The sequence below is a fragment of the Camellia sinensis genome, chromosome 6 (assembly GCF_055761805.1).
Source record: "Camellia sinensis isolate YWXY chromosome 6, ASM5576180v1, whole genome shotgun sequence".
Taxonomy (NCBI): Eukaryota; Viridiplantae; Streptophyta; class Magnoliopsida; order Ericales; family Theaceae; genus Camellia; species Camellia sinensis.
The window spans coordinates 204062734-204134822 of NC_138966.1; the positions used below are offsets into that span (position 1 = coordinate 204062734).

Consider the following 72089-nt stretch of genomic DNA (forward strand, 5'->3'; position numbering starts at 1 on the left):
TTGGCTCAAGCTTGGGAATTTGAAGATTAAGCTCAAGATTTGGCTAGAACTTGAGTGTTTAAGGCTCCTAGGTGAGTAATTAACCCTTGAATCATGGGTTTTTGTTTGCTATTTGTAAATTCAGAGCTAAATAAGAATAAAGAACATGAATTTAATTGAGTATGATGAAATTGAATTGGTTTTGTTGAATTGAAGGCTAAATTGTGCATGCATGTAAGAAATTGTCTTAAATTTGCATGTTTGAGCTTGAAATACATGATTCATGTAGAGTTTTGGTTAAAGCTCATGATGTAATCACCAATTGTATTATCTAAGTTGAGAATCATCACATGCATGTACAAATTATAAGGTTGAATGCATGACATTGTTATGTTGGTATTGAGTCTGGTGGAAAATGAGCCACGCATGTGTTTGATTCATGAGATTAAGCTCCATGTTGACGTATTCTAGTGTTAGTACAAATATATGTGAGAATGGAGCCATTGTATGCAAGAAAAATTGGTTGAAAGTCGATTTGGAGCTCAAGAACTCATTCTGGAAAACCCAGAATTTTGGTGTCCGCTCGAGCGGGGGGGGAGGGAACTACCGCTCGAGTGGGAAATACATGCTCCTAGCACTTTTTGCAGACATGGTGTCCGCTCGAGTGGGGAAGTTTGCACTCGAGCGGGGAGCTATGTAGATGGGCCTTCCGCTCGAGCGGCTGAGTTCATGCTCGAGCGGGGATTTGATGTAACTAGTACTTTTGCAGGCCCTAAGGGTCCGCTCGAGCGGGGAAGTCCACGCTCGAGTGGGGACCCTGTTTTATGAAATTCTAAAAATGCATTCTGTGTTCTGGTTTCCGTTCCCTTTCACTTCTAAGCACTCTTAGGCATACTTTAAGCATTGTAATTGAATTAAAGAGATAAGAATGAAGCCTAAAAAGGAATGTGTAAATTAAAAAACGGATTGAGTTATTTGTGACCCATATATGTTATGTGATGTGTAAGGTCAAGCTCCAGGGCAAATCCACAAGCCGATCACTGTGAGTAATATCTTAATGAAAGATGTTTGAATATGTTGTTGTCCTATTGCTTACCTCTATGTAAGTCCGTAAGTTCATTAATTTGAATGGTGGACAATGTTTGATATGAAAGTTTGCAATGGGCCAGAGGTCGTTTTGACAAGCATGAATGAATGGGCCAGAGGCCGTTTTGACAAGCATGAATGAATGGGCCAAAGGCCGTTTCGATATGAATGATTGGGCCAAAGGCCAGTTTGACACGAAAGTGTGAATGGGCCAAAGGTCGTTTTGACATATACGAATGGATCGAAGGTCGTTTTGACACGAACGAACGGACCGAAGGTCGTTTTGAGATAAATGAATGGACCGAAGGTCGTTTTGAGATAAACGAATGGACCGAAGGTCGTTTTGACATGAATGAATTGACCGAAGGTCGTTTTGGCACGAACGAACGGACCGAAGGTCGTTTTCAGATAAATGAAAGGACCGAAGGTCGTTTTGAGATAAATGAATGGACCGAAGATCGTTTTGACATGAACGAATGGACCGAAGGTCGTTTTGAGATAAATGAATGGACCGAAGGTCGTTTTGACATGAACGAATGGACCGAAGGTCGTTTTGAGATAAATAAATGGACCGAAGGTCGCTTTGAGATAAATGAATGGACCGAAGGTCGTTTTGACATAAACGAAAGGATCGAAGGTCGTTTTGACATGAATGAATGGGCCAGAAACCGTTTTGACACGAATGGATGGGCCAGAGGCCGTTCTGATATAAATGAAAGTATAAATGGGCCGAAGGCCAGCCTGATATGAACCACGGTCACTTGACTTAAATTGTGTATATATATATGTTAAATAGAAGTATGAAATGGGCCCAAGGCCGTTTGGAGTATGTTATTCTACATATCGTTTGTATGACTTCTTTGTTTGATATTATTCACTGGGCTATCGCTCACGCTCATTCATGTGTTTGTAGGTGAGCCAAGAGAGGTCCAAACCTAGCCTCAGTGAAGTTTATATGGAACAACCAAGGTTTTGAAGAGTCAGCCCTCGCGTCTCACGAACGAGACACGTTTTCGCCCTTTTGCTATCTTGTGTCATTTTGTCATGTTGGCGAGGACTTTGGTTTACGTCTGTATATAGTTTTGCTTGGCTTACTTAGATTCGAATGATCCTGTATGTACAGTGGTTGTGTTAGTACATATTTTGATGTGAGTTATTAATATGTATCTGTATGATTGTTACGATGTGCCATGTAAGCACGGCTCTATGGACAAAGTTTTAAATTGCTTCCGTTTGGCCCCCATTAACTCTGTTAAAATACGTTTGGTTTGGTTTGAGACCGTAGATAATCTCATGATTACTGGCCGGTTACGTCCTTAATCCATGGAGGCGGGTTCGGATCGTGACAGGCCCCATGTACAACTCAGTCTGGCTGGGTTCTTCACGCTCAGTCTAGTTGAGACTTGTTAAGCTCAGTCCGGCTGAGCTCTTCGTGCTCAGTCTAGTAGAGGCTTTGGAGGGCTCGGTGTGGCTGAGACTATTTGTAACTCAGTCTGGCTGAGTTCTACACGCTCAGTCTGGCTGAAACTTGTTAAGCTTAGTCTTTGCGTGCTCGGTCTGGCTGAGACTTGTTAAGCTCAGTCTGGCAGAGCTCTTCGTGCTTAGTCTGGCTGAAGCTTCAGAGGGCTCGGTCTGGCTGAGACCTTGTGTAACTCAGTCTGGCTGAGTGCTTCACGCTCAATCTGGCTGACACTTATTAACCTCAATTCGGCTGAGCTCTACGTGCTCGGTCTAGCTGAGGCTTGTTAAGTTCAGTCTGGCGGAGCTCTTCGTGCCCCGTCTGACTGAGGCTTCGAATGGCTCGGTCTAGCTGAGACCATGTGTAACTTAGTGAATATTGTTTAATTTTGGAGTCAAGGCATAACACAAATAATTAGAGTCTTGAATTGTTGTCATAATCCCGCAATCATAAGTACATGCATAGTATGGTATGAGCCAAAATGGACAAGTGTCTCAATCGCTAAAATGAAATATACAACAATGTGGAGCTAACAAAAAACCGGGACAATCGTTTTACTGAAAGTAACGTCTTAAGTATTCGGCATTCCATGGATAGGAGAGGTCTCTGCTTTCCATGTCTTGGAGACGGTATGCGTCAAGGCAGGATTGTGATTTGACGACGTAAGGACCTTCCCACTTGGCTGCTAGCTTGCCCTTAGTTGGATTTTTGGTGGCGAGAGTGGCTTCTCATAAGACGAGGTCTCCCACTGTGAACGCCCTTGGTCGGACTTTGCGATTGTAGTGTTTCCTTACTGTCTGCTGATATGAGGCTAGTCGGACGGTGGCTGTGTCTCGCAATTCTTCGATGAGGTCTAGGTGGGTTCTGCGAAGGTCGTTGTTGAGGTTTGGATTGGAGTGGGAGACTCTAGGTTTGAGTAAGCCAATTTCCACAGGGATGACCGCTTTGGGGGCCGTATGTGAGGCGAAATGGGATCTCCCCAGTTGGAGTCCTTGTGGTTATTCGATAGGCCCAAAGAAAGTTGGGTAGCTCATTCGCCCAGAGGCCCTTGGCGGCTACCAACTTGGTGTTGATGATGTGCAGGAGGGATCGGTTAGTAACCTCCACCTGTCCGTTGGCTTGAGGATGGCTGTAGACACCCCATTTTTGACCGTCCTCAAGACTTGGATGTCATCGTTTGAACACTCGATGATCATCCATGTTCATTCATTTTGAGTTCCCGGAGGCCTCGGTCGAGCGCCCTGCCTCAAGATCTCTTAACTTGTTTGTTTTGTGCTTGGTTGGACCAAACACTTGTTGGTTTTTTCCTTGGAGGGTAGAAAATGGCTTGTCTGCCATTCCCTAAACCCACCGGCCATAGCTTAAGGCCACCGGTCCTGGTATCTTGCCACCGGCCATTGATGGACAGTCGGTCGGCACCATTGATGGACGATCGGTCGGCACCATTGATGGACGGTCGATCGGCACCATTGACGGTCGGTCGGTCGGCACCATTGATGGACAGTCGGTCGGCACCATTGACGGATGATCGGTCGGCACCATTGATGGACGGTCGGTCGGCACCTTTGATGGACGATCAGTCGGCACCTTTGATGGACGGTCGGTCTGCACCATTGACGGACGGTCGGTCGGCACCATTGACGGACGGTCGGTCGGCACCATTGACGGACGGTCGGTCGGCACCATTGATGGTCGGTCGGTCGGCACCATTGACGGACGGTCGGTCGGCACCTTTGACGGACGGTCGGTCGGCACCATTGACGGTCAGTCGGTCGGCACCATTGATTGATGGATGGTCAGTCGGCACCATTGATGGACAGTCAGTCGGCACCATTGACGGTCGGTCGATCGGCACCATTGAGGGACGGTCGGTCGGCACCTTTGATGGACGGTCGGTCGGCACCCTTGATGGACGGTCGGTCGCAACGTTGACGGTCGGTCAGCACCTTTGATGGACGGTCGGTCGGCACCATTGATGGACGATCGGTTGCACCGTTGACGATCGGTCGCACCGTTTGATGGTCGTTCGGTTGCGGTCGGTCGGTCGGTCGGTCATCTTTGTTGGCCGATTTTTTTTTTTTTTGGCTGAACTCTCGGTTTTAGCTTCTTGAGGAAGCTTGAGCCTTTTGAACCTTTGTTTTAGCTTCTTAAGGAAGCTTGAACCTTTTTTTTTAGCTTCTTGAGGAAGCTTGAACCTTTTGCTCTAGCTTCTCCAAGAAGCTTGAACCTTTTGCTCTAGCTTCTCCAAGAAGCTTTGACCCTTTTGCTTAAGCTTCTTTGGGAAGCTTTGACACTTTCTTGAGGCTTCTCCAAGAAGCCTTGGCTCTCTTCCTCTATAAAAACGAACCCTCCTCTCAATTTGCAAGGGTTAGAAAAGATTTGGCTGGAGCATTGCATACTCTCCTCCATAACTCTCCATTCCAAGCTCAAAACACCATTTTTCTTGGCCATTTACACTACACCTCTAAGCCTAACACCTCCACCATCCATTCTAGCACCTTGGAACTCATTTTCAGAGGTTAAAGGCTCACTTTCTTGGTCCAGAAGTTGCTGCATTGCTGTGCTACGAGGGTAAGTCTCCATTTCTCCCATTTTGACATTGTTTTGCTCCATAGTTTAGTCCTATTTGTGAGCATTTTTGGACTTCGACATAAACTGAAGAAAGTCTTGTTTTGACCTTCTCTTTAAGTTTCATTGAGGTCACTTTTCTATTTGGAGTCATCTTCTTCCTTGCATGCTTTATTTCCTCATGTTTTGAGCCATGCATTTAGGCATTTGCATTGGCCTTGTTTTGGCATCTTAGCCACTGAAATCCAATGGATTTTCAATGGCTTTGATGTGTCTTCGAGCTCCAAAATCATAGAGGGGTGACCCTCTCACCCCTCATTCTCTTTACTAGCTTTGTTGGCCTTCCAAAGGAGCTCCATTTTGCATGTTGTGAAGTCACATTCCAGGACTTATTTTGTGAGTTTTATGGTCTGCATTAGCTCTTTTCAGAGCCTATTTTGCCATATTTTATGTCTTTGATGCATGTGTAGAGCAATCCTATTCAAGGCCTTTCAAAGGGACCTTACATTGCATGCTTCCTAGACCAATTTCAGGGCCTATTTGGTGAGTTTTAAGGTTGTCATAACTCATTTCCAGAGGTGGTTTTGACCTTTTATGTGTCCATCATACAGGTGTAGAGTAACCCCTTGCATGGCCTTCCAAAGGAGCTCATCATTTTTGCATGCATTGACTGAGTTTCAGTGTTTATTTGGGCATATTTCGGCATGGCATACATCTGTTTTTGGCTGGTTTAATGAGCTTTCATATGCTTCATATAGTTGTAGAACAACTCATGGTTCACTAGCTTTCTTTGCATGCTTTGTGGGCCTTTGATTTTAGCACTTTTTGGCCATGTCATAAACTAATATTGTGCTTATTTTGGACTTCCCTAACTCTGTTTTTTAGTCTCATGATTGAATGATGTTTGTTTTGCATGCTTGTAGTTCAATACCCATGCTTAACTTTGAGATTTGAGGTCCATTGCATGCATGTGCTGAGGTGCGTTCATGTTTTAGGCTCATTATACATCATATTTCAAAGCTTGTATCAGTACCATATTGCCATGTTTTGTACTCCTTAAGTGTGCTTGAGAGTTGTGCATGAATGCCTTGTTTTTGGACCATTGAATGAGCTCCATTTTCTTGCATGTTGAGCCACCATTTTAGGCCATTTCCCCACTGTTTCAGACTTGCCTAGGGTTTGTTTGGGGTTGGTTTTGCCTTTGGTGCATTGCTTTGGGTACCTCTAGTGTAACGCACTTCGCTAGTTTCGGTACCCGGGCCCCCTAGCTTGCATTGTGTGACATAGTTGCATGTTTCGGAACCATATTGCATGCTGTTTCAGAGCTGTAATTTATGCTATTCTATGCCATATTGCATCCCTTGCCATGCTTTGGTAGAGTGGTATGTTATGCCTTAGGGTCGGTCCTTTGTATCCGTGCAAGTTTGCATGTGTTTCGGTTGCCTCATTTCCATCCTAATGGCCACTGATGTGAGCGTGGCTGAGGTCCACTCATGTTGGTGTAAGTCCATCGTGCATTATGTATGCCATTTCATAGCATTGCGTATGCTAGGTTGCATGTTAGAGCATTGTGTATGCCATGTTACGTCGAGCATTGTGTATGCAATTTCATAGCATTGCGTATGCTAGGTTGTATGTTAGTTGCATTGTGTATGCCATCTCATTTGCATTGTGTTTGGGATAGGAGTTAGCCCAAGCGCGAGAAACGAGGGACGTTTCGTACTCCGAGTGATGGAACGTGTCTCAATTCCCGATCGCCGACACTCTGGATTACCCATGATGGAGTTTAGGTCTTGTTGTGTTTCCATATGCATTCATTTTACATTGAGTCGTGCAATTCGACTCCTCGGCCATCATGCATCGAGATGCGTGATTGGTGGCACGAGGATCGAGGTGTGCATACATATGTGAAAATACTTTGCCATGCCTCTTTCTTGCTCTCTGTTGCAGCAAATCAGAAATCAGCAACCTTCTAGAGCTTCACACAGCATTCCAGGATTAATTGCAAACAGAGGCGAATCGGGGCATCGTAATGGATTTCCAAGCAAGGCAACTCGAGCATGCATCTTTCATCATCCGGAACAGAGCTGAGGCGGTCCATGAATTTGCATACTAGTTTATTTGTTTTCCTAGTTAATTTGTTAATTAATTAGGGTTTTGTAACATTTAATTATTCATTCGGACTGTAATTATTTATTCGGACTGTATTATTTATTCGGACCCTCCGAACGAGGGCACAATTGTAATAAGTGTGCGTGCGTGTGATGTATGTCTCCCAACCCCACGTCTTTCTCCCTTTTATTTACCAGCTTATGATGGTTAGATTATGGCATGTTTCAATTAGCATACAGTATGATAGCATGTTTGCATTCATTCATCTGTCTTGCATGCACCGGGTTCGGCGCATTATACTAACTGCATTTGTATTTTAATTCCAAGTTGAATATATGTTAGCTGTAGCATCATCATATGCCATCTTAGAATAGCCGAGCCTATTGTAGTTGCATTTTCGCATGTGTTGCATTAGGCATTTCTGTATAGTTAGGATCATGCATGGATTTCTAACATAGCTTCTGTTTTGGCTTGGAGTACTCGGTAAGTTTTATGTTTTAGCATCCTTGCATGTGTGTGAGTGACTGCCATGATAGCATGCTTACCATGAGGCTAACTGCTTATGTGATATAACTGTCTGAATGCCTGTAGGTGAAGGTTGGGTTATTTGAATTGGAACAATTCATTAATTATGAGTTTTAAGCCCACTAGATAGTGGCAAAATCATGTTTTCTAAGCTCACCCGAGAGTGGCAAATCCACGTCTTAGCCTACTTGTGGGTAGCACCATCAAACCATTTTCAAAATAAACAAACATGAAATGTTTTGTTCCAATTCAGGCGATCCAGTTTATACTTGTATGCTGTGCGCATCACATAGTAAATCTAGGCTAATAACCGGATTAAGAACGCATAATGTTTTCAAAACTAGATATCATGGTTAGTAGAGGCCGATCTTTAATCGGGCGAGCGGGAGTGCTCACGAAGTGACCTTCCCAAGCGTACCCAAGTTCCTGAGCCGAAGCAGCTTTGGTGATGACAGACACGTGGCCTTAGGCAACGAGTCAGGGTTTCCTAAATTTCTCAAATAAAATATTTAGGTGGCGACTCTGTATCTGGCAAAGTAGTCCATGTTTGGCACTTCTTTCAAAAAAATCTGTTTTCAAAAACGATTTGCCGGATTTTGGACTTTTTGATGATTTCATCGGTCTTGCATTGCACTCTGCGAGATTAGATACAGGACCGTGACATTGAGTCCTGAACTGTAGTGAGCCCAATGAACAAAACGGGGGGGATTCCCTCTTGGGGCGTTCGGGGACGTCTACAATGGCCTGGGGAGGAAAAATAGGGCTTGATGTTGGGTTCCACACAGAATTCCTTGAACTTGGCGTTGTCGAACTGTTTGTCATTGTCGGAGACTATGGCTTGGGGAATTCCAAAACGACACACAATGGATTGCCAGATGAACCGAGTGGTATTCCGCTCAGTAATTTTGGCGAGAGGTTCTGCTTCGACCCATTTGGTGAAGTATTTGATGGCCACTATGGCGAATTTTACTTGACCCCTGCCAATCGGCAAGGGACCTATAAGATTAATTTCCCATTTGTCGAAGGGACAAGGGCTGCTGAGCATGATTAACTCGGTGAGAGGAGCATGAGGGATGCTAGCGAAGCGCTGGCATTACATTTATCATAAAATCAGCATCGTCCTGACTGAGTGTGGGCCAAAAGTAGCCCGTTTAGAGAATTTTATGGGCCAGAGATCGTCCCCTAGAGTGGTTCCCACAAACGCCTTCATGTATTTCTCTCATTACATAAATTGCTTGGTTGTTATTGAGGCATCTGAGATATGGTCGTGAGAATCCTCTCTTGTATAAGGTGCCACCAATAATGACGTAATTCGACGACCAAGTTCTGACTTTGGTAGCTTTGAGTTTGTCCGCTGGAAGTGTGCCCTGTTCGAGGAATGCGGTGATGTCCTGGGCCCATGAGATGGGATTGTCCTTGAACAGGTACATTGCTCGTTAATTTGGTGAGATTGCTGGATGGCTCAAGTACTCGACCCGAATGTCATGGCAAAGGTTCGACTGATCGGCTAAGGCTAACTGTGTCATTTCGTCGGCTTAGGCATTTTCTGAGCAAGGGACATGTTGAATGCAAAACTATTAAAGAAGCGGGTCAGGGGAAGAGCAAGGTTCCTGTATGATTGCATGACTTCTTCTTTCGCATCAAATTCGCCCGTTATCTGGCCGACGACCAACCAAGAGTCACTAAAGATTTGGAGATGGTCGACTTCGATATCTCTAGCCAATCGGAGACCCGCTATAAGAGTTTCATATTCGGCTTGGTTGTTGCTTGCTTCAAATAGGAACCAGAGGGCACATTTGAAAGACTCACCTTCTGGGGTTGTGAGGATTAAACTGACTCCGCTGCTCTCTCTGGGGGATGAACCATCGACGCAGAAAGTCTAAGAATGAGGGTCTTCCTCCTCAATGGGGGCATGTGTTGGAGTAGGCGGCGTGGAAGGGGTAATATTGGTGAATTCCAAGATGAAATCAGCGATAGCCTGGCATTTGATGGTTGTTCATGGTCAGTAAGAAATGTCATACTGACTTAATTCAACGAACCACTGCATGAGCCTGCCTGAAGATTCTGGTTGTTGCATGATCTTTTTCAAAGGCTGTTCAGTAAGAATCACTATGGAATGAGTTTGGAAATAGGATCGAAGTCGTCTGAAGGCATTGACTAGGGCAATAGCCATTTTCCCCCAAAGAGGGTAGTTCTGTTCAGCCCCCCTGAGTGCACGGCTAATGTAATAAACAGGGCGTTGCACTGATCCGTCCTCTTTAATGAGGGCAGCACTAATGGCGGTGTGGGACACAACTAGGTAGAGGAAGAGAGTTTCGCCTGGGAGTGCTTGGAAGAGTGAGGAGGGTTGGCCATGCACTGTTTTAGTTGTTGAAAAGCTTACTCAGACTCAACATTCTATTCGGAGGCCTGTCGAAGGACTTTGTAGAATGGCAGGCATTTATTAGTCTCTCGTGAAATGAAATAGTTGAGGGCAGCAACTCTGCCCGTTAGCTGTTGGGTTTCTTTGATAGTCTTGGGAGATCGCATTTCTATCAAGGCCTTGATTTTTTCTAGGTTGGCCTCAATGCCCTTTTGGCTAACCATGAACCATAAAAACTTCCCAGATCCAACACCAAAGGCACACTTTTCTGGGTTCAGTTTCATTTGATATTTGCGTAAGGTTTGGAAAGTCTCGCGTAGGTCTGCCAAGTGGTCGGAGGAGAGTTTGCTCTTGACGAGCATGTCGTCGACGTAGACTTCCATGTTTCGACCTATTTGGTGTTGGAAGACAGCATCGACCAAGCGTTGGTAAATGGCTCCTGTATTTTTCAAACCGAATAGCATGACGCGGTAGTGATAAGTCCCTTTGTCAGTGTTGAAAGAGGCGTGTTCCTAGTCGGTGGCGTGCATCAAGATCTGATTATAGCCGAAGAAAGCATCCATAAAGCTAAATATCTAGTGCCCCGCAGTTGCGTCCACCAACAGATCTATCCTGGGAATGGGGTAGCTGTCTTTGGGGCAGGCTCGGTTGAGGTCGGAATAGTCGATGTAGAGTCGTCATTTGCCATTATTTTTGTGGACCAGGACTACGTTGGACAACCATCTGGGATAGTCCACATTTCTGATGAACTTTGACTTCAGCAATTTGTCAACCTCAGTGGGGATGAGACTGTAACATTCTGGGTGAAAGATGCGTTCCTTTTGTCAGAACGGTCAAAAATGTGGTTCAATGCTGAGATGATGGGTAATAAAGGGGGGATCGATACCTGGCATGTCGGAATGAGTCCAAGTCAAGACATCATTGTGTTCTGCAAGTAGAGTTGTGAGATCAGCCTTGGCCTGAAAAGACAACTGACTGCCAATCTTAGCCGTTTTTGTTGAGTCGGCAAGATCGACAAATACTTCGACGAGCTCCTCGACTGGTTACCCTCTTATTAACTCTTCATCGTCTCTAACATCGAGACCCTCAATGATCATGGCTTCTTGCAATTTGAATTCCTTTAATGAGGCGACATAGCACTATCGGGCTATCGTCTGTTCTCCCCTGACTGTGCCGACTCCGTGGTCAGTGGGAAACTTCATGGCCATGTGGTACGTAGAGGTTATGGCTTAAAAGACATTGAGAGCGGTGCGACCTAATATGATGTTGTAGGCAGAAAGACAGTCGACGACAAGGAAAGTCAAGAGTTTGGTGGACTGTCGTGGGTATTCTCCAATGGTGATGGAGAGGTCGATGGAGCCCATGGATGTGACCCGATCACCGATAAAACCCACCAGAGGAGTTTGTAAAGGTGATAACTTTTCTTCGCCGACCTTTAGTTGGCGATAGGCATTGAGGAAGATGATGTCTGAGGAGTTACCGTTGTCGACCTAAACTCTCTTGACTTTATAGTTTGACAGTAGGGCGGAGATGACCAGGGGGTCGTCATGAGGATAGCGAACGCCTGCGCAGTCTACCGTTGTGAAGGCGACCGTCTCAGACCACTGCTTAGGTTGTTTGTGGGGCGGTTTACCATGGCTACTTCTCTATTGGATCCCTGTCGGATTTTGCGGAGCTCAGCTCGCTGTGCCGACCAGGACGGTCCGCCGCATGCAAGGCTGCCAGTAATGACTCATATTTTGCCTAACGGGGGAGGCATCTTCGTGGGCTCTGGATTGGTGTTGTGGCGGGTCGTTTTTCTGCTCAGGTGGTGCTGGTCGTTGTGGGGGTGTGTGTTGGCGGTTATGGTTTGGGACGCTGGTTCTAGGCCTCTGCGGGGGACGGACAGAAGTGAATTGGCTGAAGTGCCCCTGACGGACCAGATCCTCAACCTGATCTTTGAGGTTAACACATTCATCAGTATTGTGGCCGTGGTCTTGATGGAAGCAACAATACTTACATTGATCCCGTTAGGTGGATGGAGATCTGGATGGTTGAGGCCATTTTAGGTTATTGTCTCGTTGAATTTGGTTTAGGACTTGTTTCATGGGTGAGTTGAGGGAGGTGTATCGCTCGAACGGACCAGGTGGGCGAGTCGGTAGCGGTTGGTCCGAGCGTGGGGGCTGATCTGGGTGTGATGTGGATCGGTATATGTACTGCAAGGACTGTGACTCAGGGTCTTTTCTTTTTTCTTTGGAGGGTGGGGTTTGGATGTGGAGTCTTGGCGAGCTGCCAGAGAGTCTTCGACGTTCATGTATTTTTGGGCTTTGGTGAGGAGCGAGGCCATGGTGGTCGGGAGGTTTTTGGAGAGGGAGAAAAGGAAATCGAACGGGCGCAGACCGACTATGAAGGCTGTGAGAATGGCCTTGTTGTCATTTTCCTCCACTTCGAGGGCTTCAGCGTTGAAGCGGGTGACATTGCTGCGTAATGACTCCCCGTCTGTTTACCGAATGTTCAGCAGTTGGGTGGCTAGATGTCGTTGTCACTGAGCATCGATAAAACGACTTAGGAAGGATTCGTTGAGCTGGTAAAATAAAGTGACCGAGTCTAGAGGGAGCTGACTAAACCAAAGGCGCCCCGACCCCTTTAGCTTGATAGGGAAAGCGCGACACATGATTTCGTCTAGAAAGGCGTGTAACATTATAAGTGTCTGGTATGCTTCTACATGGTCGACAGGGTCGATGGTACCATCGAAAGTGTCGATCGACGGCATATTGAACTTATGAGGGAGGGCTTTATCCCGGATAGAGGCAGTGAAAGGAGAGTTGATGGTGAAGGAAGTCTTGTGTTGCATGTTCTGCAAGACCCCCTATAGTTGAAGTTTCATGGCCCGTAGCTCTTCATCCCAGATGAGAGCATTATCCCCACAAGTAGGGATCGGGGGTTGAACGCTATTAGCCTCGCCCTAATGGGCGATCGTATGGTGTGGTAAAGGGTGGTTGTAGAAAGGTGGTGGTATATCTAGGCGAGGTTGTGAGCCTAACTGAGGAGGGTGGAGAGGTTGAGGATTTGGTAGGGCGAAGGGTGGAAAGGTTTCTTGAGACATGTGTGGTGGGAATTAGTGGTGATGATAGGCTTGTTTTGGGCACGGTGGAACCATTGGTTGTGGTGAAGGCGGGATAGGCAGATTATGCTAGAGTAGAGCATTGATCAAGGCCTGGTTCTGTGCAGTCAGTCAGTTAATACTGTTGGTGAGTTCTGCGAAATATGAAGGCAGGTTATTTGGGTTGGAGGGCTTAACTTCGAGGTTGCCAGCATTGTGTTGGGAAGCCATGGATCTAGTCGTGACATCCACTTTGACGTAGGATGAAGACGGGGCTCCTTCCGACAACAATGAACACAACTGCCTTTTCGAAACGAAGTTTCTCACAGACGGTGCCAATTGATACAGTTCTATTTCTGATAGGAGATGGATCGGGCTAAGCTGAGCTCCCAACGAGTCTACTGGTCTTGAGGTCCGTGGAGCACCTTTGGAAAAGGTTCAATGGGGGAGATTGTCTCTCGGCAGACACTCCGACGATCAAGTTAGTATAGGTAAGATTAACTATGTAGAGAGAGAGGGAAGAGGAGAGATGAAAAACTTAACCTTTGATGTGTCTCAAAAACTTCCTTATATCTTTTTTTCATCAGTTTTTTGTCCATTTCAGCTTGTCGTGCTGGTCGAAAGTCTACGTTCTAGCTTGTGTTGTTTATGGTGAGTTTGTATATTCCGACGTGAGGAGGTTGTCACATTTAATGCTGGGAAAGCCTCATTGATGGCTGATGTGTGGTGCAATAACTTTGTAGGATCGTTGTCTACTTACGTGTCTAGGCTCCTGTTTGGCTAAATGTTATTGGTCCTGGTCTAATGTTGATGTTATTGGGCTTAGATCGCAAGAATGTGGGTTGGGCCCTCGTAGCTGGGCTCTCCTAGGTGCCCATTGATAGCACTAACAATGATGTATTTATAATTTTCTAAATCACAGGGAGTAATCTGTGCTTAAGCAAATCTCAAGGATTGTATTTATAATTTATCCTATTTTTTACTATATAGGAGAGTAATTAAAAATTTTATTTTTTAATTAATTTTCTTAAACAAAAAAATCTCATAAAGGATATTTGTAATTTTCCAAACTATGAGACTAATTTTTATTTTAAATAAATTAAAATTTTAAGAATGTATTTGTAATTTTTTATTTTATTTTTTTATTTTTTTATATCTAATATGAAGTTTCGAGAATGCCTCAAGTGCACATTGATTCATCAAGAAGAAGAATGTAGGTCAAAAACGACGCCGTCGGTTTGTAACCTCACGCATGACATACTGGCTAAACGATGTCGTATGTTGCCTTTCAATGCAGGTTCTCCTCTTCCTATTTCTGAAAAAATAAATAAGAAATTAAGAAATAAATAATTATTTTTTATAATTTTAATTAAGCTTAGATTGTGTATTAAGCTTAGATTTTGTTTGACGAAATAAGTTGAGACTAAAAAAAATATAAAAGATAAAATAAATTAATAAAATAAAATATCATATTTAAATTATAATTATATTTTTTTTTTACAAAAGTGAAAAAAATCAACCAAAATGAACTTTTTAATTCGTTAAAAAAATCTCAATTCAAAAAAATAAATTAAAAAAAACCTCAGTCAAACGACAACTTAAATTCTTTGGCTCAATTGCAAGGCAAATAATCTTACTTGAATGGTAGCAGCTTAAAACTGACTCATGAAGCAGGCTTTCAAACTTGTATGCATTGCATATGAGAGTTTATACAATGCATCAATTTATAAAGTCTAAATTAATATAAGTTTACACATAAATACATGGATGAATAGTCTTCTCAAATGCCATCAAAGAACAAGACCAACTAGGTGTGTTTTGCGTAACCACGATGCAAAATATTTAATTTCAAAACATCTTTCAAGATTTTAATTAGAAACTTCTCTCTCTCAACTTTCCAAAACTTTATTTGCTTTTATTTTTTATTTCTTTTTTCTTTTTTCATTTTTCCTTTTTCCTTTTCAGTGTTCATCTTTATCCTTGTGACTGGCTTTTTTTTCTTTTTTTTTTTTGGGGGGGGGGGGGGGGTGAATAAGACATAATCCTTTTGATTGGCTATTTTCAATTGAAAAGCATCTTCACCCCAACTCCTTAAGAAGGGGGTCAACTGTGATGGTTTTTTTTTTTTTTGGATAAATTATAAACACATTTCTTGGGGTTTAATTAAAATATAAATCGCCTCTTATAATTTTAAAAATTGCATTTCACCCCCTGAGATTTTTTATTTCATAACAAATCGCCTATTTTATTAATATATTACCAAGTCAATTAACAGTTTTTAATAATGTTAGAAATATCTTTCAATTAATAATTTAAGTAATTTTATTATTATATAGGAAAGCAATTATGAATTTTATTTTTTTAGTTAATTCGGTTAAATAAAAAATTCTAATAAGAGAGTATTTGTAATTTTTTGAACTACAAGGAATAATTTATATTTTAAGCAAACCTCAAGAAGTGTATTTGTAATTTATTCTTTTTTTTTTTTTAAGTTGCACGTAATAGCATATTACTAAAATTTGGTACCGTACTTTGGAAATTAGATTTTTTGTTTATTTTTTTGTAAAAAAAAAAAAAATTATCGAAAAAATTGTTTACAAGTTTTGAAAAAATCTTTTTGCGCCAAAATGAAAATTATGTAAAAACAAATTTCTCATTATTTTGTTTCCAAAAGCATGAGAAACACTGAAAAAACAAATACATAATCAAACAAGGTTTTTGGTATTTTCAAACATAAATTTAGAAGAGAGGAGGGGAATGAGAAATTTGTTAGCCCATCTGTTTAAAATGTTTTCCATGAGAAATTTGTATGACCCTTTGGGCATGTTTGATTAGATAGATTAGAGCATAATATTGTGATTATTAATCCGTATGTCCAATTATCCTATATTTATTTTAACATTATGGTTTAAGATTATTAATCCAATGGATAATTAATCCAACAAATTTGTAAGATTATTAATAATGGGGTATAGGTGAGATGATTAATCCAATAGATAATTTATCCTGTTAATCCAGTTGAATAGTGAATATCACACTAATTTAATAGGATTATTAATACCTCATTAGTCTTGTGAATCAAACATGACCTTTGAGTCTTATTCTGTATGTCATTGTTTTTAATATAAATGTTTTCCATATTCTCAAAAAAAAAAAAAAAACAAAAACAAAAACAAAAACAAAAACAAAAACTCATGGCAAGTCCATAATGAAACTTTCAAGTAAATGTGATATCACATAAAAGGGTCGAGAGGGCGGGCAGAACATTGGCATAACAACAATGCAAATCAATAGACAATTGAACATCCTCCCATTACTAATAAATTCCAAGAGCCAAGACAATACAGAGAAGATATAGAAACGGAAAAAAGAAGGGAAAAAAAAGTGATAAAATGCATGGAAGTTTCACAGATAAGTTCAACCTCCAAAGCTAACCTCAATTATCCTAAAATAACAATCACCCCAACGAGTGCAGCAAGCCAGTTTTCATCTTGTCCACATAATCAATCAATTCACCAATACAGCCCCAACCTCAACTTTGCAGCAAAAACTGGGATTATATCGACCCAACCCCGTCTTTAGAAAAGTAAGGAGTTAAGCAAACGATTACACACAAAAATTGACACCACCTCTACCCCAAAACTCTTAAAAATACATGTGAACTGTGTCTCACACCTTACAATTCACCAACTAAATTGTGTGTGTGTCAGCCGCAGCCTCTAGATGTTCTGGCTCAACATTCTCAACCGGTGGTAACTGGCCAGGAAGCTCAACTCCAGAAATTGCATTGGCTTGTGTGCCCGAAGACATAGGAGACATCCTTGCCTCAGGAGGCCCAAATACCGGCATTGAGGGTTCCATCTGATCAAATTTTGTCTTACGAGGTCTTTCACGTCTGTCACGACTGCGACTGCAACTGCGACTGCGACTACGACTACGACTACGGCTGGGGCTACGGCTGCGAGACCAGCTCCGACTCCGGCTTTGGCTTCGGCTTCGACTCCAACTTCGGCTACGGCTGCGGCTTCTACTATAGCCCCATGTTCGAACCCTTTCAGGACTTGAGCTATAACTTCTACCTCTACTCCGGTGTGCAACATCTCTTCTGTTATCAAACCGTCCTGACCCCCTGCCATAGCCCCGTCCACGCCCATCCACATTGTATCTATCATGTGGGGCCCGTTCATTCCTATCCCAGCCAACATGACCACCACCACGGCCACCAAAGTTGCCATCCCTCATGCCTCCACGGCCACCAAAGCTGCCTTCCCTCATTCCAATGCGCCCGCCAAAGCCACCATCCCTCATTCCACCGCGGCCGCCAAAAATACCATCCCTCATTCCACCACGGCCACCAAAACTATTCTCTCTCATTCCACCAAAGTTGCCATCTCTCATTCCACCACGGACACCAAAGTTGCCGTCTCTCATTCCACCACGGCCACCAAACTTGCCATCCCTCATTCCACTACGGCCTCCAAAACCACCATCCCTCATGCCACCATGGCCGCCAGAATCCCAACGAACACCAGCAGTTTCAAAACGGTTCGGCCCACCCCGATCCCTGCCAAAATTGGGCCCACCACGCAAAGCCATCTCTCGTACTTCTGGAGGCACCAGCTGGTCAGCCCCCTCCAGAACTTTTACCAGATCACCTGCATACTTCCAGTCCTGGTCAGAGAAAAAGGTGTACGCCACTCCAGTGGCCCCAGCTCTCCCAGTTCTTCCAATTCGGTGGACATAATCCTCAACCCCATTTGGAAAATCATAATTGATCACAACCCTACAATGCAACAATCAACAACAATTTAAAGTGGCAAATAACTTGCAACAAATGACACAGAATCCTCCAAGAAGAGACATCAAGTCTCATTCATTATTTCCACAAATAAAAACTGAGGTTTGTCTCTAAAATATGAATCCTGTTATTTACGAAAATTAAGAAAAAGGGGGAGATCAGACCTTATATCTTTTATGTCAAGGCCCCTTGCAGCAACATCAGTGGCAACTAAAATCGGGGACTTTCCAGACCGGAATTGATTCAGCACCCAATCTCTCTCGCCTTGAGACTTGTCTCCATGAATTACAGCGGCCCCAAAATTACGTCCAATACTACGTGCAAGCTGGTCACACAACTTTTTCGTTGAACAGAATATAATGACCTTAGAACCCTGTTCTTGGGCCCTAAGAATCTGCTCCAAGCGCCTCTGCTTCTCCATTTGAGGGACTACTTCAACATACTGCAGGGATGATCATAACAAATTCACATCTCATGAAGGAGCAGAATATTTAAAAGGCAGGAGAGAGAAGGGAAAGAACATATTAACAAAAGTTCAAATTGAAACAGAAAGTTAACATATGAGCTGCACAATGAGGAACATTTTACTGTTCAGTCGCAACAACATAACATCTAGGTATCAAAAAATAAAGGAAACAACTTCGATGCATCATGGAGCTTTTCACCTCCCCCTGAAGAAATCCCCCAGCACACAAAGAATCAAGATTCCATTGATAGCAACAATCACCCCCAATACTAATCTTCTAATTTCAATCCAAGGATACATATTAACATAAAACTTTAAGCACAATGCCATATATTTCCAACTGTATATAATTCTTTCCCTCATTACGGTAACTACAAGGTGATATAATATACAATGATTTGCAAGTATATGAATCTCGTGTCTAACAGAAACCAGTAGTCAACTATTATGGCAACTTTGCATACACAAAACTTCATCACATATAAAAAAAATTCCAAAAAGCTTAACACTTACAATCACAAACCCATCATAATTAGAACCTTATCCCAATTAAATAAAGGTCACAAAATCTAACCCTCCCAAACACCCATTATTGGATATTAATTGGGTGTCATTCTATAGAAATTCCTGGCCATCATCAGAACAGCTGACAATAAGAATTGAGTTATTACAGCTTGCATCAAATAGATTTTGCTCGATCAATCCATTATCAAGTTCTAGTTATTAGACTAACAGAAATACAAGGAAAAGAAATGTTGAGAGAATGAGAAATACACCATTAATTTTGATCCAATTCAAAATAACTTTAATCTTTGCATGATAAGTCAAAAAATATGTTGCTTCATTTAAAAGGCCACGAATATGACTTCTACCTGAGTAATAGATTTATTTGCAGCAAGCTCATCGACACTGCCTATGTTCACCTGAACAGGATTAACAAGAAGATCACTTGCTATTTTTCTCACTTCCTTGGGCCAGGTCGCTGTATACATAAGAGTTTGCCGTCGGGGAGGAATCTCATTCACAATCTTACGTATTTGGGGTTCAAAACCCATGTCAAGCATCCGATCAGCTTCGTCAAGCACAAGAAGGGAAACTTGCCCAAAATCAATTTTCTTCATTTCAAGGATGTCATTGAGCCGACCAGGAGTTGCCACGACAATATCCGCCCCTCGATCCAATTCTTTTAATTGTAGACCCTTAGGAGCTCCACCATACAAGCACTGATACAATAATTAGCCCATATGATAAAATCATAATTCTGTACAAACAAGTAAACAAAATGAATTCATCAACATGATTAAGAGGAAATATAGATTTGCGGACTGACTGTGCAAGAGACCCTTGAAGATCGACCGAACTTGAGGACCTCATCTTGTATTTGTGTGGCAAGCTCTCGGGTTGGAGCTAAGACCAAAACCGTTGGGCCATTCTGAGGATTATTACGGCGTCGCCTAAGAAGAATGAAGGCCGGGATCAGATAGCCCAATGTTTTTCCAGATCCGGTTTTGGCAATAGCCACTATGTCCCTATTTCGTAGTGCAATTGGCCATGTTTGCGCCTGAATGGGTGTGGGAGACGAGAAACCTGCAAAATGCAACTGAAAAAGGAAATGTATAAGATTGACCCTGAGAATAAAAAGCAAATCAGATGGAAATCACGATTCATAATTAAGAATCCAATATAAAGAATTACATATGGTAATCCAGAGTAATGCATCTTAAGGGGGGAAAAAAGATTGCACAAAGAAAACTCATGGGTATGTGGTTGCTTACTGAAGCAACTTGAGGCAACAAAAGGGAGCAAATAAGACATAAGATGCGGAGCCACTACGCTAGAAATCCCAGTCACAGAAGTGTGATTTGGATCAAGGGCGAACCACCCTTCTGGAAGATGCCAAAGGCAGGCTCCAACTATCCATTTTGCAGCCTCCAAAAGTCAGAATAGTTGTCACGTAAGAATGCGGATAGCAGGGCAGCGTACGACATATGCTCCTCTTCTGGAGCAAATATCGCACCTGCGGCAAGTAAGAATTTTATAAGCTTAAGGAATAAAGAAAAGGGAGAAAAAAAACTACACAAATAAAAATTGAATGGATTTAATAAATTATCATCTATAACAAAACTAAAAGCAACAACAGGCAGTCCTGGCGGGACAAAGAATTTACCTCTTTAAGTATCTCTGGAGGAAAGCCAGTGGCTTCAAACGTCATGAGAGGAGCTGGAACATCACCACCCTATGCAGTTCAATTCAAAAATCAAATTCAAACAATCTTCAGATGATTAAACAGCTTGCACTGTCTAATATAGATAAAAAAAGACTATTGAACAAGATTAGTGCAATTAAGATGACCAAGCCTTTGGCAAGGGAAAAAAACCTACAGATCCACCATAGGCGTTAAACAAAAAGATAAATAAAAAATGACAATAGTCAAAAGATATCACCACTATGAAGTTCAAATATCATAATGAGAGCTCCAATCAAGATGTTTCAACTTTCCATTTCAACATAAAATTTACTCGTGTATGCACATAATTTGTTGAAAGAAAGGGATTTCTGTCTGATGCACAGAGAAGTTACAGAACTACTTGCCAGAGATGCACCCCTGCACATGAAACCCCGGTAGTGGAGTACTGGTAGAACAGAGTTAAAGTTGATAATAATATGAACTCTATAAGTATGATGTGCAAATAAAATTCAAATATCAAAATTTTATGATCCTAATAAGCATAAAAATTACATTCTCTGATAAGGGTTATCAAAATAAAAACTAAGAACATCAAGATTGGCCACTTAATCAAATCTGGATTCTGTGATTTTTCGAATCAAAGAAAGCCTATGTATTTCTGGTTCCAAGATCAGTAGTTCTAACAGTCAACTCTGTTCGATCAAATTATTTCTCGGTATAAAGAAAAGTTAACAACGATAAAATACAAGCTTGTTTTATGGCAATAGTAATTAATCGTTGTTGCTTAAAGGTTTATTTATTTATTTTGCCTAGTTTGGGTAAACATGCAATGTTAGCAACATATTTTTTGCCATAACTGTTATAAAAATTAAATAAAAGTACAACTGTGTAAAAAGGGAAGCACAAGATACATGGAAATCATGATAGTCAACCAGGGGTAAAAAAAAATGCATGACCAATCATGGGTTACTAACAATTGATGAGTTTCCCCTTAGAGAGACTTCTTCTACAACGATGCACACAAAAGACTCATGATTCTTAAAATTTTCAATATTTTTGTTTCCCTTTCTATGTTGCCTAATAAACAACAAAGCATTAACTTTAATTTTCCTCGTATTTTCCTACTATGTATATTCTATAATACTAAGTTCCGTTTTAACCTGCTATGATTTATTTGTCAATTCACTAAAGCTATCTCATTAATATGCATTCACAATCTCCTATTTATAAAAGCAAAGCAAAGCAAAGCAAAGGAAACTATACGACTATGACAAGCTCATTATAACATTAGCATACATATTCTTAGAGGGCTCAAGACATTAAAATACAGACCGTTGCTGTGACTTCATGCTTCTGACAATATACATCAACTGGCGAGAGATCAATAGCGTCTGCAGATTCCATAATCATTGGAGGCTGCCTCATCATAGCATTGTTTGGAAAGCCTGGCCCACTGGCTGCATGACCATAAATGTTATGCAAGGCAGGCCCTGCTACAGAGTTTAGTCCACCAGCAATACCAGGTGGGACATTAGGAAGTGTAGCACCACCCACCCTCATCTCCTAATAGAAAGTATCAACAACATCAGCTAAGCATCCATTATCACAAAACAATGGTAATGGTACGAGGAGGAAGATATATAGGGCATACATAAGCATGTTATTAAAGGAGGCAACCCACTATTATTCATGCCTTCTTGGTATCTACACAGAAAGGATATAATAAATTCTTGAAATTGCAAAATCGTAACTAAACAATAGTTGGCCAAGTAATTTTAAAAAATATATAATTTTTTTATAAAAAATTGAAGACAGTATTGTCATCAATGAACATAATTAGAACATGCCTGTTGATTTCTCGCCATGGGTAATACAACAAGCTTTGGCTGCTGGGGAACCATAGCAGTCCCGTCATTGCTAGCATTGAGGTAATACTCAATCCCAGCTCTTCTAGATGCATTTTCTTCAAAACCCATCTTTAAATTGACAGGGACTGCACTGGGTTGTTGGCTATGCATTATTGTTGAGTCCAACTGACTTTGAAACCTGGGACCATGTTGCAGCAATGGAACCAGAGAGCCATGTTGTTGCATATTGAGAGAGGAGCTACCAAATGGTTGTGCTTGACCAGTTTGCACACCCATTTGTTGCATCTGAATGGAATTAGTTCCCACTGGAACATTTTGAACAGATGGCCCACCAGATTGTTGAATCTGTGGAGGGGAGAACCCAATTTGCTTTCCTTGTTGAGAATCAACATCTTCTCTGTGCTGGAATCCTGCTTTCTGCTCCTGTTGACGGGGTAATAGATGCCCCTGCACAGTACGCTGCATCTGTTGCAGCGAATTTTGTTGGCCCTGCGGAAGGTTGCTCTGCTGATATGCCATGTACTGCATCTGTTGATGTGTAAATTGATGCCCCTGTGATTGCCCCGTTTGTGAGCCTTGATACATTGGCATTTGTATTTGCTGCATTGACTGCTGTTGCATTTGCAGCATTGACTGTTGTGGCATTTGCTGTGCTGACTGCTGAGGCATTTGCTGTCCTGACTGCAATAAAACTTGCTGATTTGGTTGCTGTATTGTTTGTTGCCCAAGTTGTTGTGGTGTTAAATGTCCCTGCTGTTGCATGGCCTGAGCCAATTGTGATCCCTGTTGTTGTCCGGCTTGTGCTAAGTGTGAACTATGTTGTTGAGCAATTTGTGGCATTAGATGGGGATGTTGTGACGAGTCTGTTTGTTGCCCTTGCTGTTGTGGCGTCTGTGTCATTTGTTGCCCCGGCTGGCCCACACCATTCGATTGCATCATTCGAGCACTTGGTATGGGAGCCAGCTTGGGTGTAGATACCGAGCTAGGCAACCCTGGCGGCAATGGAGGAGGCAAAGAGGATGGCTTTTCATACTGAGTGATGTTTGTTTCAGGATTCCAGTAGTACAAAAGCCCAGTGCTTCCATCAATTAATCCCTGCCAGGGTTTTGGCAGAGTAGGATCCTCAGGCGCATAACGAGGACCAAGGGATGCAGGTGCTGGCTCTGCAGTTGCCATGCTTATTGTTTCCTAAGGCCAGGTAAATCTCAAACATAGTAAATAACAATAACAATTACAACATTGCGAATATTATTATAAAAATTTAAAAACAACAACAACAATAACATTGCAAATGGTTTAATGCAATTTTCCAGAATAACACATATAACTATGTCATATACTTGTAGAAGAATAACAAACGAACTCAGTATTATAGAATCAGTTCATTCAACCCCAACTAGTTCTGGGTTTGGGATGGGTGTGCAAGAAAATAAATTGTTGGCTATACCTCAACAACCTGAGAAAATACTAAGAAATTCAGTTTCATTGCGGAATTAATCTTTGTTTGTTGCAGGTATTTGTTTTCAAGCACCCATATAATAGTAATAATCAAAATCAAAATATCTACGTTTTTTTTTTTATTCTAACATTTTGATAATAAAAAGTGAGACAGCATCAGCTGCATCACAATAACCCCTAGAAGAAAACAAGCATACACTACTAATCCCAAGTGAAGGATTAGTTTTTTATTGTCTTTTTTCTTTGTTGGGGTTATCTTTATTAAGTAGAGAAAATCTATGAACTTTTCACACATTTCATTTGTAGCTTTACAAATATAGATACAGTGACTTATAACTTGGCAAAAAAAACAAAAAAAATATTTGAATTTTTCTTTGTTGGGGCTATCTAATCCTGAGTTTTTTCACACATTTCGCTTCTAGGTTTTACAATTTAAAAACAAAAACAAAAACATCTGTAGAAGCAAAGCAAAGCAAATACGAAAATCGCTTACTTGGTTGAAGAAATCGAGCTTCCAAATTTGGGGACACGATTTGCAGAAAATTGTGAAACCTGCAACAATAGGACTCGTGTGTCCCTCTGAAGTTTGAAGCAGAGAGCAATCGAATGGATTTCTAATTTGCTAGATGATGAATTCACAGGGAACGCTCGACTCCGTCTAGGGTTCAAGAATCAGGTAGGAGGAAAGAATATTATTATAGCATGGAACAAGAGTCCAGGCTTCGGCTAAATGGACCCCCGCGTGATATTTTTGCCTACGATGCCTGTCGTACTACTTATTCGTAACAGACCCTTTGTTTGGATTGGGTGATTTGCAAATGTTCCGGTCATTAATAAAACAAAAACAAAAACATAAAAATAAAAAAAATTTGTGGGAAATTGTTTTTGTCACATAATTCATATTTTGAATCTTTCAAAAGCATAAAATTTATGGGACAAAATTAATTAAATATCATTTTAATATAATATCCAAAAATGTCTTTTTAAATATGAAAAAATCAAAAAGACTAATACGATTAACTTTGTAATATAACATAATATTAATTTTTTTTTTTTTTTTTGTCTTCTTTTATGTAATTTAATCAAATAAGATAACCCTATACTAACTCATGGGATTCATACTCTTCCGGGGAAATTAAAGCTAAATGTGGATGGATGTGCAAAGAGTTCCTTCGGCAAAACTGGATATATACTCGGAAAAGATTTAGAAAGTAACCAAAATGAAAGAAGAGATTTGGACTATATATATCATAAGAAAAGTAAAATATATATATTTTTCATACACATTTTAAAATATTTTAATTGTATATTGTTAACAATCATGAAACTAACATACATACAAATACTTTAGTAAATATTGGCACGGAGCTGATTAAATCACGATGAAAGACCCACCTTATGCACATAGGCCAATTTTTGTAACAAGTATAGTTGGAACTGTATATGAGAGGATCTATTTATACTATATATTAAGTAAAATAAAATTTTTAACCCTAAGGCATGTGGGAGCTCAAATCTTTTAATCTTAATTTTTTAATTTTTTGATTTAAAAAAAAAAAACCTCAACATTTATTGATTTCTCCTAACCCACAATCCCTTTTGACTCTCTCATAATTATTGCAACACCCTTTTTAATTTCTTACATACACTATATTTACACACAAAAATAAAAATAAAAATAAAAGATAAGAATTTAGCTATAGATCTCAAAAAGATATAACATCTAAATTTAAATTATGATTTAATAATATAATTATGTATTTTTTTTATGTAAATCTATCAAAATTTTAAATCACTTAATGAGACAAATTAATCAATTTTTCAAAATTATTGATTTTTAATTTACAAAATAAATTAAAAAAAACTATTGACTGATTTATTTATTTAATAACAAAAATATTTCAAATCTCTCCCAACTAATCTCTCTCACAAATTTTCAAAAAAAATATTAAAACTTGCATTCCTTTTCTCTTCCCCAAAAAATCAGATAATATTTTTTGTTAAAGTTGTAGATATCTACCTATATTTTATATATTATATTATAACATAACAAAAAAAACTAAAAAACTAAAAAAACAATCTTTAAAGTTTATTAATAAACTTTAAATCAATAAAACTCACGTTTCTATCACATATCTAACTCACATCATAACTTATCTAAATAATAATAATTAAAAACAAATGAAAATCACAGATAAATTAAATTTAAAAAAAAAAAAGATACCCACAACTCCATCTTAAATAAATTGGAAAAAAAATATCCAAATAGAAACCACACAAAAATAAATATATTAAGCAAAATACGATTTTTAACCCTAAGCCTTGTGAGAACTCCAATCACCCAATCTAAATTTCTTGATTTTTTGATTTAAAAAAAAAAATCTTAGCATTTATTAACTTCTTTCAATTCCTAAGTCTTACCCTCATAATAACACTTTAATGCATTAAGAACAAGCATAAAAAAAATTATTTGAAATCCAACACATACAAATTTCTTGAAAAGTCCCAACACATATGATTAATATCCCTCATAATAACACTTTAATGCATTAAGAACAAACATAAAAAAAAATTCTTGAAAAGTTCAACATATCTATCTATATCTATACTATATATTAACCAAAACGGGATTTTTAACCCCAAGACCTGTGGGAGCTTCAATATCCCAATATGAATTTTCTAAATTTTTTATTAAAAAAAAAACTCAGCATTTATTGATTTGGTCAAAATCTCCTATTTAGCATTTAAAATTCCCTCATACAAATAATTATAGATACAATCTGTGTATAGTTACTGCCGTATCCTTTTCAACTTCACTCATACACTATGGTTAGTGATAAGATTGTTAAATTATTTTTATAGAAAATCTTAAAAAACATAATTTATATATTAAAAAAATCTAAAATAAAGATAATTATCTATAATTGTCCCGTGCATAGCACGGGTGATATACTATCTATACTATATATTAAGCAAAATGAGGGTTTTTAACTCGAAGCCTTGTGGGAGTTCCAATCTCCCAATCTAAGTTTCTTGATTTTTTGATTTTAAAAAAAAAACTCTTAGCATTTATTAATTTCTCTCTACTCCCAAGTCTTACCCTCATAATAACACTTTAATGCATTAAGAACAAGCATAAAAAAAATTCTTTGAAATCCAACACATGAATTCTTTGAAAAGTCCCAACACATATGATTATTATCCCTCATAATAACACTTTTAATGCATTAAGAACAAGTATAAAAAAAATTTCTTGAAAAGTCCAACACATATTATTATTATTAAAACATTAAACTTTAATATAATATAATAAAAAAAAATAAGACATTTAATTCCCTAAAAATTTTAACACATATGATTATTATCAAAATATTAAACTTTAATATAATATAAAAAAGAAAAAAAAAAGAAGACATTTAATTTTTTTTTTAAAAAAAGACATTTAAAAATCGCAATTCACATATATAGATAATTGTAAATATATTAAAAAAAAGAGGGTTTCTAAACCCTGAGCCTTGTGGGAGCTCCAATCTCTCAATCTTAATTTTCTAAATTTTTGATTTAAAAAAAAACCCTCAGTATTTATTGATTTGATCAAAATCTCCTGATCAGTATTATTAACTTTTTCCAATCCATATGTCTGCATTTATTGATTTGGTCAAAATCCCTGATTAGCATTTAAAATATCCTCATACAAATAATTATAGATACAGCTCGTGCATAGTTACTGCAGTAGCCTTTTTAATTTCTCCTATATACTATGATTAGTGATAAGATTGTTAAATTATTTTTATAAAAAAATCTTAAAAAACATAATTTATATATTAAAAATAAATTAAAATAAATATAAATATCTATAACTATCCCGTGCATAGCACGGGTGATATTCTAGTACTATATATTAAACAAAATGGGGTTTTTAACCCTAAGCCTTGTGGGAGCTCCAATCTCCCAATCTAAGTTTCCTAATTTTTTGATTTAAAAAAAAAAAAAACTTAGCATTTATTAAGTTCTCCCAACCCCCAAGTCTTACCCTCATAATAATACTTTAACGCATTAAGTACAAGCATGAAAAAATTCTTTGAAATCCAACACATATGAATTCCTTAAAAAGTCCCAACACATATAATTATGAGCTCTCATAATAACACTTTAATGCATTAAGAACAAACATTAAAAAAAAATTTATTAAAAAGTCTAACGCATATGATTATTATCAAAATATTAAACTTTAATATAATATAATAAAAAAAAAGAAAACATTTCATTTCTTGAAAAATCCAAAAAAAAAAATTTAATTCCAAACAAAAAATCCAACAAAAAAAAAGAGGACATTTCATTCCAAACTCATTAAAATTTTAATTTTACTCTATTAAAAAAAATTTAAATCGTTAAAAAAAAAAAAAAAAAAAAAAAGTCAAGACGGCAAACAGGGCATAATAGAGAAAAGAAAATAAAGATGTAGGAAATCCCGTTCGGTGGGCCTCCGTTGTTTTAAATTGCTGAAGAGTCCCTCACTGCTCCTTCAAATACCAGAACTCTCGAATTTTCTCGTTTCTTCTTCTTCTTCTTCTTCTTCTTCCAATAATCTCTCTCTCTCTCTCTCTCTCTCTCTCTCCAAAACATAGCAAAAGCACCTAAAAGGAAACCCCAAAATCAGTGGACAGGTATTGGAGTGGTGGAAGCTGGCTCTCGAACCTAGCAATGGCCATCGAAACCGAAGCCGCAACTGCCCCAGCGTTGGCGGCCCTTGCCGACACCGATGTCAATTGGGACAGGTCTCCCCCCCCCCCTCTCTCTCTTATATATATATATATGTATATATGTCTGCGTGTGTATGATTGTTTAATCAATGAATATCCATGATCGATTTGTGAGATACATATTATTCATGATCTCTTTTTTGGTTGTGATCCAATAGTTTTTAGTTATGCCTTAAATGGGTTATAGTTATCGGTTATGACCCATTGTGTGGTTTTTTTGGTTATAACTAAAATGGTTTAATTATGAGACAAAGTGATATCAGCGTCACAAAATGTGATAAGTTGCATACATGTTTTCGAGGTTGTTTATTGTAGAATCTTCCCAGTCCTAGTACAGATATCATTTACATGTGTGTGTGTGTGTGTGTGTGTGTGTGTGAGTTATTATGGGGTGTGTGCTCTGTGGGGCATATGCACAGAAGTATGCAGCAACATGATGTTACCCAATGGATAGTTGAGAAACATATTAATTTATTCAATGTCAATGGGTTTTTGATATAAAGTTTGGATGATGAAGACCTATGGATAGTTCGGAAAAACCAAAAAGTTAGAAAACTTTTTTTAAGTCCCAACAACAACCCGTTTGGATTCAGTGATTTGATGGGAAATGATAAGAAATGATTACATAGATAACTTTTTTTGTCATATTTGGTTTTACTAGTTAGGTAAGAAATGATGAGAAAGGATAAAAAATGGAGAGGAAGAGAACTCTGTTATTATGCCATTTTCACTTCTTACAAAAAAATGGAGATTTGTTGAGAAACCAACCAAACTGATTGGCTGTATTATTTTGATTTTTTTATAATCTACTAAGATTGTACATCAAAATACAAAGGGAAAAATAAATTCTTACCCATATCCCTATTTCACATGATTTGCTTTCTTATTCATTTAGACATGATAGTGAGAAAACACAAATATATATATATATATATATATATTTGTCACCTAATATAATGGAGTTGGCAGTTATGTTATGTTCCATTTTACTTTGGAGCCATATTTCTGGGCATTTCTTGAGTGGCAATTAGTATGACCTTTGCAGTTTTGATCATGGAACTTTCACTGCTAAAGTGGGACATCCCAAGTTGTTTTAAACTAGAAGTGAAATTAGCATTGCTTTTGTTTCCTTCCATAAGTATGATCATCCAGAGGAAAAATGGATTATTTGTGATATTTGCAATTGATATTGTTGCACTTGAAACAGCAACTGGAGCTAACCCTTTTGGACCATTTTTAGGTTGGATAAGACTAGGTTTCATATAATTGGAGCCATTCTCTTCACTGCTCAATCAGCCTTACTGCATCCGACAGCTGTTGTAAAGACCAGAATGCAAGTAGCTAGTTCTGGACTCTCACACATGAGTGGGATATCTGTATTCAGACAAATATTGAAACATGATGGTATCCGTGGTATTTTCAGAGGTTTTGGCACTTCTGCTGTTGGATCATTGCCAGGCCGAGTCCTAGCTTTGACTTCACTAGAAGTGTCCAAAGACATGATGCTTAAATACACTGAAGGTATGAATATAGCTGAAGCAACACGAGTTGGCATTGCAAATGGAGTGGCAGGCATGTCATCGAATTTAGTTTCCTGCGTATACTTTGTGCCTCTGGAGGTGGTAGGTAAATTTGTTATTTCCAATCTTCTTAGTGCACGTTTTGTGATGCTAAGATATTTGTCCCTTTTTTCAAATAATAATTTGTTTTAATCTATCATCATTAATGATGCCATTGTTTTTTTTAGCCATCATAAGGTCTTCTCTTTAGAATTCTTTGTAGGATGATGAACATTTCTTAATGTCCTCATAAGAGCTATATTCTCAGACTTGCCAGAGACTTATGGTACAAGGGCTTCCAGGGACTACTTTTTGCAACAGGCCGTTTGATGTTGTACGAAAACTGATAAAGGCTGAAGGATTTCGTGGCATGTATCGAGGATTTGGGTTGACAGCTGTGACCCAATCTCCAGCATCTGCACTTTGGTGGGGTGCCTATGGTGCTGCCCAGCACATCATTTGGAGGTATATTTGCATGTCATGGTGACGAACGTACTCATAATTTTTCAAACTTGTAATATGTGAATGAAAATTGACTTTTTTTTCCCCACTTCTGTAGGAGCTCTGGTTATAGGGACAACATGGAAAAAAAACCATCTCATGTGGAGATGGTGACAGTGCAGGCTACAGCAGGAATGCTAGCTGGTGCTTGTTCCTCGGTTATTACTACTCCGCTAGATACTGTGAAGACACGGCTTCAGGTGCCATAACATGTGGCTCATCCTTTTGTGCATTACTTGGGTTTTTGTTGAATATGTCGTGTTTATTAACTCGAAGAATTTTTTTTTTGTATGTGGCTTTTTTCATTAATTGAAGGTCATGGATGACTATGGTGTTGGAAGACCGTCGGTAATTAAGACTACAAAAGCACTCCTTAAAGAAGATGGATGGCGGGGCTTCTACAGAGGGTTTGGACCTAGATTCTTAAATATGTCACTCTACGGAACTACAATGATAGTTACCTATGAATTGATAAGTATGTTAGCTTTCTTCGTCTCCTTTACAAATGGGCAGATCTCGAGGCTAAAATGCTCTAACACATTAATTGGTCTTGCCTAGTGTAATTATGGGTCCATGTTTTTAACAATTTTTAAACTTGTTTTAATTTATAGTAATTTTGAAAATTTTATTGTTTTACATTTCCATCTAGTTTCAACCCTCAACAAATATTTAATTTTTGGGGGTAAAATGGAAAAATAAAAATCCCTAATATTCACTTGAATTTTCTCTCTTAAAATTTGCGTAGTTTTTCCTTCATACCAAAACAAGATTTCAAATTTTGCCTGTACAAGATCCAGAAAAAGAAAAAATCCTTGCCCAATGATGCTTACATAAATAGATGGTTTCAATGTTTGTCCCTCAATTAGAAGAATTATCGATTTCATCAAGTTTGTGTGCAAATTGTCCTGATATATTGGTTGTCACAAGTTGTCTGCTCATCATTCTTGCCTTCTATTTATTTAATTATTCCTATTTTTTGCTCCCTTGATTTCAGAGAGATTATCCATAAAGCAATCATGACAATCATAACCAAAGGAGGTGCAAAGTAGCTGTCTTTTGGTGAGTTTGTGTTTTATGAGCAAGTAGATATAGGTGAAATTTCATTTTTTTTGCGGGGTTCTAGAGAGCTCTAGAGATGTGATATGGAGGTTGCAGTTGCACTGGCATCCTGTAGGGATTGTTCTTCAAAGAGGTGATTTTGGCTTTTGATTTAATTTCTTTGTTGTTTTCATCCTTCGTTTATGAAGCCCAATGGTTCCTTCTCTGTTATTTTGATGAGAAGGTGCTCTTTCATCTAGTGAAATTTTCATCACCCCATTTGTCACGGTCAAGGAAGCATGGGATTTTGTAAGAGTAATTCTTGAGCTTATTTCAACGTAACCTTGTCTAACAATTTTGGATTAGTTACATGAAATCTATTTAGCATATTGTCTTTTCTTTGCTCATCATTGCATTTTAGCCTCAAAGTTTGAGTCTCCTTAAATAACCCATAAAAAGAAAAAAGGAAAAAAAATGTTTGGGACACGTTATTCAGGCCCTCTTGGTGGCAGAAAGTGATATTGCAAATTTTGTTCTTGTAATGATAGTTAAACTAGTTTGATTACAATGATTAATTTCATTGCTAAGGAATTGAGAAATATGAGGTTTCTGCAATTGCATACCTATTGGAAATTTCTGCAATTGGCCTGATTGGAATATTGTTATTGTGCCTTTTGCATAAAACGACCTCCCCCTTCTTGTTGAATGCCCACCCCACCTTAATGATTGATAACATTGTGAGGCAACTGCAGATGCAGTTTCACCGGTTAACAGAGGCATGATGTCTTTTGTATTCCCTTTTTCCTTTAAAATGTTCCCCCATGGGGCATCAGCTTGTCAACGTCTCAAGCTATTTTTTATTCATTTCATTGCTCGTATCAGAATATACTACAGACCTATGCATTCTTGTTGAATGTAAAGTGCGAGTCCTTTTTCCTTTTGAATGTTTTCCCTGTTAAGCGTCAGCTGGTGACCCTCTCCCGCCCTTTTTTCTTTTCATTGCTCTTTACCTGAATATACTATAGACCTTTGCATTCTCGTTTAATTTAGAGTGCATTCTCATTGAATTTTGAGCGCAAGTCCTTCTTGCTTCATAATGTCCCCCCGTGAGGTGTCAAATGATCACCCTCTCTTGCCATTTTTTCTTCAATTCATTGTTCCTACTGGCATATGATACAGACCTTTACATTCTTGTTTAAATTTAGAGTGCAATTCTCTTATTTCTTCAGAATGTTCCCCCCTGTGGAGTCAACTTGTCACCTTCTCTCGTAATTTTTTTATTCATTTCATTTCATTGTTCTTACTAGAATATACTGTTGGATTTGAAGTGCGAGTTATTTTTTTCTTCGGAATGTTTTCTATGAGGCGTTAGCTGTGTGGTATATTCTAGTAAAAAATGGTCCTAAAGATATGAGTTCAATTGCACTACGCCTGATAAGCACATTTTGATTCTATTAAATGCTTAAAATTGAATGAATTCAGCAATTTGTGTTAGTTAACTATTTGGGTAAATTACACAGGGCTTTTCTTGAAGTTTGGTTAAAAAACATAAAGTCGTACAATTTTAATATAATTACACCAATTTTCTTTTTATATTATCAAAGAATAAGATGGACGCAGGTGTGTTTTGTTAACAATAATGCTATTTATTTCATTTCAAATAATCTTTTCAAGAAATTTTTTACTTTTTTTCCAAAACTTCATTCGCAAATAACCTTTTAACATTTCAATTAGAAACTTCTCCCACTCAACTTCCCAAAACTCCATTAGCGTTTTTTATTTTTTATTTTTTTTCCTGGGTCTGTATGTTTATCATTTTGAGATGTTTTTAAGTTGCACTTTTCATGCGGATTGATATATGACACTAAATATATAGCACCCTTCTAAATATTTATAACATTTTCTAACATTGTATCTTTGTAGTCCGTTCAAACATCAACTGGGAAGAATCGGTCCACAACTTCTATCCCGTGACGAACACACTCTTTGTCTTTGCTCCTAATGAGCTTGAATCTTATTTTCTTTAGCATCCGAAACCGGTCGGACTGGTCAGGATTAACAATCCAGGTCTAAGAATTACCCTTTCCAACTCCAATAAATAGGTCAGGATTAACAATCCAGGTCTAAGAATTACCCTTCCCAACTCCAATAAATATCTTGTCAGGTGTGGGGGCGGAATCTGACAGACTATTATCACTTAAGAGGAAAAACAATATATGGTGGACTACAGTTTCGTCTTTAGCATCTTGTCCCAATTGAACATTCTCAATTAATTTTATACTCTTAACCACGATCTTATCTTATTAACGATCACTATCTCTTATTACCCAACTCAATACCATTAAGCAATCTCGTCACACCTTTATTATCAAATTTAACGTCCCTTAATTGTTCATCATACAATTGTAACTTCTTCACTCCCCTCTTAGTCTTCTTAATATATCGGGGAATATTCTGAACATACCGTCTGCGAATGTACGTCACTTTAAAAGGTGTACGACCACGGTAATATATCCACTGGCCGTCGATGTCCTTGACTGGCAGTACGCAAGGGGAGCCTGATACTAGCTGCTCATGCCGTATTCCATTTTTTATAAAACACTCAAAATCTTTTATCATGCAAATTCTGCAGATTCTCTTACCTCTGCTAACCATTCTGTTCAAATCCTGCAAATCTTTTATCTTGTCCCTTTGATATTTTTTCCCTCTACTCTTCGTACCCACGAACAAACTTCGCCGAAGCTGACCACCGCCTCTCTTCCCACAATCCTATCTGCCACGTCAAAAAACGATCTACACACATTTTAGTGAACTGCCCGTAATTCTTGGAATACTCTTCTAAGGAGTACAATGTTGTATACCAAAACAATCAATAAAAAAAAAAAAAATCTGAAAAGGAGGAACGAAACAAGATACTAGAAAACAACGTCACCACAGTAGCTATCCCACTGCAAAAGCATATTCCTCTCTGTCATAAAATGTTTTTTGGTACCAGATAAATAGCCAAAGTGGCCTGTGTGTAAGGACGAAGATACCCATTCAAAATAATTCAAACACATTTATTTTTCTGCCTTTGCTTTATGTCTATCATTTTGCAAGAATATTTACTTTATAACCATGCAAACCACCAAAAAAGTGACACGTGTATAGCACTATCTGGTAAAGGAATCAAAAGTACTCACACTTAGGTCCGGGTGTGACTTCCTTTTAACCTCATCCATACATGTGTCCAAAAGTATAACAATGGACGACCCAGATCAGCGGAAGGGGGGCGTTGGTAATATTAATACAGCGCCCCCCAGTCACAATACTCACACCATTCACACTGGATTTTTTAACTAATAGGGAGGCATTGTACCGCTAGCGTGAGTTCACTGTTTACCACTACAAAATACTTCGCCAAGCCTCTTTCCGTTTCTATGTCAAGAATGTTTTCCTCACCTACCCACAATGCCTATGCCCAAAAGAACAACTCTTAGAGCTCTTCCAATCCCTACTCCAACTAGTTTGTCAGCCATACTACATACTTGTTGCAAGGGCGCTTCACGAAGATTGGAAACCCTTATCTTCATATCATGGTTCAATGCACGAAGAAGATCCAAACCTTGAATCCGAGATTTTTCGATCTCACTGGAACCAACGGCAGAATCTATCATCCACATAGAGAAAAAATCCACTCTTCAATAGCAAGTCGATAGTATATACAAAAAGGGGGCAAGTTCGTCGAATGGGAAGAATTTTCATTGAAGGGAAAAAGTCCTTCTAAGAATAGAGACAAATTCTGGAAGGGAATACTTGCAGAAGCAGAAACAAAAGAACAATTATTTGCACTCTGCAAAGAAAGATGTCCCACCAATTACGTCACAAAATACCTTCAATTAAAAACATTTTTGAGGGATCGTTACAAAAGAGAGAGGCCCCATATACTAGCCCATTTAATTCATGTCCTTTCTTAAATGAAGAAGTAAAAAAATAGGTAGAAAATAATATTTTGTTTGTAAGTCGAAATTTTGTACAATACGAGTTATGTCAAAATTCATGTCTCTCCATTTGAAGAGAAGACGACTGAATTAGATTAGGGATACACAAAAATAATATCAACAATTTAGATACTGACGAAGAACTCTCCTCCTCCTTTGATAACAGGAACCAGAACAGTGACCCATCCGCCTAATCTCCCTCTACCTCGAAGCACCTTCAAGAATAGGAAAAATCACCTGGGCCAGAAGCCTTGGACGACACAATTACTTCTCCGGCAGAATAAGTTTCAAGGACTACGATCAAGATGCCGTCTACAATGTCATAGACGACATCAAATACTCGACAGTCCCTTTCGAATTAATGAATAATTTAGTAGGTTGCTAGAGAGATTTCCATATATTTGTTAAATTTCAACCAAATCTCACTATTAGAGGAGGAATTCCATTTATTATATTAACTAATGGGGACAGTAGTTGGCTAGATGCAATGTCATGATTAATGAAAAATTTTATTAATTTTATTTATAAAACCACTCAAACTTTCATTTACTTACTACATTTCTCTTATCATCAACTTACATCTTGAGTCACATCACTATTTTTTACACTAATGATTACATTTCGTAAAATATCAGAAAATTCTACTGGATCCACTTCTGAAATTAGATTTTTTTAATTATATTTTATAAATAACTCACTTTTGATAATTAAAAGAGTTGGTTAAGGATTTTGAAAGCTATTTTCACACAAAAATAAAAAGAAAATTATATAACAACAATATATTAAAGAAGCCGCTATTCTCACTCTATGTTGCTCCAATTACACTTATTTCTGTCATTATTATACATAGTTACTATTCCTACTTCACTTTAGAGCAAAATGGAATAAGAATAACAACTCCCTATATTTACAAAATTTTCATTATTTTGTTTCCAAAAGCATGATAAACAATGAAAAAACAAAAATAAAAATGAATACACAACCAAATAAATTAATATTATTATTATTAGTATTGTAATAAATTTTAGCTCAAATATAAAATTGCAAGCGAAGGAGGAGAGGGAACAGGAAATTTGTTACCCCATCTGTTTTTGGTCAACATAAAGGCCAATTACGTTTCACACTATGGCAAGTCCATAATGAAATTTTCAACTAAATGTGATATCACATAAAAGAGTTCAGAGGAGGGCAGCACATTGGCTTAACAACGCCGCCGACCAAATCACAATCGAACACCCTCCCATTACTAATAAATTCCAAGAGCCAAGACAATACAGAGAAGAAACAGAAAGAAGTCAGTTTTCATCTTCTCCACATAATCAATCAATTCATCAAGACAGCCCCAACCTCAACTTTGCTGTAAAAAATGGGATTATACCTACCGGACACCGTCTTCAGAAAAGTGAGTTAAGCGAACCATTACACACATAAAAATTGACACCACCTGTGTCCCAAAAATATTACAAATACATGGGAAGTATGTGTCACACCTTAAGATTCATCAACTAAATTGCATGGGGGTTCAGCAGCAGCAGCCTCTGGATGTTCTGGCTCAACATTCTCAACCGGTGGTAACTGGCCAGGAAGCTCAACTCCAGAAATTGCATTGGCTTGTGTGCTCAGAGACATAGGAGACATCCTCGATTCAGGAGGAGGCCCAGATACTGGCATTGAGGGTTCCATCTGATCAAATTTTGTCTTACGGGGTCTTTCACGTCTGTCACGGCTGCGACTACGGCTGCGAGACCAGCTACGACTCCGGCTTCGGCTTCGACTCCAACTTCGGCTTCGGCTACGGCTACGGCTTCTACTATAGCCCCATGTTCGAACCCTTTCAGGACTTGAGCTATAACTTCTACCTCTGCTGCGGTTTGCAACATCTCTTCTGTTATCAAACCGTCCTGGCCCCCTGCCATAACCCCGTCCACGCCCATCCATATTGTTGTATCTATCATGTGGGGCTCGTTCATTCCTATCCCAGCCAACATGACCACCACCACGGCCACCAAAGTTGCCATCCCTCATGCCTCCACGGCCACCAAAGCCGCCTTCCCTCATTCCAATGCGCCCTCCAAAGCCGCCATCCCTCATTCCACCACGGCCGCCAAAGCCACCATCCCTCATTCCACCACGGCCGCCAAAATTGTTCTCCCTCATTCCACCACGGCCACCAAAGTTGCCATCTCTCATTCCACCACGGCCACCAAAACCACCATCCCTCGTGCCACTACGGCCACCAGAATCCCAACGACCACCAACACCACTAGCGTCATAGCGGTTTGGCCCACCCCGATTCCTGCCAAAATTGGGCCCACCACGCAAAGCCATCTCTCGTACTTCTGGAGGCACCAGCTGGTCAGCCCCCTCCAGAACTTTTACCAGATCAGCTGCATACTTCCAGTCCTGATCAGAGAAAAAGGTGTATGCCACTCCAGTGGCCCCAGCTCTCCCAGTTCTTCCAATTCGGTGGACATAATCCTCGACCCCAGTTGGAAAATCGTAATTGATCACAACCCTACAATGCAACAATCAACAACAATTTAAAGTGGCAAATAACTCGCAACAAATGAAAGAGCATCCTCCAAGAAAAGACATCAAGTCTCATTCCTTAATTCCACAAATAAAAACTGAGGTTTGTCTCTAAAATATGAATCCTGTTATTTATGGAAATTAAGAAAAAGGGGGAGATCTGACCTTATATCTTTTATGTCAAGTCCCCGTGCAGCAACATCAGTGGCAACTAAAATCGGGGACTTTCCAGACCGGAATTGATTCAGCACCCAATCTCTCTCGCCTTGAGACTTGTCTCCATGAATTACAGCGGCCCCAAAATTACGTCCAATACTACGTGCAAGCTGGTCACACAACTTTTTCGTTGAACAGAATATAATGACCTTCGAACCCCGTTCTTGGGCCCTAAGAATCTGCTCCAAGCGCCTCTGCTTCTCCATTTGAGGAACTACTTCAACATGCTGCAGGGATGGTCATAACAAATTCTCATCTCATGGAGTAGAAGATTTAAAAAGAAGATGAGAGAAGGGGTAGAACACATTGACAAAAATTCAAATAGAAACAGATAATTAACATATGACATGCACAATCCGAGAAAACATTTTACTGTTCATTGGCCACAACACAACATCTAAGTATCAGAAAATAAAGGCCACAACTTCAATGCATCATGGAGCAATTCAACTCCCCCTGAAGAAATCTCCCAGCACCTCCCAATCCTAATCTTCTAAATTTTTTTTTTTGTTGATATATCCCAATACTAATCTTCTAATTTCAACCCAAGGATACATATTAAACCTAAAACTTTAAACACAATGCCATACATTTCCAGTTGTCTATGATTTTTTTTTCCGATGCTAGTAGCTACAGGGTAACATAATATACAATGATTTTGTAAGTATATGAATCTCATGTGTAACAGAAACCAGTAGTCGACTATTATGGTAACTTTATGTACAGAAAACTTCATCAAATATAAAAAATTTCAAGAAAGCTTATCATCACAAACATCATAATCAGAACCTTATCCCAATTAAATAAAGGCTTATTTTAATCAAATAAAATCTACAACCTCCCAAACACCCATTATTGGATATTAATTGGGTGCTGTTCTATAGAAATTCCTGACCTACTTCAAAACAGCGTACAATTAGAACTGAGTTATTATTACAGCTTGCATTGAATAGATTTTCCTTGATCGATCCACTCCATCAAGTTCTAGTTATTCGACTAATAGAAATGTAAGGAAAAGAAATATCGAAAGAAATAAACCTTTAATTATGATCCAATTAAAAATAACTTTAATCTTTTCATGATAAGTCAAAACACTTTTCTTCGCTTTTCTATGAAGATCTAAAAAATATGTTGCTTCATTTGAAAGGCCACAAATATGATTTCTACCTGAGTAATAGATTTATTTGCAGCGAGCTCATCGACACTGCCTATGTTCACCTGAACAGGATTAACAAGAAGATCACTTGCTATTTTTCTCACTTCCTTGGGCCAGGTCGCTGTATACATAAGAGTTTGCCGTCGGGGAGGAATCTCATTCACAATCTTACGTATTTGGGGTTCAAAACCCATGTCAAGCATCCGATCAGCTTCGTCAAGCACAAGAAGAGAAACTTGCCCAAAATCAATTTTCTTCATTTCAAGGATGTCATTGAGCCGACCAGGAGTTGCCACGACAATATCCGCCCCTCGATCCAATTCTTTTAATTGTGGACCCTTAGGAGCTCCACCATACAAGCACTGAAACAATAATTAGCCCATATGATAAAATCAAAATTCTGTACAAACAGGTAAACAAAATGAATTCATCAACATGATTAAGAAGAAAAATAGATTAGAGGACTGACTGTGCAAGAGACCCTTGAAGATCGACCAAACTTGAGAACCTCATCTTGTATTTGTGTGGCAAGCTCTCGAGTTGGAGCTAAGACCAAAACTGTTGGGCCATTCTGAGAATTATTACGGCGTTGTCTTAGAAGAATGAAGGCCGGGATCAGATAGCCCAATGTTTTTCCAGATCCTGTTTTGGCAATAGCCACTATGTCCCTATTTTGTAACGCAATTGGCCATGTTTGTGCCTGAATAGGTGTGGGAGAAGAGAAACCTGCAAAATGCAACTGAAAAAGGAAATGTATAAGATCAATCCTGAGAATAAAAAGCCAATCAGATAGAAATTAGAATTCCTAATTAAGAATCCAATATAAAGAATTACATATGGTAATCCAGAGTAATGCATCTTAAGGGGGGAAAAAAGATTGCACAAAGAAAACTCATGGGTATGTGGTTGCTTACTGAAGCAACTTGAGGCAACAAAAGGGAGCAAATTAGACATAAGATGCAGAGCCACTATGCTAGAAATCCCAGTCACACAATTGTGATTTGGATCAAGGGCGAACCACCCTTCTAGAAGATGACAAAGGCAGGCTCCAACTGTCCATTTTGCAGCCTCCAAAAGTCAGAATAGTTGTCACGTAAGAATGCGGATAGCAGTGCAGCGTACGACATAAGCTCCTCTTCTGGAGCAAATATCGCACCTGCGGCAAGTAAGAATTTTATAAGCTTAAAGCATAAACAAAAGGGGGGACAAAAACTACACAAATACAAATAAATTGATTTAATAATTTATAATCTAACAGTACCAAAAGTAACAACAGTCGGTCCTCGCGGGAGAAAGAACTTACCTCTTTAAGTATCTCTGGAGGAAAGCCAGTCGCTTCAAACGTCATGAGAGGAGCTGGAACATCACCACCCTATGCAGTTCAATTCAAAAATCAAATTCAAACAATCTCCAGATGATTAAACACATTGCACGGTATAATATAGATAAACAAGACTATTGAACAAGAAGATTAGTGCAATTAAGATGACCAATTATTTGGCCCGGGGGGGGGGGGGGGGGGGGGGTGGTTTAGGAATCCACAGATATCATAATGAGAGCTCCAATCAAGATGTTTCAACTTTCAACTTCAACGTAAAATTTATTTGTACATGTACATAATTTGTTGAGAGAAAGGGATTTCTGTTAGATACACAGAGAAGTTACAGAACTACTTGCCAGAGATGCAGCCTGGTCATGAAACCCTGGTAGTGGAGTAATGGTAGAACAGAGTTAAAGTTGATAATAATATGAACTCTATAAGTATGATGTGAAAATAAAATTCAAACATCAAAATTTCATGATCCTAAAAAGCATACAAATTACAATCTCTGATAAAGATTATCAAAATGAAAGCTAAAAACATCAAGATTGGAAACTTAATCAAATCTGGATTCTTGAATTTTTCAAACAAAAGTAAGCCTGTTTCATTCGGGTTCCAAGCAAGTAGTTCTAGCAGTCAACTCAGTTCTTTCAGAATGTTTCACGGTGTAAAGAAAAGGCAACAAAAATAAAATACAAGCTTGTTTTTATAGCAATAGTAATTAATCATTGTTGTTTCAAGGTTTATTTATTTATCTAGCCTAGTTTGGGTAAAACATGTAATGTAAGCAACATATTTTTGCTTTTTGCCATAACTATTTGTTAGAATTTCCCATCTTTACCTTCACCTACTCCACTACACACTCCACTTCACCTACCTCCACTTCACCACACACTCCACTTCACCTAACCCACTATCACCTCCACTACACCTACTACCACATTTTCTTCTATATATAGATTGTATAGGAATTGTAATTTATCAATCTTGTAATTACATCAATCAATCAATATCAATAATACATATATTTTTACATGGTATCAGAGCAGGTTTAGAACCTAGTATTTTCGCTTCCCCGGCGGGCGGCAACCTCACCTTAGCCGCCCGCCGGACCTCAACCTAGTCCGCTAAAATTCTCTACACATACCGTCACTCTTCTTCACCAATGTCTGCAAACAATCAGATCTCTCTGAGACATTTCATCGAACACCATGTCTGCAACAATGATGGGCAAAACACACACACACACCATGCAGGGGGGACACCCTTCATTACCAAACAGAAGGCCATCTCTTCTCCAACCAATTTTTTTCTCTCTCTAGACCTTGGGGGTTTTACCCCTAATTGGGGCATTTGTCTTCTCTCTCTCAATTTGATCTTTATTATTTGGTTTCGGAGCTTGAGATTCTGTGCCTAATTTGGCTGTACATGGTTTCATCATCCGCAGCAATTGAGCATATGGTTCGCTGATGTTCCACTCTGATTCGACCTATATTCAGTGTTGTAACTTGGTTCCAGTTCATGGGCCTTCTTTGCAAATCAGTTTTGCAGCCCACATGCGAGTTGATTGACACCTTCGATCAAAGTATTGCTCTTTGCGAACTGACTGGAGTTCTTCGCGAAGCTGTTCTTGTCGGCATGTGAATCTAATCACAAACTGAGTTTGCGATCTGACTTTGCAGATCAAGATTTGATCAGAGTTTGGTCCTGCAACTCAGTTCGTCGCTGAATCAGACATCGCTGACCTTTCATCAACTCTGAAATTCGAATCTAGACTCCTTCGTGATCTGACCTTGGGGCTTCCTTCGCGACTCGCGATTCTTCTTCACAGTCCTGAGTCGAATTTGCGAACCTTTGCAATCAACTCGCGACCTGAAGTGAATCAATCCAACCTGCTGTTGTTCTTGGTGACAAAAGTGAATGAAGATTGTACCAGCTTGGTATATATGTGTATATGATGTGAAGGATCTGTCTTGCCTCTCACAGGATCTCTGCCGAACAGTTATTGTTAATAACAACCCATTCAGTTTCTTATTGCCACCAGTGACTGGAATTCCATGCATCCCCTTTTCTGCAAGACAACCACATGATGATCAGCTTCTGGAGGTCCTTCTTCCACTCCTCAGACACCTCTCTCAAATCCGGGAAACACATTTTCTCTCTCACTTTACTTTTTCCACCACCCACCAAACATCATCATCGCCATGACTGGGTCTGCCCCCTGTGCTTCTTTTTCTTTTATTCTTTAACAACAACACTTAGTTGGTGAGCCCCTTTCACACATGTTTTCCACTAAACCACATACCCATCACATTTTTTTAATATTTCTACTTTTTCGTTTTTGTTGTTTTTTTCTTTTTTTATTCATCACCCCACCTGGGCATGTCTCATCCGGGTGCTTATTTTTCTTATCTCTATTTTTTTTTTTATTCTCTTTGTTCCCACCATTTTTCATCCCACTAGAGTATATAAAATATATTTCTATTTTAAAAACAATTTAATATATATATATATTGTTTTATCTATTTTTATTTTATTTTATTTTATTTTTATTATTCCACAAAAAAAAAAAAAAAAAAAAAAACACAAACAAACAAACAAACAAACAAAAACAAATCCACAATCCATTCACCACCTCGGTTTTCAACCCGATCACAATTTTACACTAGGATCAATCCCGATCCCCATTTTACATCAAAAAAAAAAAAAAAAAAAAAAAAAACAACAAAACAACAAACACACAAAACATCCACCCACACAGTGGGTTTTTTTCTTTTCCCTTCTCTACTCTACTGCAGGTCTCTTCTTCTTACTTTTATCTTGGGTGTCCCGTGCCAGTCCGGCCTCCGTATTTCCCACTCCACTGGGCATGATCACTACTCCCTGCTCCTCCACTGCAGCATATGGCGGACCTCCAAAACGGAACATCACGGTGGCCTTCCGCTTCAGCTCCTTATTTTCTGCCCTTAGCACGCTTATCTCTGCTCGCGCATCCTTATACATGCGTTGGAGCAGAGCCAGCTGGGAGTTTAAATGCTGCACCTCATTTGTCCTACTCTGCAGCCGGTTCGACAAGTTTGTGACCGCCGTCATACTTTCCACACATGCCTTCAGAGTATACTGATTGGCCTCCACATCCGACTGCACTGCCATTCTTTGCTCCACCGACCGCATCGGAAAGTTCAACGGAGCAAACTCCGGGGCGCTTGGTTGAGGTTCCAGTGCCACCGCACCAGTTCTCTCTCTTGTTGACTCGTTGAGGTCGGGAAAGAGGGTGAGCAGTCCACGGGAAGACGAGGACGAGGCCATTTTCTGGGCAACAGAGTGTTACAGAATATCTCTCGCAAAAGAGTTTTTCAGACTGCCAAAATTCAGAGGTTTCCAACTGGTTTGCACAGCCTCTGCCTCAACCTTGGTTATATAGCCGAGGCAGCCACGCGCATCGCGCGCCTCTTGCCACCAGCCGACAAACGGGCACGCAAGCCAAGGCACCCACGTGCCTCGCCATCATGTCTGGCTCGTCTTTTGATGAATTGGGCACGCCTTTTGATGGCACGCCTTTTGAAAAATTGGGCACACCTTTTGAGGGTGCGACTTTTTAAAGGGTCCGACAAGACTCTGTAAACTGTCCCGACATTGATTCCGGTTAGCTCATTTCTGGGTCCGACAAGACTCTGTAAACTGTCCCGACGTTGATTCCGGTTAGCTTTTACAAGGGTCCGACAAGACTCTGTAAACTGTCCCGACATTGATTCCGGTTAGCTCCTTTATGGGTCCGACAAGACTCTGTAAACTGTCCCGACATAGATTCCGATTAATTTCTACAACGGTCCGACATGACCCCATAAACTGTTTTTCTACAACGGTCCGACATGACCCCATAAACTGTCTTCTACAACGGTCCGACATGACCCCATAAACTGTCTTCTACAGCGGTCTGACACCGCCATCCAGTGTCCTCTACACCATTATGACACCACCATACCGTGTCCTCTACAACGTTATGACACCACCATTCAGTGTCTTCACCAACGGTCTGACACGACCATACAGTGTCTCCTATCCTTTTTTATTTTTATGTATTTTCTTGTTTTGTAACTCTCTCCAAACTCAAGTTGGTTAGTTTCTATCCTCCTTGAGTTTGCGGGGGGCTGTTAGAATTTCCCATCTTTACCTTCACCTACTCCACTACACACTCCACTTCACCTACCTCCACTTCACCACACACTCCACTTCACCTAACCCACTATCACCTCCACTACACCTACTACCACATTTTCTTCTATATATAGATTGTATAGGAATTGTAATTTATCAATCTTGTAATTACATCAATCAATCAATATCAATAATACATATATTTTTACACTATTCTAGACATTAAATAAAAATACTACTGTGTAAAACGGGAAACACAAGATACATTGAAATTGTGACAGTCAACCAGGGATAAAAAAAATGCATGGCCAATCATGGGTTACAAACAACTGATGAGTTTCCCCCCAAAGAGACTTATTCTACAACGTTGCACACAGAGGATTCTTGCTTCTTAATATTTTCTATATTTTGTTTCCCTTTCTATTTTGCCAAATAAACAACAAAGCATAACTATAATTATCCCCTTATTTTGTATAATTCTCTAATACTAAGTTCCTTTTTAACATACTATTATTTGTCCATTCACTAAAGCTATCTCATTAATATGCATTCATAATCCTCTGTTTGTAAAAACACAGCAAAGGAAACCATATGAATATGAAAAGATCATTTAATTGTAAATTTGAATCATTACATTGATATACATATTCTTAGAGCACTCGAGACATGAAAATACAGACCGTTGCAGTAACTTCATGCTTCTGACAATATACTTCAACTGGCGAGAGATCAATAGCATCTGTGGATTCCATAATCATTGGAGGCGGCCTTGTCATAGCATTATTTGGAAAGGCTGGCCCACTGGCTGCATGACCATAAATGTTATGCACGGCAGGCCCTGCCACAGAGTTTAGTCCACCAGCAATACCATGAGGGGCATTAGGAAGTGGAGCAACACCCACCCTCATCTCCTAATAGAAAGTAGCAACAATATCAGCAAAGCATCCATTATCACAACACAATGGTACGGGGAAGACATATATTAAAGGAGGCAACCCACTATTATTCATGCCTTCTTGGTATACACAGAAAGGACATAAATAAATACATGAGATTGCAAAATCATAAGTAAACAATACTTGGCTAAGTAATTTAAATATATATATAATTTTTTTTATTATAGAAATTGAGAAAAATATTATCATCAATGAATGTAATTAGAACATGCCTGCTGATTTCTCGCCATGGGTATAGAAGCAAGCTTTGGTTGCTGGGGAATCATAGCAGTCCTGTCGTTGCTAGCATTGAAGTAATACTCATTCCCAACTCTTCTAGATGCATTTTCTTCAAAACCCATCTTTAAATTGACAGGGGCCGCACTAGGCTGTTGGTTATGCATTATTGCTGCGTCCAACTGATTTTGAAACCTGGGACTATGTTGCAGCAATGGAACCCGAGAGCCATGTTGTTGCATATTGAGAGAGGAGCTACCAAACTGTTGTGCTTGACCAGGTTGCACGCCCATCTGTTGCATCTGAATGGAATTAGTTCCCACTGGAACAGTTTGAACAGATGGCCCACCAGGCTGTTGAATCTGCGGAGACAACCCAATTTGCTTTCCTTGTTGAGAATCAATATCCTCTCTGTGCTGGAATCCTGCTTTCGGCTCCTGTTGATGGGGAAATAGATGCCCCTGTGTAGTACGCTGCATCGGTTGCTGCGAATTTTGTTGCCCCTGTGGAATGTTGCTCTGCTGATATGCCATGTACTGCATCTGTTGATGTGTAAATTGATGCCCTTGTGATTGCCCCATTTGTGAGCCTTGATACATTGGCATTTGCATTTGCTGCATTGATTGTTGTGGCATTTGCTGTGCTGACTGATGAGACATTTGTTGTCCTGACTGCAATAGAACTTGCTGATTTGGTTGTTGTATTGTTTGTTGCCCAAGTTGTTGTGGTGTTAAATGTCCCTGCTGTTGAATGGCCTGAGCCAATTGTGTTCCCTGTTGTTGCCCGGCTTGTGCTAAGTGTGAGCTATGCTGTTGAGCAATTTGTGGCATTAGTTGGGGATGTTGTGACGAGTCTGTTTGTTGCCCTTGCTGTTGTGGGGTCTGTGTCATTTGCTGCCCTGGTTGGCCCACAACACTATTTGATTGCATCATTCGAACACTTGGTATAGGAGCCAGCTTGGGTGTAGAAGCCGAGGGAGGCAAGCCTGGAGGCAATGGAGGAGGCAAAGAGGATGGCTTTTCATACTGAGTGATGTTTGTTTCAGGATTCCAGTAGTACAAAAGCCCAGTGCTTCCATCAATTAATCCCTGCCAGGGTTTTGGCAGAGTAGGATCCTCAGGCGCATAACGAGGACCAAGGGAAGCCGGTGCTGGCTCTGCAGTTGCCATACTTATTGTTGCCTACAGCCAGGCAAATCTCAAACATAATAAATAACAATAGCAGTTAAAACATTGCAAATAACAGAAGGGAAACAAAAAACAAAAAACAAAACAAAACAAAACAAAACAATAACATTGCAAATGGTTTAATGCAATTTCCTGGAATTACACATATACCATGCCATATACTTGTTTTGGAGAATATTAGTCATGATGTGTAAGAAATGAACTCATCATCATAGCATCAGTCCATCCAACCCATAACTTTTGGGGCGGGGCTGGAATGGGTGTGTGAGAAAATAAATTTCACATTGGCTCTCTGATTGGCTATACCTCAACAACTGAGAACATACTAAGAAATTCAGTTTCGTTGTGAAATTAATCTTTGTTTGTTACATGTATTTGTTTTCATGCGCCCTGTTTGCACCATAAATTGTTTTCTGTCGATTGTGACCAAATCCAATTTTATTGATTGTGGCCTATCGATTGTAGTCAAATCTAAATTTATTGATCATGGCTTGTCAATTATGGTCTGTCGATTCAGACCATAAATCATCTTTTCAAGATTTAATTATGACCACATTATTATTATTACTATTATTATTGTTATTGTTATTATCAGTTTGTGCAGGAAGTGGTTAGAACATGGTGGCAAAATGGGGCATAAATATTGGAGAAGTTATTCCCATAAAGTGTGGCACATGGGTGCAAACAAACTGCCGAGGCAATTACTTGTGATTTGTTTGAAGCCTATAAAGAGGCCAAAGAGAGACGGGAATAGGAGATCAACAACACAACAACAACTTAGCTTTTTATCTTAGGAATAGTTTCTCTTAATCTTGGAGTAGTTTCTTCAGTAGTTTGTAATTTGCAACTCTTGTAAACTTAGATAATTTCATCTGGAATTGTCTTTGCCTATTTTGTTACATCTCTTGTCGCTTAAATTGTTGTTGTTTGATTGTCTATCTTAGGAATAGTCGCTTGATGTTCTTGTTTGATTGTTTGGTTTAAATTGTTATTCAATTCCTATCGATTGGGAGTTAGCCTAATTATTACTAACATGCACAAATAATACTAATAAACAAAATCAAAATATCTTTTTTTCTTTGTTGGGTTTATCATTGTCAAATAAATATAATCTTGGGTTTCTTCACACATTTCGGTTCTAGGGTTTTACCAATATAGGTAAGGTAAATTACAATTTGGCAACCCCAATCACTAGTTCAACCTAGATAACTATAGAACATACAGAAAACACATACGTATATATACAACTACAAATATTCGAGTTCTCCAAAACAATTTGAAAACAAAAATCGAACATACGTAGAAGCAGAGCAAATACGAAAATTGCTTACCTTGTAGGAGAAATCGAGCTACCGCGAAGCTTTTTCACTTGTTTCTGGCTCTCCCTCCCTCCAAATTCAGAGAAACGATTTGCAGAAAATTGTGAAACCTAAAACCCTAAGGTACGGTGTGTCCCTCTGAAGTTTGTAGCAGAGAGAGTAGTCGAATGATTGCAATCTTAATCTTGCGATGCTAGATGAAGAATTCACAGGGAAAGCTCGACTCCATCTAGGGTTCAAGAATCAGGGGGAGCAGAGAATATTATAGCCTGGAAAATGAGAGTCTTGTCTCCGGCAAATGGATTATGGACCCCTCTGACGTTTTAGCCCAATATGGCTGTTTTGCGATTCGTAACTAAACAGCAGCCCATAACAGCCCATTTGGATTGGGAGATTTAAAAATAAAATAAAAAAGTATTTCTACTTAAATCATATCATTAATTTTGATGAGTAAAGGGGATATTTTCATTTTGAATCTCTTCAAATGTAGTGAGAGATTGTGAGATAAATACCATTTGTTATATTGTCAAAACAATTCATTTAAATATTAAATAAGACAAAACACCTTATTAATTAATTTCATAATATAAAATAAACCAAGTAAATGCTATTCCATACCGTTGTGTTGATTGCAATAGAGGAATGCTAGGTGCACAAAGAATATTGTGCACATAATGCACAACTCTCTCATGTGACGAGAGTTGTATATTATGTGCACAGAGAATATTATATACAGAATGCAAACTCGTGTTTTTAAAATTTCTGTGTACAATATTCTTTGTGCACTTAAAATTTCTCATTATAATATTACTGTTGTGCCTTTTGAATTAAACCCGCTTTCTTGTTGAACACTCACCCAACTAAGATAATTGCTAATTTTGTGAAGTAATTGTAGATGCAATTTTACTGGTTAACGAAAGGCATGATATATTTTATAGTCTATCTTTCTCTTTTAAATGTTTCCTTATGAGACATCAGCTTATTACCTTTTTCATGTTATTTTATATTCTTTGTGTTGCTCTTATCGGAGTGTATTATAAACCTATGCATTATTGATGTATTTAAAGTGTGAATCGTTTTCCTTTTAAAACATTTTTTTCTGTTAAGTGTTAATTGGTGACCCTCTTCCATTATTTTTTTTTTTCATTGCTCTTATCGAAATTTACTACAGACCACTGTATTATCGTTTAATCTATAATGCATTCTCATTGAACTTTGAGTGCAAACCCTTTTTTTCCATGTCTCCCATGAGGTGTTAGATGATCACCTTTTCTTGCCATTTTTTTCTTCAATTTATTACTCTTAGAGCATGTTTATTTGGGTGGACATGAGCTTGGGATTGGACTAATAATCCAATAAAATTATTAATCCGATGTTTGGTTAAACAATTGAAGTAGAGACTAATTATTTTAAACTTGATTATTAGTTAAGGTAGGATACATAATCCAACAGATTCATAGTCTTAGGACTATTAGTCATGGAAATGTTAATCCAGTCCGCCCAAACAAACATGGCCTTATTGATATATGATACAGTCCTTTACATTCTTGCTAAATTTATAGTACGATTCTCCTTTTTTTTTATTTTATTTTTTGTATAAATATTTTCCCATAAATATTTTCCCCACGTGGAGTTAACTTTCCACCCTCGCTTGCTAATTTTTAATAATTTCATCACTCCTACCTGAATATACTAGAGACATTTGTATTCTTATTGAATTTAAAGTGCAATTTTTTTTTTCTTTTTTTCTTATTGAATTTAAAGTGAGTTATGTAAAACCTTCCCTTGTAATTTTTTGCCTCAGTTAGTTACTGTATGGGAGAGAAATATTAACCTCGCTCCGTACCTCCTCAGTTAGTTACTGTATGGGAGAGAAATATTAACCTTGCTTTGTACCTCCTTATTTCCAAGCTCGTCGCACTCCGTTAGAACTTCGTCATACTATAAAAAAAACAAATGTGAGCTACTCGGCGGATGGGTTTGCCGGAAAACCCCTCCGACGCTCAAGTTAGCTTGTAAGGAGAATAGAGAGCACTGTAGATAGAGAGAGAGTTGCACAAAAATTGCTTACCTCCGACGTCTGCATGCTCCTCCTTTTCAAGGCTGGCCATGCAGCCTCAGAGATTGTGGACGCACTGCATCTGCTGTCCTTCTCTGGACAGGCGACTATGCTCCCCTCTACATTTCTTACACGTGTAGAGACCAAAACCTCTAAACAGTGTTTGTCGCTCCGTCAAACAGTATTGACGCATACCAAGAGTGGGTTTCACTTTTCCCTTTATTGGTCTATATGGGATGCTCGACCAGGCTGTTACTTAGCGAACCACTAACACCATGCTAGTTGCTTCGTGCCGAGCTAAATCTGAATCAGTTTACAAAAATCGACTGGAGGTAGTCATATTGTTTGGCATCTCGGCTATTGACCGTGATCTCACGAACTGCTTGCACAGACTGCCCGCCTCGGTGATAGTAGCCCGAACAGTCTGCAGCTCGATCGTCACGCGACTCTGCTACCTTGGACCCCAATGTTGAGGCAACTCTGCTCACTAGCTGAGCTAGCTCGGCCGAGTTTGGCCAACACAATATTCTGTGGTCATTGAGACTTGTGTCAGTTGTCTTGTCATCAATCAATCAGTCGCACTGACATCCTATCGATCGTATTGACAGCCAGTCATCTCCTGGCCACGTGGCTTACTCCATTCACTCCGTGCAACCCGATAGTTGTCACCATTATGCCGAAAATTCCAAAGGTTACCGCCCTTTTGTTTTTCCCCCATATATACGCGCTAGAAGTCCAAAAACCCTCATCACTGTTCACCTCATTTCTTGCTAAAAAAACCCTAGTTTTCTCAAAGCCTTAGTTGTCGCCGTTGCCGTCGTTGTCACTGTTGCTCACACTCCCCGTCATCGTTCTTTCTTTGTCGGATTCGCCATCCTCTGTTGAAGCTCCTCCTCTATACAGATCAAGATCCCGCACCGTGTTTGGTAAGTCTTTTCGAATTTTTCTTCACTTCCCTTTTTCCGTTGTTCTTCAAGTTCTTCATTTTTCTTCGTTTAAGACTGTTGACCTTCGTGGGATAAAAGCTGACGGATATTCATAGAAATTGGGCGAAATCGCAACCAAAAGCATGCGTGGGGCCTCCGTGTCCTTCATTCCCTTTAGTTTTAGTACATAAACTTAGTACTTAGGATGAATTGGGCAAGACCGAACAAAAATTCAGTTTTTGGATCTTAAAATTGTTCCAAACCGAGCTATAATGTGTTTGTGGACCCTTCGAGTGATTTGGACCGCAATAGAGACCACTAGGAGTGTTAAACCGAGATAAGTGTCAATCATTTCTGATGGAGGCCCAGAGCCGACCTAACATCTTAGGTTGAGCAACCGAGATTAAAAAAGAAAACCGAGATAAAATAGCTTAGCAGAGACTTTTTAGCCGAGCTAGGAATATTTGAAAGACGCGCACTTGATGCTGTGCTAACACTTTGTACTTATTTTTCAATAATGCAGAAATTAGGACCGACCAGGCACACCTCAACATTACCATCGATGAGGCTCAAAGACCGAGCAAATAATCACCTGAGCCATTCAATTTTGACCGAGTTACTATCAATTTTACAATACAAAATAAAACTATGGTAGATGGAGAAGTATCGGTTTATGGTTAGTTCGCCTGGTGCAATGGCCGAGTTCCGTAGAGAATACAATATTCCAGATGATGTCCACTTGGAGCTAGCCAAGAAATGAGACACTCTCTGGGGCAAATTAGACGCCTGCCCCTTCATAGTCGTGTCCATTGTGGAAGGCGGCCTACGCTTCCCAGTCCAACCCCTAATCTACGAATTTTTGAGGCAAACTAGGCTATGCCCAACCCAATTGTCCAACAATACATACAAAATAATAAATGGCATGGCCGCGCTGAATCGGATTCTCGGTTTGAACCTCGGCCTCGCCGAGATATTCCACCAGTATACACTTAACAAAAATAAAGGAGGCTTTCGTTGGTACCTCAAAGTTAGCAAGGGCCAAGCAAAACTTACTGAGGGTAATCCAAATAAAAAAATAAATGATGATGACTTTTTATAGGTGTCTAGAAATTATGAAGGCACCGAGGCGCCTATACCGAGCTGGTACATAAGCAAAAATTTAGGGAACGCTGGGGAGCAACATAGTGCGGTTCAAATTTTTGTATTTGATTTGTTTTTCCCGATCTAACCCTCGCTTTCCTTTTACAGATTACAAACTCTTGGCAGACGATTACTCCCACGCCAACGAAGAGGCTATAAGGGTTGCTCTACGGCATCCGACAGAGGAGTGAGAAGCCCAAAAGCTGTTCGGATACGAATTGAGCTTTCGTCATACAGCACCGCGTAAGAGTAAGGTCACCGATTTCCTTCATGCCCCGTCTCTAGAGTTCGATCCAACCCTTCCGCCGATCAAACTCGTACCCTTAACAGCCGAATAGAAGATGGCTAAAATCTGAGCCATCAAGTCGATGATCACATCTGAGCTGAGCGATTCTTAACCAGTGGAGATGGTAGGAAGGCAATAATCCCAGCAGACAGCTCGAGAATCTGGGTCGATGCTAGCTTTGGCCAGCGAGCAAGGCTCTGGTCGGTTGAAGAGGCCAAGACGGGCTTCGACTGAGCAAAGGCTAGTTGACGAAGATTCCTCCGAGCTTCCGTCTACTGAACAGGGAGAGCTAACCGAGCAAACTATAACCGTTCAATCATACCAAACCTCGTCCCCCCATGTGTAGTCGCATGATCTCAAATATAAGAGCAGAGCTGTGACCACCACTGACTCCATTTATGCAAACAAGGATTACTCCTTGGGCTTTAACATGACCAAAGGTCTACTCCTCCCAACAAATATTAAGAAGCACGAGGAACTCTCTGACCTAAAGGTCCTCAGGTCAATGGCGAAATCGATCTGCTGGAAAGGGAACGAATCTCTTAATCACTAAGTTATTGGTCGGTTTCGATGTACTAACCGCGTGTGTGTTGCAAGCTGTGTAGAAAAACTACCTCGTCCACAAGTACATGATTTCTATGAGACAGAGTTTGAGGGAACCCATCGCTAATAACAAGGCCAAAACGGCCGAGCTGGGGAAGGTGTAAGCTTCTCTTGAGTCAATGATAGCCAAGCGAGATCTGCTAGCTGATAAGCTTTCGAAGGCCGAAGATGACAAGGAAAATGCCGTGTAAGCCAAAAAAGAGCGGTACTTGGCCGAGCTACACAAGCTCCGCACTGCTCATAAGGCCAAGCTAAAGGACCAAGTCGATAAGACTGTGGTTACGCGAAATGCGAGAAGGTGTATGAACGACAAGTGGGGAGAATGAAAGATATCTTCTTTCAATGTGGCTGGAAAACTACCGCAAAGGCACTTGGCCATGAGCCTGACTATGATATTTTTAAGAATCCTCCACTAGCCTTCATTCTGCTGCACATGCAAGCTTACGCTGCAGCCGTATAACAGAAATTGATTGAAGCGGTGACGGTTGCTAGCGCGGCTGAGGCAACACTCCCCTTACCGACCAATGAGAGTCCACAGCCGGTTAATGAGCAAGCAGAATCGCCGGACGATAGCAGGGCCGAGCTGGAATCCAATCCGAGGCCCATCATCGATAAGGAGCCCGCGGTGCATGCGACCGAAGAAGACCTAGTCAAGCAGGAGGAGACTGTGAACATAGATTAGGCATTTTTGTATTTTTCTCTTTCTCTTTTTGTTTTTGTTTTTGTTTTTGATATAACTAGTCTGGCAGCCCCACCTTTTGTAACCAAACTTTGGTAGTAATGAAAATGAATGAATCTTTTTTCTGTTCGCCTTATGTATACGTGCTTTCCAGTTTGACTGCTTTGTCTAAATGTCGAGGTGAAATTTGCTCGATTTAACTTTTCAAATATGCACACGTGAAAAATTCTCTGTCAAAATTGGGGAAGCATAAGGTCTTCCCGGGCAAAAATCAACTCGGTTGTGGAAGCTAAAAAGTAGATCTGTTGTCTCCCCGGTAAACAAAGTCAGCTCGGAGAGGGCGAGAAAATCAGCTCGGAAGTAACGAGTAAAGTAAGCTTAGTCAAATCAACTATTTGAATGGACGAGCAAAGTCAGCTCAAAACAGGCAGTCATAATTAGGGTGAACACTAACTGTGTGAACGGCAGACAAAGTCATATGTGAAGCGTGTTGGGTCGCCGAGCTAATTTCCACTCAGTCACTTAATGAACTTAGCTAGTTCCAATATGGAGAAGCACAACATCTCTCCGGGCATATATCGGCTCCGTTCAAATCAGGAGTTGAGCAAGCCACCAACTTTTACCCTAGCGAGAAAAATTAGCTTGGGATAGCGAGCGAAATCAGCTCGGCATCAAATCACTAGTTTGACAGAACACCAACTATCTATTAAGGTGAGCAAAATCAGCTCGAAGGAGGTGAGCAATTCAGATCGGTAAAAGATGAGCAAGATCAGCTCAGAACAAACGATCACAATCGAGGATGACACCAACTGTTTATACGGCAAACAAAATCAGCTTAGACTGATCGAAGTCAACTCAGTCTTGGGCTTTAACCTGACAACTTTCTACATAGTGGACCATTGCAACTAAGACCGAATTGCCCCTAGTACTCAGTAGCTTAACATTTTAATACGTAAACACATAATACAAGAGAAAGGGGTGGTTTTTTTCCATTACACATTAAACATTACATATAATACCAAAAGGCCAAGTGTGAATAAAAAAGAAGAAAGGTTACATTTCAAAAGTAAAAATAGCTTGAGATTGGCCGCATTCCATGGCCTTGGTATAGCTTTGTCGTCCAAGTCCTCCAGATGGTATGCCCCTTTGCCAGCCAAGCCAATTATCTTGTATAGCCCTTCCCAATTTGCACCTAATTTACCCTCACCGGGGACCAGTGTGTTGTCCATCACTTTCCTCAAGACCCAGTCTCCAACTTTGAATAGACGTGGATGCACGGTCTTGTTGTATTTCTTAGAGAGCTCTTGTTGGTAGGCGGCGATGTGGATTAGTGCCATTTCCCTTCTTTCTTCAGTCAGGTCCAACTCCAAGGCAATAGTTTCATCGTTTAAGTCAGCCTCAAAATTTTCTGATCAGATGGTAGGCATGCTGATCTCCAAAGATATGACAGCCTCTATGCCATATGCTAGGGCAAATGGGGTTTCTTCGGTTGAGCGTCTTGGGGTAGTGCAGTATGCCTACAATACATTAGGTAACTCCTCAATCCACATTTTTTTTGCTTTCTCAACCCTTTTTTTTTCAGGCCATCTAGAATAGTCTTATTTGAAGCCTCGGCCTAGCCACTCGATTAAGGGTAGACCGCTGTAGAATTGTATAACTCAATCTTTAACTCTTTGCAAAATCCGCAAAAAAGTTTCCCATCAAGCTGTATGCTATTATCTGAGATGAAGGCTTTTGGGACACCAAACCGAGTGATGATGTTTTTCCAGTTGAACTTCTTTACATCTTTTTTCTTGATAGTGGCTAATAGTTCGATTTCCACCAATTTGCTGAAGTAATCAGTGGCAACGATGAAAACTTGCGGTTGCCCGGAGCCATTGGAAACGGTCCTAAAATGTCCATCCCCCAAAGTGCAAATGGCTATCGACTAGTCAAGAGGAGCAACTCTTTGGCCGACTGGTATATCTGGTGAGCAAACTTCTGACATTTCTTGTATTTGCAGTGAAGGATTTCTTGTACAAGACGCCAGATGAAGAGAGCCAAAACTGCTTTAACTTGGCCCTAATCTTGTCGGCTTCTTTCTTTTAGGTAAGTAAGACTCGATCTCTGAGAAAGGCAACAATGGGATCCATCCACGATGGCCCCAAGTCGGTGCAAAGTACTTCGGGTGCCTCCGGCTCTTCGATGTTGGGTCTAGGCAAAAACTCAATCATCAAAGGGTTGGGAAAAGAGGTTTGCATGGATGCTAAGCTGGCCAATTCATCCGTTTGACTATTCTCTTCGTAGCTGATTTGCTCCATTCTTATCGTACCAAACTTTTTGATTTCAGTGCGTACCAACGCTTAATACTTGGCCATCATTTCATCCTTGGCTTCGTATTCCCCAGAGGCTTGGTTGCCTACCAGTTTGGAGTCGCTGAATACCATAAGCTCAGAAGCCTCCATTCGCAAAGCACTCTTCAGGCCGGCCAGAAGGGCTTTATATCCCGCCTAATTATTAGATGCTGGAAATCCAAGCGTGATGGCATGCTCAATGGTTAGCTCGTTTGGTAAGGTCAATACAACCCCAGCCTGGCACCATGCCTATTGGAGGCTCCACTTTTTGCCAATGAATAATTTCTAACAGTCAGACAGATTCTGAGAGTATCTTAAATCCAAGGCACAGATCGGCTTTACAAACTTCTTTCCTGCATGGTCATCTAGCTCGTCATGTGGTAGGATGGCCGGCTCTTCCTCTAATTGCTCGGGACCGTTTGGTCTTTTCTATTACTTGTACCTCACCCCCCTTTGATGGCATTGAACTTATGCATTGTGCTAAATCTGCACTGGCCAAATTAATAGGACCGACATGGTGAGTACCTGGGGAAAATTCTGTCACAAAATCGGCCAAGGCTTATGCCTTGGTGGCTATTTGAGGCTAAAACTTGATGTTGTATTGTCCCAGATCTACTACTCACTTCAAAATTCTACCAGTGAAATTCGCCTTCTCAAAAAGCACCTTAAGTGGGAAATTCGGTCAGCACCACTATTGTGTGGGCGTGGAAATAGTGCGCCAACTTTTTAGAGGCCATCATGAGAACTAGAGCCAACTTTTCGAGTGGCAGATATCTTGACTCGGCTAGGAGCAGTGTTTGTTGACATAAAAGATAGAGAGATGTTAAATTCCCTCAATTTAGACAAGCACGGTGCTTACTGCATGTTGAGAAATGGCCAAGTACAGGTAGAGCTCCTCACCGGGTTATGGAGTGACCAGGATGGGGGCGGAAGAGAGGTATGCCTTCAAGTCGGCTAATGCTTTGTTGCATGCGTTATCCTAAGAGAACTTTGACTTCAAGGACTGGAAGAAGAGCCGGCAACGATCTGATGACCGGCTGATAAATCTGTTCAGCGCGGCTACTATTCCAGCAAGATGTTACACGTCCTTCGTGGAATTTGGGCGTTCCAGTTCTTGTATTACCTCGGTTAGTGACCAAAAAACTGAGAAACTTTCCAGTTCTCACTCCGAAAGCACACTTAGAAGCATTCAACTGTAGCTTGTGGCGTTTGAAGATGGTAAACATATCAGCTAGGTTGCCAAGGTGCTGAAATTCCTCCTTACTCTTGACCACCATATCATCGATGTAGGCCTCCATAGTGCGGCCAAGAAGAGGAGCAAACATTTTGGTCACCATCATTGGGAAGGTTGCTCCAGCGTTCTTAAGGCCAAATAGCATGACCTTATAGCAGTACAAGCCCCTCGACGTGGTGAAGAATGTGATCTCTCGGTCTGGTCCCTACATAGCGATTTGGTGGTAGCCACGGTACGCGTCAAGGAAGCTAAACCTTCAGTGACCTGCGGTAAGATCAACTAGTTGGCCGATTTGTGGGAGGGGAAAACTATCCTTAGGGCAGGCACGGTTGACCATCTTATAGTTGATGCATACCTGCCATTTCTCATTTTTCTTCGGCACTATCACCATGTTGGAGATCTATCTAGGGTAATGCACTTCTTCAATTGCTCCATTCTCCAGTAAGTTTTTGACCTCCTCCGCCACTACCTCGGCATCGTGTAAAGTTGAGTCCCAATGTCACGACCCAAACCTGCCCCTATAGGTTTAGCGTCGTAACCGACTAGTAATCATTGGATCACCAAAGGCTTCTTAATAGAATAACATATAGTTAGGGCCTGCAGAAGCAAATATATAAAATATACATTGCCCATTGAGCTGTGAAAACGTACATATGACAGATAATTTTAAACCTTAAAACTAAAATACAGTATTTATATGCTATTTCCTGTACATACAACAGAAGACCTTCATATTGTTTAATTTTGATGATGTCTAAAATATTATTTGTCAAAATTTAGATTTTTTAATATACATATTATTTGACACAAAATAATATCTGTTTAAAATATATATTGTATGGTACATTTGTTAAATATTATTTAAATGAAAATATTTTAAAAACTTTACTATTCACTTTTTGAAAAAAAAAGAAAAAAAAAAGAATAGGCTGATCACTATTCATCTTTTGACAAAATGATTGGTTATATTATTTTGACAAATTTGGTATTGGGCTGTCTTCTTTTGACAAAATTAATATGAAGTGGAAGGTTATATTTAATTTAAAATCTCTACAACATATACAGAAATTTAAAAAGGGTATATATGTTTAAATCTATCATAAATATTACTTAAAGAGATTTTTTACTATGTATGCAAATATTTGTTTAGCATATTATATATAATGCATATAATATAAATAGAATACATCATATGAACAATTAGATTTTTTACACAATTAATTATATCATGTCATATATGGAGCAAATAATTTCATATCTTGCTTGTTTAAATTCAAAATTGTAAACATTATATATATAGTCAAAGTCTTGAAAGTAATATAATGTAATGTAATAATTACAAGAGAAGACTTATGTAATTTTTTATTGTAAATCTTTGAACATGTTTTGCTTGCAGAATGAAAAAGGAAAAAAGTTGCAAAATGCTTTGAATTTGCTTACAAAAAGAAAAGGAAAAAGTGAACAAAGAAAATTTATAGTTTGATAAAAAAAAAGTGTCCATGTCATCCATGACGTCAGCAAGGAGCGTCTTACCTCTAACGGGTATATTTTTGTGTATAAATAGAAGTGTTGTGTGTGGAGAAAAAACAAGAACTTGAAAAGAAAAATTTATGTGTGCTCCAAAATTCTGAGTATATTGTATTCTGCTCTTTCACTTTCAGATCTAAGTGTAGCCTTTGTTCTTACACTTTCATATCTACTCTTTGTGAGAGAATTATTGTAAAAAAAGGTTTAAGTATCACTTATTTTTATTCATTATTTTTGTGAAAGATTTTGTAAGAGTAAGGCATTTATTGTTGAGTGAGACTCAATAAATAAGAGTAAGTCTTGTGCCAAATCCACAAGCTTGGTGATGTATTTATTCAATTGATAGTAAAGAAATTCTCAATGAAGTTCATTGGGGAGTGGACGTAGGCCTGGCATGCCGAACCACTATAAATCTCAGTGTTTGATTTTCTCTCTCTATCTCTCTTACTTTTATATTGATAATTATTATTCTATTTTTTTTATTTGTTAAATTGTGAATATTGTGTTAATTTTAATATTGTAAAATTTTTAATAACCCAATTTCCCCCCTCTTAGGTTGCTTACCTGGGATAACAATTGGTATCAGAGTCTAGACTCTAGTTTGTGTGACTTAACCGTCTTAGAGTAGATCATGGCAACCTCTAATTATTCCTTACCTGAGGGACAAGCATCCAATAGGCCACCACTATTTTGCGGCACAAATTTTAGCTATTGAAAAACTAGAATGACCATACATGTTCAATCTAATGATTATGAATGCTGAAAAATTATTTGCAATGGTCTAAAAATTTCTACCAAAACCATAGATGGACTTAGGGTACCAAAACCTGAAGATGAGTGGAACGAATTAGATACTAGAATGGCCTAAATTAATGTCAAAGCCACAAACATGTTGTACTGCGCCTTAGATGCCAACGAGTTTAACAGAATTTCCACATGTAAAACCGCAAAAGAAATTTGGGACAAGCTTATAGTGACTCATAAGGGAACCAAACAAATTAAAGAATCTAGAGTCAGTTTGTTAGTCCATAATTATGAACTCTTTAAAATGAAGCATGATGAGACTATTTCTCCAATGTTTACTCGCTTTACTAATATTATTAATGGTTTAACTTCTCATGGAAAAATATATACTAATGCTGAAATTGTAAGAAAAGTGCTTAGGTCATTGTCAAAAAGTTGGGAGACAAAAGTCATTTCCATTACCAAAGCTAAGGATTTATCAAAACTAAATCTAGATGAGTTAATGGGATCTCTCTTAACTCATGAGCTCATAATGCAAGAAGGAAAAGAAGAGGATGACAACAACAAGAAGAAATGAATAGCCTTTAAATCCACATCGAAACATCAAGAGGATGAGTGTAACAACCTGAAAATTTAAGTTGTCTCTGAAATTTTATATTACTATTATGGTTGTATGTGATAATATATTATTAAATAAATAATAATAAATACAGAATCTAATTTGGCATTGGATTATTAAATATGAGATTAATTAGGGATTATTATTTTGGGTCAAATTAATAGAAATATGGAATTATAATACTAGTTGGGCCAAATTAAAGTTAAAGATAATAAATAAATAAATATAAAAGTAAGAGTAAATAAATAAATAATAATAATAATAATAATAATAATAATAATAATGGGTGTGGTAATAAAATAAATAAATAATTTTCAGTTGGTATACAATAGAGTATAATTTAATTAGGAATTAATTTATTTATATAGTTATATTAGAAAACTGGGTCAAAGTGTAATTATCTTAAATATTTATTAAAAATAAGTATAAATCTAATCGAATCTGTGAGAAGATTTACGCCTGGCCACATGTTGGTCGAATGAAGCTTTACCTCCCTATTTATAAGGAGGAGTTGATCAACTTAGGGAAAAGAAAGGAAAAGAAAGAAAGAAAGAAAGAAAGGAAGAAAATAAAAGGAAAAAAAGAGATGAAGGAGAAAGGAAAGAAATGAAGAAAGGAAGAAAAAAATAATGGAAGTTGAAAGGATTTTTGGTAGTGAAAAAAAATAGTGAGGTATTAAAGTTATGGTGAGTTATATTATACCTTGAGTTACTATAATATATTTTACGTACGTTTTGACTTACCATAATCTATTTTATACAAGTTGTATTTTTTTAGTTATATTAATACAAGTTATGTTTTATTAATATTTCAATTACGTGGATTAATTTTGGAACTCTATTTGTTAAAATGAAACCCATGGATATATTTGTTTATATTTTAAAGAATATTTGATTATGACCTTATAAACAATTATGTTTTGTAAGTACCACCATGGGAGTCCCACGCCTTGGGGGACTTAAATAACCATTGGCCTCTGTTTGACCACTTTGTGGCCCTCTGTTGTCATGGATCTATTGACTTCTGAATTTCTGTGAGGAGCAAAGTGCTGTGCAGAGATAAGTGCTACACTATTGTAGGAGCCACCTCTATAATCCGTACGAGCTACCTTTTGAATCCGTAACTCTGTATTGTTATGAATCCATTGACCCTCTGATTTTTGGTGTGGAGCAAGGTGCTGTACGGAGATAAGTGCTACACTATTGTGGGAGCCACCTCTATAATCCGTATGAGCCACCTCTTGAATTCATACCTCTATTCTGACTATCACTCCTGTAACCTCTGTTCTGTTCTGTTCGGTATCGTGGTTATGGTTATTTATTTACATAATCTCGGTTTTGCTACTTAAATGATTATTTATTCAGACTAAGCTATCTTAAATATTTTAGTGACATAACTATCAATGGTTATTTTGTGTCCCTTATACTCTTGGTATGATATTTCTCTCTCTACTATGTGCTTATAGCTGTGTACTAATTTTCAGGAAACAATGCAATTCAGAAATAGTTTTTGGAAAGTCTTAGATGCGGGATTGTGGAATAGACACACACAACATTTTTATGATATTTTTATATGTAAATATTGGTCTTTTTTGGTCAGTAGATTTTGTAATAAAAATAGAAGCTCCAATGATTATTTTGGTACCCTCACTTAAATATTATTTCCGCTCGCGCTTATTAATTTATTTAAGAATTGGCCGGAGGTAACCTCAGTTACTGGCCTTCACGATGCTTAATCCTTGGGTACGGGGAGCGGGTCGTGACAATGATTTAGATGATTCAGATGAGGATGAGAAAATGACATTCATCACTAGAAAGTTCCAAAGGTTTGTGAGAAAAAAAAAGGCGTATAAAAAAATTTCAGAAAAGACTTTAACAACAGGGATTTTCAAAGATGAGAAAATCACAAAAAATCTGAAGTTACCTTGCTACAAATGCAACAAACCTGGACACTATAAATCAGAATGTCCGGAACATAAGAAAAAATCCAAGAAAGACAAGAAGAAAACTATGATTGCAGCATGGGGAGAAGATAGCGATAAAAGCGACACAGAAACCAAAGTTTGCAAAAATGAGATTACTAAACTATGCTTAATGGCACTTGGAAACGAAAATAAGGTAAATGACGAATCCTTTACATTTGATGAATTACAATTAGCTTTTGATGAATTACATGTTGAATTTAAGAAACTTAGTTTGAAAAGTAATTGTTAAAAGAAAGTGATTTTAAGTTTATTAAAAGAAAATGAATCATTAACTTCCAAGATAAATGTTTTAGAAAATGAAGCCATGAAAATGAAAAAGGAAAATGAAATTTTAACTCGAAAAGAGCCTTCAATTTCTGAAAAACATTTAGTTGTATTGTAAAAAGAAAATGAGTCTTTAAAAAATGAGCAAATTATTTTGAAAGAAAATATTGAAAACTTGAAAAATACTCTTTCAAAATTCATTCAAGGTAGAGAGACTTTAGATAAAATTTTTAAAAATCAAAATCGTACTTTTGGTAGAGTTGGAATTGGATATAAACCTTTTTCAAAAGTAAAAACTGTCAAAAATGACTTTGTGTATGCATATTCTAATCACTCTCATCTCACATGTTATTTTTGTGGTACAAAAGGTCATATTTCTCCTTCATGTCCTGTTAAAAGAAATTATTTTGCTAAAATAAAAAAGATGTGGGTCCCTAAGGACATTTCAAGAGTGCCAAATTTTAATTTTTATGGACCCAAGAAAAAATAGGTACCAATAGAAAAATCAAATTTTTGTAGGTATGTTTCAAAACAAAATCCAGTAACGATAGATGGTATCTCGACAGTGCATGTTTAAGGCACATGACTGGAAATAAAACTATGTTTGCCACACTCCAACCAAATGATGGCGGATATGTGACTTTTGGTGACAACAACAAGGGTAAAATCATTAGTGTAGGAAGTTGTGCGGGAAATCCCACATCGGTCTGTGAGGGACTACTTTCCCACCTTATAAGCAGACTGGCTCCTCTTATCTTTCATAGGCCTTTTCCCCCAGTGGGGGAGGAGCAAAACCATGCGGTCAGAATGCCAAAGCGGACAATATGTGCAAGGCATAGGGACCGGTGGCTTTATTTGGCGCCGTCTGTGGGAACTCCCTCCGGGGTGACCGGAGCCAACGGGGCTGGGGGCTAATGTGCGGGAAATCCCACATCAGTCTGTGAGGGACTACTTTCCCACCTTATAAGCAGGCTGGCTCCTCTTACCTTGCATAGGTCTTTTCCCCCAGTGGGGGAGGAAATAAAGCCACCGGTCTCCGTGCCTTGCACATATTGTCCGCTTTGGCATTCCGACTGCACGGTTTTGTTCCTCCTCCACTGGAGGAAAAGGCCTATGCAAGGTAAGAGGAGCCAACTTGCTTATAAGGTGGGAAAGTAGTCCCTCACAGACCGATGTGGGATTTCCCGCACATTAGCCCCCAGCCACGCTGACTCCGGTCACCCCGGAGGGAGTTCCCACAGACAGCGCCAAATAAAGCCACTGGTCCCCATGCCTTGCACATATTGTCCGCTTTGGCATTCCGACCGCACTGTTTTGTTCCTCCCCCACTGGGGGAAAAGGTTTATTCAAGGTAAGAGGAGCTAGCCTGCTTATAAGGTGGGAAAGTAGTCCCTCACAGATCGATGTGGGATTTCCCGCACAGAAGTATTGGTAAAAATCTCTTTTCTATTATTGAAAATGTTTTATTTGTTGAAGGTTTAAAACATAACTTACTTAGTATTAGTCAATTATGTGATAAAGGTTATAGAGTTATTTTTGAGAAAACTCATTGCACTATTGAAAACACCCTAGAAAACAAAACTTTATTTGTAGGTTATAGACATGAGAATGAATATGTGTTTGATTTGCATGATTTGTCTTCTCATTTTATATGAAATGTTTATCTGCTATAAATGATAATGATTGGCTTTGGCATAGAAGATTAAGACATGCTCATTTTGATTTAATTTTCAAGCTTTCAAAAAATGAGTTACTCGTTAGTTTACCAAAAATTATTTTGGAAAAAGACAAACTTTGTGATGCATATCAATTTGGAAAACAAACTACAATTTTTTTTAAATCCAAAAATATCGTTTCAACTACTAAATCGCTTCAACTGTTGCATATTAATTTATTCGGACCATCTAGAACATTAAGTTTAGAAGGAAAATCGTATGCTCATATTTGTGTTGATGATTATACTAGATATACATGCGTATTATTTTTAGCACATAAAAATGAAACTTTTTATAATTTCTCAAGACTTTGTAAAAGAATTAAAATGAAAAAAATCTTAATATTTGTAGTATTAGAAGTGATCATGGTAGAGAATTTGAAAATGATGATTTTATTATGTTTTGTGATGAGTTTGAAATTGATCATAATTTTTCTGCCCCTAGAACTCCTCAACAAAATGGAGTAGTTGAAAGAAAAAATAGAACTCCTGAAGAAATGGCCCGTACTATGCTTTGTGAAAATAATTTACCTAAATATTTTTGGGCGGAAGCAGTTAACACTACATGCTATGTTATAAATCATGCCATGATTAGACCTATTCTTAAGAAAACCCCTTATGAAATTTAGAAAGGTAGAAAACCTAACATTAGTCACTTGCGTGCATTTGGTTGTAAATTCTTTGTATTGAATAATAATAAAGATAACTTAGGAAAATTTGATACTAAATTGGATGAAGCTATATTTCTTGGTTATTCAATCTCCAGTAAAGCTTATAGAGTATTCAATAAAAGAATTATACTTGTTGAAGAATCTGTGGATGTCGTTTTTGATGAATGTAACAACATTAATTCCAAGAATCTTGTAAGTAATGATATCGTAGAAAATCAACCAAGCATGGAGAGCATTTACATAAAAGAAAATGAAGGAAATCCATTATGCGAACATAAAGAAGAAATGACAATGGAGAAACTTCAAGAAATATATGCTCTTCTAGAAAGCGACTCAAATCCACCAAAAGAATGGAAGTATGCTCATGGCCACCCCAAAGACCTTATCATAGGTGATGCGGCAGAAGGTATAAAAACTCGTTCCTCTGTTAGAAATGTTTGTGGTAATTTAGAGTTTGTTTCACAAATTGAACCAAAATCGCTTTTAGAAGTTGAAAATGATGAAAACTGGATTTTAGCAATGCAAGAAGAATTAAATTAATTTGAAAGGAATGAAGTTTGGTTTTTGACCCTTTGACCTAAGGATCATCCTGTTATTGGTACAAAATGGGTTTTTCGAAATAAAATGGATGAATCCGGAGTTGTTACTAGAAATAAAGCTAGGTTGGTAGCCTAAGGTTATAATCAATAAGAAGGCATTGATTTTGATGAAACTTTAGCACCAGTTACTAGACTTGAAGTTATTAGAATGTTACTTGCTTTTGTATGTTTTAAAGATTTCAAATTGTATCAAATGGATGTTAAAAGTGCTTTCTTAAATGGGTACATTTCGAAGGAAGTTTATGTTGAACAACCCCCCGGGTTTTGAAAGTCATAAATACCCGGATCATATTTTCAAACTCTCAAAAGCTTTATATGGTTTGAAACAAGCTCCTAGAGTATGGTATGAAATATTGAGTAATTTTCTACTTGACAAAGGTTTTTTTAGAGAAAAAATTGATACAACACTTTTTATAAAAATAAAAAAGGAATATATGCTAATTTTTCAAATTTATATTGATGATATCATTTTTGGTGCTACTAATGAAAATTTGTGCAAAGAGTTTGCTAAAGACATGCAGGTGAGTTTGAAATGAGTATGATGAGGGAACTAAATTATTTCATTGGTCTACAAATTAAACAAACTAATGATGAAATCCATTTAAATCAAACGAAATATATCAAAGATCTACTCAAAATGTTTGAAATGGAATCATCAAAGCCTGCAGCAACTCCAATGAGCACATCAATAAAAATTGACCAAGATAAGCAACATAAACCTGTAGATAAAAAGAAATATCAAGGTATGATTGGTTCTTTACTCTATCTTACTGCAAGTAGGCCCGACATAATGCTTAGTGTTTGTATGTGTAACGCCCTCAAAAGTACATAACAAGATCTATAGACATAATAAAAATGTTATATTTTCATTCATCAGAGTTAATATTACAAGAGATATTACATGTATTACACTTTCACAAATGATCATCCTGAAACTATAGCATGTAACTTTGAATGTTAACAACAAAATAAGTGCCTTACGGGCTTACATCTTTCCAAGACCTTGCTTGGTTACAACAAAAGAAGAGTCCTAGCTCTATACATATAAAGCCCTCGGCTTGAATAAACATTCAGCACAAAAACGAAATCATAACAGTGGAGCCTTCAGCCCTTAAGCCTCCCAAGCTATGCCCTTGGAGGCGGCATGTCACTTGTACCTAAAAATGGTTTCCCAAATAGGGTGAGGCAAAGCCCAATAGAGATATGCTAAACAATATATGAGAATTAACTAAAATATGAGCATCAGATAAATGTATAGCATTCTTAACCAATACATATTCTTTTCAACGTCATTCAACATAGATAGCCAATATCTCAATTCATTTCCATTCTTTCATTCTAAGTAAATCAATTAACCAAATTCATTATTATCAAAGCAACCAATATGAGACTACAATTCAATGGTTCACAATTTATTACATTCATCAATCCAACACTTCTATTTCTTGCCATTTTACGAAACAACGTCCGAGGAAACCAACACCCATAAATATATAAGATTTTGGGACTTTCACCCTGGACACTCCGGCCAACTTAATTATCAATGGAGTCCATCCCCTATCTCCTCCCAAACAATGTAGTACATCCCATATCTCCTCTCAAACAAAGATACATATACAATGTATTTAAACACTTTGTCATATACATTGACTAATCAAAACACAAATTCAACGGTTTAATCAAACCGTCATATTCAACGACATAATTCGATTGATTAGTTTCAATCGTCCTAATTCTCATGCAGTTTCTACAACAATCATAGCTATTCTCCACCGATAGCCCAAAACAGATGTATCTAAATAGATAAATAAATCTATCAACAGATAATTTATCAAATTCCATAGGTGTGTGATTTATCAAACCAAACTACACCATTCAATCACATTCCCCCCCAATTTCATAATTCCCAAGCCAATTTCATTATTTACATAAATAGTTGTTTCAATTCAACTTAGGGCAAAATTTTCCCTTTTTTCAAAATATCAACCCATAGGTCCAAATCTCACCACTTCAACAACAAAGAACCTTATATACAAACCCCCAAGGTTACTTTGTGAATCAACATGAAAAACCCCCTATAACGACCCCAAAATCTGTATCCAAAATTACTTTTAAGTCATTGTGGATTAAAGTATTTTAATTTAATGATATCTGTTCAAATTGGGGAATTATCTGTTGAGCCACGACTTTAAAATTGGCATTACCGACTGTAGACACCCCATTTTTGACCGTCTTCAAGACTTGGACGTCATCGTTTGAACACTCGGTGATCATCCATGCTCGTGTTTGTTTTGAGTTCCCGGAGGTCTCGGCTACGCGCATTGCCTCAGGATCTCTCAACTTGCTTGTTCTGTGCTTGGTTTTGCACCAAGGACTTGTTTGTTTTGTACCTGAGGGTAGAGAGTAGCTTGTTAGCTACCCCCGGTACCCACCGGCCATGGCTTGAGGCCATCAGCAGTGTATTATTTCTACCGGCCATTGGTGAAATATACTATTAGCCGGTCGGCACTTGGTATGGTCGGCCGACCATCTGTTTGGCAGATGGCCTCATTTTATGGCCGGTGCCACATTTTTTCCTTTTTCAGGCATGGTACAAGGCAGCTGTGCCAGCTGGAATGCACGGACCCTTCTCCCCATGCACGGGTGTGACTGGTTTGCACCTTTGCACCCTTTTAGTCCAATCTTCTAGGAGCTAGATTGACCCCTTTGCTCAAGCTTCTTGAGGAAGCTTGGACTCTTTATCTTGGCTTCCTCAAGAAGCTTGCACCCTTTGCTTAGCTTTCCTTAGAAGCCTTGACCCTTTAGGATAACTTCTCTTGGAAGCTTAGCCTTTTGCTTGGTCTATATAAGAGCCCCTCATCTCTTCTTTGTTTTGGTTCAGAAAATCCAGACCTAATACATATATATATCTGATATATCACTTTCTCTCTCTATATCTCCCTCTCTCTTCATTTTGTGTGTGTTTTATAGCCTAAAGGTGTGTTTAGTTCATAGTATTGCACTAAGACACACACTCTTACACCTTACTTCAACTTTGGGAGGCATTGAGGGTTTGTTCTTGAGGTTTTGGACTGGTTTCGATCAAAAGAAGAGGACAGCATTTGCTGTTCTTCAAGGATTCTCCAAGGGTAACACTTTTACTTTATATTTCCCAATCTTACACTAGTCTTTTACCTATCTTGCTTACTGTTTTAGACTTTGTGTATAACTGAAAAAAGTCTTATATTTGCATGCTTAAGATACTTCATTAAGGTTGTTTTGGTGTTGGGGGTCGACCTCCCCCTCTTAGGCCTTGTTTGGCCCTTTTGGTGCTCTCTTTGCTAAGCTTTGGTTACTATTGTGTGTTGACCTTCTCACCACTGAAATCCAATGGATTTTCAGTGGTGAAGAAGGGGGTTTGAGGTCTTACATAGGGGAGGGACACCCCTCTCCCTTTGTGTCCCATTTGTTCATGTTTTTGGCTCATAAGGGTAACATGCATGATTAGTTGTCCTTGGCTTCATTTCAGGGGTTTTTGGGTGTTGTTGGGTCATATTATGCCTCTGTTTTTGGTCGGATTAGTGGCCCCTTCCATGCATATTATACATGCTTTGCATTCCTCCATGTTGCCTAGAAATGCACCTTGCCAATAGACCATGATGCTTGCATATATTAGCTTAACTTCATGAAGTTCTTAACACTGTTTTGCCATGCTTAAGGCCTATTTGCTACTGTTTTAGTCATATTTGCCATGTTTAGGGTAGCCTCTTTGTGTTTTGGATTGTGAGCCTTGTGTATGTGGGTCTCTAGTATGCTTAGCTTAGTTTATTCTCGTGATTTGGCATCATTGGAGATCATGTTTAAAGTCCATAATCCATGCTAGTATGCCTACATTCACCATCTCTTTCATATTTTAAAGAGTTGTTCTCTTGTGCCTCGAAATGAGCATTGTGCATGCCCCTTGGTTTGTGTCCCTTAGCTGCTATATCAGTGGGTTTTGGAGGTCCATTTTGCATGCTAAAACTCTGTTTTGTATTGAAAGATCCATGCCATGTTTGCTCGGGGTAGGTGTTGAGCAATGCTCTCGTTTGTAGTCTTGAATGCCATCTATGTTGCATCCATTCCTTAGCATGTATTAGTGTCACCTTTTGCATGCTTTTCGGAGTTTAATGTGAGTGTTTAAAGTCCAGGTATATTACCCTTAAGTATGCCTAGAGTTGTTCCCTTTCATGTTCCAATGATAGGCCTTGGCGTGTGCATGCTTACATGCATAATTGGTACCATTTTGGGCCCTTTTGGCCACTGTTTTAGGGCATGGCTGAGGCCTCCCATTTCAGTTTAAGATCACTTTTGTACCTAGTTACATACTTGGCATGATGTATGTTGCATTACATTAGGAGCATGCTTGCATTATATCTTGTTTGCATGTTCGCACCTTGATTAGTTAAGTTGCATCACAGTCTTGTTGTATACTTGATATGCCCACATTGCATTAGTCTAGCTTGCATGGTTAGCTAATGTCTTGTTGCATTTGATTAGCTCGCTCGCATGGCATTGCATGAGTTGCACTACTTTGCATTGTACATTGCATACATGCATTGCATTGCTTGGTTTGGGGTGTCAAACCAAGCATGAGGGGAGATGTATGTTCGTACCCAAAGTGACGAAACACGTCTCAACCCTCGGTCGCCGATGCCCTTGACCTCAATATGAAAGGGTGTTAGCATTCATTTGTGTGTTGCACGCATTTACATTAAGTTGCAAACTTGGCCTCTTAGGCTATCATGCATCGAAATGCACAATTGATGGCCCGAGGGTCGAGGACCACTCTCCCTTGAGCTCATTGCATGCTAGGGAGTGTGGCCACGCTCATATTTGCTTGAAAATTCCATGCCATACATTGCTTGCCCTCTACTGCTGTCGACTGCAGGATTCTGCAGGAATTTCTGGCCGGCCAGCCATATACAGTGCTGACCGGCCATCGCGGTCCAGCCGGTGTCACAACAGTTGGCCGATAATTCATTTCTCATGGCCGGTGACCCTTTTCTTTGGCCGGTGGCATCCCAGAATACTCAGGGAATGATTCAAAGCAGTTCTGGAGACTTTAAGAATTTTCAGAGGGACAGGACAGTGTAAACAGAGGCAACAATGCTATGACGGCGAGTTTTCGGGCGAGACGAGTCAAGCATGCGTCATTTACGCATCCCGAGGCGGGGCTGTGGCCACCTTCTTTTTGCATTTAATTTGTTAATTAATTAGAAATTCTGTAACAATTAATTTAGTATTATTGATTCGGACTGTAATATTTATTCGGCCCCTCCGAGCGAGGGCAATTGTGTAATAAGTGTGCGTAAGTGTGTGCATATCTTCCAACCTCACGTCTTTCTTCTTTTTTATTTACTAGCTTTCGATGGTTAGTCTAGGGCATGTTTCAATTAGCATACAGTATGATAACATGTTTGCATCCATTCATTCGTTTTGCATGCACCGGGCTCGGCGCATCATTCTAACTGCATTTGTACTTCAATTCCAAATTGAATACGTGTTAGTTGTAGCATCTCACATGTCATTGTAGATTAGTCGAGCCTATTTTAGTTGCATTTTGCATGTGTTGCATTAGCCATCTTAACATGAACTAGGATCATGCACATTATTACTAACTGGTTTTTGTTTTGGCTTGGAGTACTAGGTAAGCTTTTATGCTTTAGCATGCCACATGTGTGTGAATGTTGCCATGATAGTATATTTACCATGAGGCTAGCTGCTTATGTGATATAACTGCCTGAATGCCTGTGGGTGAAGGTTGGGTTATTTGAATTGGAACAATGCATCGAATGCGAGTTTTAAGCCCACTTGGAAGTGGCAAAACCATATTTTC

General features: G+C 38.9%; 3 protein-coding genes across 4 annotated transcripts; 1 reads left to right on the plus strand and 2 right to left on the minus strand.

Annotated features, from left to right (window-relative positions):
• Positions 1-16464: 16464 nt before the first annotated feature.
• LOC114317892 (DEAD-box ATP-dependent RNA helicase 40) lies at positions 16465-24780 on the minus strand. The gene is made up of 8 exons (XM_028264682.2): positions 24445-24780; positions 22473-23681; positions 21958-22188; positions 20605-20673; positions 19768-20037; positions 19310-19660; positions 18136-18413; positions 16465-17956 (listed from the first exon to the last, which is right to left on the minus strand). The coding sequence occupies exons 2-8, from the start codon at positions 23667-23669 to the stop codon at positions 16864-16866; spliced, it is 3489 nt and encodes a 1162-aa protein (XP_028120483.2). The 5' UTR covers positions 23670-23681; positions 24445-24780; the 3' UTR covers positions 16465-16863.
• A 3650-nt stretch (positions 24781-28430) lies between these two features.
• On the plus strand, positions 28431-32219 carry LOC114317891 (uncharacterized). Of its 2 annotated transcripts, XM_082872992.1 has the most exons (6): positions 28431-28729; positions 29955-30336; positions 30542-30738; positions 30833-30974; positions 31090-31249; positions 31769-32219. In XM_082872992.1, exons 1-6 carry the CDS (start codon positions 28656-28658, stop codon positions 31792-31794), a joined length of 981 nt encoding a protein of 326 aa, XP_082729118.1. In that variant the 5' UTR covers positions 28431-28655; the 3' UTR covers positions 31795-32219. The 2 variants fall into 2 exon arrangements, with proteins under 2 accessions (XP_082729118.1, XP_082729117.1); XM_082872991.1 differs by lacking the exon at positions 31769-32219 and having other exon boundaries at positions 28432-28729; positions 31090-31412.
• A 4684-nt stretch (positions 32220-36903) lies between these two features.
• LOC114317889 (DEAD-box ATP-dependent RNA helicase 40) lies at positions 36904-49219 on the minus strand. The gene is made up of 8 exons (XM_082872990.1): positions 48863-49219; positions 46341-47525; positions 45853-46083; positions 40997-41065; positions 40163-40432; positions 39705-40055; positions 38487-38764; positions 36904-38307 (listed from the first exon to the last, which is right to left on the minus strand). Exons 2-8 carry the CDS (start codon positions 47511-47513, stop codon positions 37284-37286), a joined length of 3396 nt encoding a protein of 1131 aa, XP_082729116.1. The 5' UTR covers positions 47514-47525; positions 48863-49219; the 3' UTR covers positions 36904-37283.
• Between the last annotated feature and the right edge of the window lie 22870 nt (positions 49220-72089).

Bases quoted from the DNA above. Each gene is read 5' to 3' on its own strand.
- LOC114317892 (XM_028264682.2), bottom strand. From the start codon at position 23,669: ATGGCAACTGCAGAGCCAGCACCTGCATCCCTTGGTCCTCGTTATGCG. The intron at 20,038-20,604 runs GTAAATTCTTTG...TTCCTTTTTCAG, and splicing joins CTCCAGAGATACTTAAAGAG to TTGCATTTTGCAGGTTTCTC. The intron at 18,414-19,309 runs GTAGAAGTCATA...TCATCCCTGCAG, and splicing joins CAAATAAATCTATTACTCAG to TATGTTGAAGTAGTCCCTCA.
- LOC114317891 (XM_082872991.1), top strand. From the start codon at position 28,656: ATGGCCATCGAAACCGAAGCCGCAACTGCCCCAGCGTTGGCGGCCCTT. The intron at 30,739-30,832 runs GTATATTTGCAT...CCACTTCTGTAG, and splicing joins GCCCAGCACATCATTTGGAG to GAGCTCTGGTTATAGGGACA. The intron at 30,975-31,089 runs GTGCCATAACAT...CATTAATTGAAG, and splicing joins CTGTGAAGACACGGCTTCAG to GTCATGGATGACTATGGTGT.
- LOC114317889 (XM_082872990.1), bottom strand. From the start codon at position 47,513: ATGGCAACTGCAGAGCCAGCACCGGCTTCCCTTGGTCCTCGTTATGCG. The intron at 46,084-46,340 runs GCATGTTCTAAT...ACTTTCTATTAG, and splicing joins CCATGGCGAGAAATCAGCAG to GAGATGAGGGTGGGTGTTGC. The intron at 38,308-38,486 runs GTCAGATCTCCC...GTTGCATTGTAG, and splicing joins CTTGACATAAAAGATATAAG to GGTTGTGATCAATTACGATT.